Here is a 54,420-nt window from a genome sequence, read left to right on the forward strand (position 1 = left end):
TCAGGGGATAAATCATGGGTGTGTCATTGCCAACCCAAAGCAAAACTTGATTAAACTCTCCGCATCTCCAGCCTAGAAATTTAAGAATACACCTCCACAGACAAGGCTATGCTTACAGTATTCTGGAATTCTCAAAGCGTGCTACTAGTCCATATTGAGAGGCGAATTGTGAATACGAATGTTGCATCGTACTATGAAATGCCGTTGTAAATTTTGGTTTCGGAAAAAAAAAAAAAAAAAAAAAAAAAAAAAAAAAAAAAAAAAAAGTCGACCCTAGGCGTATTGTTCCATTACAACAATGTCACAATTCATGTAGCACAATCAATTCACAATGAGATTTGCATGGCAACTTTTACCCTTTCTGCATGCTCAAATCTCTCTTTGGCACTAAATGTTTCACAGATGATTTAGCATGAGACTTACGTACATGATTGAGGCAGCTACCTAAAGAATTTCATACACCTGGTATTGGGGCATTGATACATGTATGTGATGAATGCAGCAACGTTAGTGCAGGCTACATTGAAAACTAAAAAGTTTTCAAACACATATCTCAATTTTCCTTACATATGATTTTGTAAAGTCATTTGTAACCTACTTACTGATTTTCCCTTGAAATCAATTCATTTCACTGTTAGGGTTGTCATCTATCCCGAATTAGATCATGGGACATCGTGCATTTTAAGAACACCTTCCGCGTCCTGCATTATACATAAGTGGGACCGATTATATTGTAGTATGACAGAAAATTTTTAAAGGGCAAGTACTTATTTATTTAGTTCGTGTACTTATGATATTTTGTAAATACTTGCAACTTAAATTTGAAAATAAAGAACAATCATTCACTGGTGTTACAGGTCAATCATATAATATCTTGGCTAAAGAGAAAGATTAAACAACTTACATTTAAATTTTTTACGTTCAAGACATTCTTTCATCTACGAAATGAGTCTTAATATGTCACATTTTGTTGAATCGGACAATTAAGTCCTCTTCCTATAATTAACGTAACCACAAAGCTTTTGCCAAATTAAATGGAAGAAAATTATTAAGCTATCGTTTCAGAAAGAAAAAAAAAAAAAGAAAAAAAAAAATCGTGGACCGATGTATGTAAATTTCAAGGTAGTTTGTTTATAACTGTGAGAAGATACATATCGACGTCTTTGCCTATAAAGATATTGGTGAGTACAATCTTCTATTTGACTAGTAAAGACGCATTAGCGAATAAGTTCGAATCATAATATTCGATTAATTTTCTCATCAGAATAGCTCCTGTACTATTATCAGATTTGGAATGTGTAGCCTAATCTGATATTGCCTTGTTTTACTTATGCTTCTCAACTTACGTCCATATGGTACATTTTCTATGATACTACTTTTAGTTCTTTCACACACACATGTGAACGAATCCAACTGCCCCTATATTATGAGTAATTAGCGTAAATTATCTTGAGCTATGAAAGTGTACGTTGCAATACACGGTGAGGAATTGTTTTCGTGTTGGCAGAAGTGAAATAATCATCAATGATGTCATTCTTTGTTCGTACTGGTTCAATAGTTCATAATATCAATTCAACTAATCGCCAACAAGCTGATGCTACGAGTTCTCTGTTTCGTATGTATTAAGTTTAAATTTTCACTCATGAATATGTTTTTTTTTTTTTTTTTTTTTTTTTTTCCATTATTCTTAACAAATTGTTCCATGTATGAAGTTTGGTATGAGCAAACAGAAATCTGCACATGTTTAATAAGTGTGTTTTGCTTCAGGTTTTAAAAAAGTGGTAATCCTATTCAATGTTGGAATCATCATGATAGTGTTAATTCTTAAAGCGTGTTTTATTATAAAATGTCGACAAATGTGTGTGTAGATAAGTAGATTTTGACCTCCAATATGAAAACCAATAATGTCAATTCTAGTCATAAATTTACGAATTATGTTACAGAAATGAAAGTAATGTCACCATACAAAAATAATGATTATCCACTAACGTGCTCATACCAACGTGCTCGTTATCTCTATCTAGTTAAATACGCTTCGTCAACACTGAGGTTAAATAAGACACGAAACTTCGTTCGTTATAATGAAACCCAACCGTATGCTCTCCCTCCAAATAGTAAAACTACATCTTACACAACAAAGGCCAACATTACTCACTTACTTGTCAAGGAAAGGAGATGTACTTAACTGAGCAGCTTGAATGTATAAAATATGGAAGAGATTGAAAAATATAATTCAGCGTCGATTTACACAAAAATGCAATCTCGTGTATGATTTTTGAACATAAATGCACAAATTCCTAATTCCTTTTGTTGGAGTTACATATGAACCAAGAACAGCAATTGGCCGTGACCGTATATGCGTAAGTTAATTGAATCATTTCTCTAATTTACTAAATATAAAATACAGCGCACCATTTGTTGCATCTTCTGATATTTTTCCATTTCACTTCTTGTTTCAGCTTTCCATCACCAGCCGTTTGTGTTTTATATGTATTGTACATTATATATGACAGTGAAGAACTCACAGTTAAATGTTGACTAGTTCGTAAACGATACCTCCCCCCGAAAAACTTTTTTCTAACAAAATTTTTTCATAATCTTTTCAATGATATATCAAATTACATACCTTGCCATTTAAAATTTTCGATTGATCCCCGAGGCCCTGTGGGAAAAACAGAGCGTTTTATTTCCCATTTCGCTACCATTTCCCTACTATCTGTTTATGATTTACAAGCATTATACGCTTTTATCGGAAACGCATACACGAAAGTAACGTTTACTTACAGATTATTACATTGTAAGTAGAGCACTGCTAAAAAAGAAGCATTCGCGCGTACAAATGAACATACTGAAACATATCCAAATAAAGTAAACCTGAGAGTAGCATTGCTTCTGAGCACGTAAATAAATATCCAAAAGTACTCCTTCGTACTCAAAATTTTAATATATGCAAAGAGAATGAAACACACTAAGTCGAAGTTAGCACTCGTATTTACTTGCTTTCTGGAATGATTAAGTTTTTAGATAAAACAACACCATTAACTACTTCTTTCTTTTATTTTCTTCTCAATAAATTTATATTTTATGCCTCAGCTAGTATTTTGGCAACTTTGTCACACATTAACAGAAAAAAATGAATATAAAAATATGACTCATGAACAACAATAAATACAAGGTTCTTTATACAAGAATGCCATTATAATGAGGATTTCACTAACCAAACTTTTCGTTACTTTGATTAAAAGAAAAGAAAAAAATCTTAATGTAATAAGGATTTTCAAGATTTAGGTTTGATTTTATAACTTTCTAAAGATATAATTAATTTCTAAAAACTTATTTCCCAAATAAGCCTGTCACAGGAAATAATATATAAAAAGCAGCATTACATTAAAGTAAAATGGTACAAGAAAGAAAAATAGTCTTTTATAAAATCTCCCTAAGAATTAGACACATGGCTTATCAGCATATGCTCTCTGCATTTACAGAGAGTTTAAGTTTTACAATACACTGTTTTAATGATACAATTCTCACCATAAAAGAGACAAGATATACATGTATAACTATACTGTATATATATATATCTATAAACTCCATTTTTTATCATCATGTAATAGAATGATATATAATATTTCATTTGTTCCCTTGTCTTTAAATTATGCTCTCTATACAATAAGTACAGGTCAACAATATAATTATTAACATCCAAGCGCAAATTCATCACAGCAGGTACCTCCATGAATATTTACACTATGCAGCGTTGGTTGAATCCAAAGTACCTGCAACAACAAACATCTTTATTTAAGAATGAAAAAAAGTTTTCTTTATTATACTTTGTCTTACCATAAATACTGTTTCAAAGTTTAAGTACATTGACTGATTGACACAAGAAATTTAGACATTTTAAGATCCTAATAATATGTTACATGGATGCATTATGAACCAAAATCACAAATAATTATTCAAAATGGCCACCATTAGCATGCACACAGTACGTAAGTCTTTGTAGCCACTCATCAATTGCATTACGCAACACATCAACTGGAAAATCTGCAGCTGCCTTCCGAATAGACCGCTTTAAATTTTCAATATTGGGATGTCTCTTCTTGCAAGCCATCTCCTGAAGCTTGGAACACAATTTGTAGTCCAAAGGGTTTAGGTCCGGACTTGTAGAAAGCCAATCGGAAGTGGAAATGAAGTCCGAGACATTTGCATCCAGCCACTGTTGGGTTGTCCGTGCCTTGTGTCCTGGGACTGAGTCCTGCTGGAAGCTCCAGTTCTGTCCATGGAAGAGGGTGTTGGTGAGATTCTTGACTAGTCTCTCAAGCTGTCTCCTGGTAAACTTTGGCTACCATTTTGACCCTCTTTTCACAGAAGTGGAACTCCATTGTGCCCTTGTAGCTCACTCCCGACCACACCATGACAGACAGGATGCTGACCTCTCTGGATACTTAAGCCTTTTCACTAGCTTCTCTAGAGGATATGACATATATCCCGACATTTTAGGCATTGAAAGTCTCCTCAACACTGAAAATCTTTTCATCAGTGAAAAGGATTCGACGGATCCCACTTGCTGCGTAACGCTTAAGTAAGCGCTTTGCTTTAAGAGCCTCTATCGCTTCAGTGCATTTGTCAAGAGATGTTTTTCGCGTTGTTTGTAATCGTGCAGTCCCAGGTTACTGCTTAACGTACGGGACATTGACATTTTCGATATCTTTAGCTCACGAGCTATATCTATTTCTGCCTGGCACGCGCCGCCACTGCTTTCACAGGTTCGTACTGTGCGTAGTCTTCTTTGTCGCGGGCGATCTTTCACAGTTCCAGTTTCAAGTACTGAATAGTGTGGTAAACTTTTTTTTTTTTTTAACTAATTTGCAGCTTCTGGAGAGTTTTGGAAATCTCCACTGGTGATTTGCCCACTTTGTGCAACGCTATCAATGACACACTTCACGACACCGCTCTTGACGTCGCTCGCTTGTACAGGCACAAGTACAGCCACCCTCAAGAGTTGGGAAAGTATTTATGGTAAGACTAGGTATAATAATAATAATAATAATAATAATAATAATAATAATAATAATAATAAAGGAAATCAAGGATATGATATAAAAATAATATATCAAAGCAGCGGATATTCATGCAAAATACAAGGATACTCAAGGCGAACACAACACATAGTAATTAAAATATTTGTTGAATTCTCTTTAGCATTAGTTTGCATTTAGCAGTATCATCAAAATTTCCCGTTTAAGTCATTCAAATGGGGTTTGCTTGAGAAGTCTAATTTACATTACCACTAAAAAGTTTTGTACACACTTAATTCTCAAGATTTACGGGAAAACGGGGTTAACAAGAGTTTGATATTTAGTTAGAAACATTTACTGAATCAAAGTAAATAATACACACTACATATCTTGCTTTGCATCACTTTTTAAGTATCTTTTCTATCAAGTGTGCCAAAGTTTCTTCGTAAAATTGCCTTCCTTTTCTATTGCAAATGTCCACACGGTTTCTTCTGATTATTCTATTCAAATGATCCCAGAACAGTTCAATTGGATTACAGACCGAAATTTTGAGGGGCCAATTCCATGTTCTTCAGCCCTTTCCTTAGTTCTAATTGTTCAACATATTTTCTACATAATAAATATATATGTTTACAATCATTATCTTGCTGTAGTATGAAACTCTTGCCAATTAAACGTATCTGCATGGCGTTTGACAATGCTATGTTCCTTCTTTACAGTACCTTCTATTTTGACAATATCACTTGTTCGTTTCCCTCCAAAGCAACCTCACATCATCACGGAACTCCCTCCGTAGTTAACTGTAGGGGATATGCTATGATAAGCCATGCGTTCTCCATTAATATGACGAACACATTCGTAGTGATTTTTGCCAAATAACCCGAATTTCGATTCACTCGTAAATAACACACCTTTCTACTGATTATCACCCCAATTTACATATTGTTTAGCCCAATGTTGTATTTTCTTCTTATTAACACTCCTCAGTACATTATTTCCTCGCAATACATCCTTTAAGATTTGCATCCTGACGTAACGCGTGATCTCTTTATTTAGAAACACTTAAAAGATTCATCCCTCAACTGAATAATTTCTGCTGTCAGCATATGTGCTGTTTTGAAGCGATCACGTATACTAGTCACTGCAAAAAAATTTTTCTTCACTTTTCGAAGTCACCTTAGGATTTCTCTTGCAATAACAATCCTTAATACTCTAAGCAGACACATACTACTTCAGAGCATAATGTACACTTCCCAAGGAAATTTGTTCTTCCTTTAATATTACACGCATGCCTGGTCTTACAACTTTAGGGAAAGTGGTCCTCAATGCTTCATCTTAAAAATGTACGTTTTTCATAAAATAAAAACAACATAACGTAATGTATATTAGCGTTTCTGTATAAATGCTTACAAAATCCACGTATATGGGTGTTAAAATGACCTAGGGCTGCAAAGCTATAAAGAAATTAACCTCTAAAAACAAGGCGAAGAGCAACTTGGCTTAGATTCATCAACACTACCTATTATCTACGAAAGTCATGTGAGTTCTAAAATTTTCGAGCAGTACCGTACATAATGTAATAACAGAAAAATCTGTCGCTAGACTGGCAGGAACTCGAAATTCCGATTCTTTGTTTATCGAAAGATTCTACCAATTGAGTAATCAATAACATAATCAGCATTTTCTTAACTAGATGCATAGTAGTACTCGCATGACTTGAGGCAAATTTGGACTTTGACTCCGACATTTGTGACGTTATAGGTCAAAGGTCAATGACCTTGGCCCGGGGTCAATGACCTAGGGGTACTTAGGACCACCCCCTCTAAATTTTGGCAGGGGTACATAGGACCACCACACTTAAATTTTGGAAATTGCCAAATCTAAAAATTTGGCATGGTAGCCTAGGACCATAGTATGTACCTCTATTAGTATTGGGGGTCTATGTCGTTCAATTTTATGGGTAAAAAATTGCCAAAAATGCAAATTTCGGAGGTTTTTGACCTAATTTATCCCTTTGATGAGGTGTTATTATCTTATATAGTTATATGGGCGTATACAGGGGTCCATTAGCTTTCATAAGACATGGGTATATTAATGCACCCCTTTAAAATTTTGGGAGGGGTACCTTGGCCCACCCCTACAATTTTGGAAATTACCCAATTTAAACATTTGGTATAATAGTATAGAACCCTAGTATGTATCACTATAAATTTGGGTGCTCCACCTCGTTCCCTTTCATGGGTATAAAATTGCCAAATTTTAGTACAACCATGTGTTTGGCTTTTGGCCCAATTTATCCCCTTCGATGAGGTCCTATTACCTTATATGGTTGTATGATTATGTATAGGGGTCCATTCCCTATCATAAACCATAGGTACCTTAATGCACCCCTTTAAATTTTTGGGAGGGGTACCATGGCCAATCCCTTAAATTTTGGAAATTTTCCAATTTAAGCATTCGGTATTATAGTGCGTGACCTCACCATGTATCATGATAAATTTGGGTGGTCCACCTTGTTCCCTTTCATGGGTAAAAAAAAAAAATATATATATATATAAACATAAGCAATATGTTGTACCACGTGTTTGGTTTTTGGCCCAATTTATCCCGTTTGATGCGGTCTTATTACCTTATCAAAAAAAATTTCAAACAAAATTTTGAAACCAAAAATTTAAACAAAATTCTCAAAAAAAAAAAAAAAAAAAAAAAAAAATTCAAACAAAAATTTGAAAAAAAATTTCAAACAAAAAGTTTCAAACGAAAAAATTTTCAAAACAAAAATTTTAACTAAAATAATTTCACTCGAACGATACTTGTATATGATGCAAAACTGATGACGTTACATTATCACGTTCTGACGTGTACTATTGCATCATTATAAACAATGTTGCGTTCTAAACAGTTCCGGTTCTTTACTAATGAGTGCACAAACTTAAAAAATGTCAAACCAAAATTTTAAAACAAAAATTACAACCAAAAATTTCGAAACCAAAATTTTCAAACGAAAAATTCAAAACCAAATTTTGAAACAAAAATTTCAAATCAAATTTTGAAACAAAAATTTGAAAAAAAAAATAAAATTTTTTTTCAAAATTTTCAAACAAAATTTTTCAAAACTAAAATTTCAACCAAAATAATTTCACGTTGTACGGTTAACCGTCAAACTTTATCCGGTTTTAACTGTTCGATTAACAAACAAACGGTTTTGATCATATTTATCAATGAGTGCAAAATGTTGAACGAAACCAAGATTTTTAAATGTTAAACAAAACTTAAAACTGAATGCAGCAGATTTGAAAAACATCAACCAATCAGATTGCACGAAAGATAGTGATCAACCAATCAAATTGCATCAACAATAACTTTGCCAGTGTCGGATTACATCACCTTGTGACTAAATTTCAGTGTTGTAGCATGTATTGCCTTTCGTCTATAAGTCATAAGATTCAATAAGGTAGCTATCAGATTTCTAAAGCTCAAGGTCAAATCAACCACCACTAATGATCTTAGACTATGAGCTTAACTAAAGTTCAATTTATTGTTTCAAATTTCGCGCCTCATATTAAAATTCTGTTCATCACAATTCCCAAATTTAAAGATTACTTCTCTCGATATACCTACGTCTTAGAATTAATCATATAATTACATGTTGTAGTTAGGTCTGAATTAGGTCAATTGTTTATCTTTTAGCAGAACCAACTGTTGTCTAGAAACGTGTTATTTGATAACTTCCACGAATTTTGAAAAGGAAACGAATCCGTCTACACTACCTCATCAAGGTCAAACACATGGTACATCTTGTTGCTTACGTTTATATTTGACCAATACGCGGGAATAATCAAAACCAATGACGTAATTTCATTTTGACAATTCTCAAATTATCCTACAAAGTTTAAATGTACCAATGTCCTGGACACCTAATCCCATCATAGGTCAATAACAGATCACGTGACCATACTTATATTTGACAATGATTTACCTAAAGAAAGAGATACCACCCAATTCTAAGAACAATTACCAATTATTAATTTAACAATAAGAAATGTACCCCACCCAAAATTTACGATTGGTACATAAATACACCTGTCTTATGGAAAAGTAATAAATCCTGTACTCATTCAACTATATAGCCGTATCAAAAAAATAAAATGGGTCAATAAACTTCAAAATTTTATTATTTGGCCATAAGAGGAACACCAACATTTACAATGGTCCTAGAAAACGTTTACCGAATTTTTGTTATTTGATAATTCCAAAATTTAAAAGGGAACATAAACATATAAAGGTAATAAACCTCTGTACATACCCATACTTATATTTGACAATGATTTACCCAAAGAAAGAGATACCACCCAATTCTAAGAACAATTACCAATTATTAATTTAACAATAAGAAATGTACCCCTCCCAAAATTTACGATTGGTACATGTTGGGTAATTTGATTTTTGGTAGTTCTTTACCCATGAAAGGGAACGATGTGGACCATCCAAATTTATAGTGGTACATATTGAAGACCTGTACGAAGATACCAAATGCTTATATTAAACAATTTCTAAAACTGAGTGGATAAGCCAAGTTACCCCTCCCAAATTTTAAAGGGTGCATCAATATACCCATGTCTTATGATAGGAAATGAACCTATATACATGACCATATAACCATATAAGGCAATAAGACCGCATCAAACGGGATAAATTGGGCCAAAAACTAAACACATGGTACAACATACTGCTTATGTTTATATTTTGGTAATTTTTTTTTTACCCATGAAAGGGAACAAGGTGGACCACCCAAATTTATTATGATACATGTTGAGGTCACGCACTATAATACCGAATGCTTAAATTGGAAAATTTCCAAAATTTAAGGGATTGGCCATGGTACCCCTCCCAAAAATTTAAAGGAGTGCATTAATGTACCTATGGTTTATGATAGGGAATGGACCCCTATACATAATCATACAACCATATAAGGTAATAGAACCTCATCCAAGGGGATGAATTGGGCCAAAAACCAAACACGTGGTTGTACTAAAATCTGGCAATTTTGTACTCCTAAAAGGAAACGAGGTGGACCACCCAAATTTATAGTGATCTATATTAGGGTCCTATACTATAATACCAAATATATAAAATGGGCAATTTCCAAAATTAAAGGGGTGGGCCAAGGAACCCCTCCCAAAAATTTTAAGGGGTGCACAAATTTATCTATGTGTTATGATAGGGAATGGATCCCTATACATGATCATATAACCATATAAGGTAATAGGACCTCATCGAAGGGGATAAATTGGGCCAAAAGCCAAACACGTGGTTGTACTAAAATTTGGCAATTTTATACCCATGAAAGGGAACGAGGTGGAGCACCCAAATTTATAGTGATACATACTAGGGTTCTATACTATTATACCAAATGTTAAAATTCGGTAATTTCCAAAATTGAAGGGGTGGGCCAAGGTACCCCTCCCAAAATTTTAAAGGGGTGCATTAATATACCCATGTCTTATGAAAGCTAATGGACCCCTGTATACGCCCATATAACTATATAAGGTAATAACACCTCATCAAAGGGGATAAATTAGGTCAAAAACCTCCGAAATTTGAATTTTTGGCATTTTTTCACCCATAAAAGGGAACGACATAGACCCCCAATACTAATAGAGGTACATACTATGGTCCTAGGCTACCATACCAAATTTTTAGATTTGGCAATTTCCAAAATTTAAGTGTGGTGGTCCTATGTACCCCTGCCAAAATTTAGAGAGGATGGTCCTAAGTACCCCTAGGTCATTGATCACGGGCCAATATCATTGACCTTTGACCTATGACGTCACAAATGTCGGGGTCAAAATCCAAATTTGCCTCAAGTCATGCGAGTACTACTTGCATTATCTTCTAGTATTCTACTGACAAGCAATCTGATGACATTAAGTAATTTAAATAATGTTGAGTACGAAATAATTCAATTAATGTCTAACCCCTATTGTAAGTGACCCCTATCAACGTTGCCTTTTTCTTTCACTTATTTTGAGATTACCATCCCACGATTATGCTCAGAGGCTAAAGATGATGTGATAATGATAATGAATGAAATGGAATCGCGGGAGCTGAGATTGAATCAAGGACTCCACGAGTCAGAGACAAGCGCTCTATTACTGAACCATCGCAGCGGCCCTATTATATTTTTGTTGTACATTTCGGTCACTTACAATATGCTAACATCACAGACACACAATGTCACCAGAAAAGACATTTAAAAAGGAAGAGCAATCTATAAAAATATTCAACGATTACTTGATTGCCAATTTTCAGATTTCTTAAAAAACGTCACATGGATTTCCGAAAAGCCAATAATATTTACACACACAAAAGTAATAGAAAAACCTTTTGTTAAATCTGCTTATCATACTTACTTTCCACAAGTATGGAATAAACAATCCCTCGTCTTCGTGCATTAAGAAACATTATGCATTAGTCCAGAACGACTGTCTTTAGAGCATCTGAATCATGAACTTCCATCCTAGCTCTTGTTCCATCACTGAATTTATAGGAAAGTCCACCGTCAATTATAAGAGCTGCGTCATAGCCTCTGGATATCACTTCAATGCTTTGGCAAAATCCGCGAGGTGGAATGCCTTCAAATTGTGGGAGAATTCCTTCAGATATCATATCTCGAATAGTATAACTCAACCTATTTTCTTCTGAAATAAAGAGATAGCATTGTGTTAGTTTGAAAGCAAAATTTTAGAAAATAACTAAAAACTAGGAGTATGAAGCACTTTCATTTAAAATTTTTAAATTAGAACTAAAAATATCAAATACCCATATTTACAATGGCTATTCTAATTTGATTTAGTATACTCATCAACGAATTAAGTTACGAATTTATTTGGTGATTAGACAAATCAAACGACGATTTAATGGAGTATTTCCTCTAGGTAAGAACAAATCTTAGAAAAGTGCTACCGCCCTACACAGAGTGTTAACAAATACAGTGTCATAAATTTAGGACGTAATTCGTTATAATATAAGAAAGAAAAAAAGGATTAATAAACATACGTCGGAAAACGCCTCCTCTCAAAGTTATAAACGGCTGAAAATGCGAAACATCACTCTTAAAACTCTCTGGTTTGAAACTTATGGGATCTCTCGCAAGCAGTTCAAGGATCTAGACAGGATGCGCTGTATCTCAATATCTATATTTCACAACTCTTCGGTACCGACGTACATCGTTGTATAAAGTTAGGGGATGGGAACACACTTATAGGAGGTACTAATTAAGGACTCGCTGCGTGGGTACCGAAGGATTTTGAAACGAATAGTTCCTGTGCAATTCTTTGAACCGCCTGCGATAGGTTCCATAGTTTTACAATGAGACGTTTTGGATTTTCGGCGGTTTATAACTCAAAAAGGAGTCTATCGACCCCAGTTAATTAGAAATTTTTATTTAATGTGATATGAAGAATCATCTAATAAATTTATGACACGGTGTTCACTATAACGTAGTATATGGTTATTACAAATGGTCCTTCCGATTACAAATACAGATAATTTACATTTAATGAAATAAAAGTGGCATTAAAGGAAAGAGAAACTCAAATTTTCAATGGATAATAAAACTGCCGTATAATTACACAGTTCGCCGTTTAGGGCGATACTAGAGAAAATGACCACCCACAAACATATAGCTGCGTTTTATGTCCTCGATATTTATGTCAATCAATCTGTTACTAGTGTGCAGTGTATTTTTTGAATACATTTTTTGTGAGGCCACAACCATACTTCAATTTTAAGGTACCAAAGTCGTCTATGTGTCCACTAGTAAAGAATTATAACGGTAACACGAAGTCCATGGAAATCTATCGTCAGAGCCTGGGTAAAAACGATATCCTGCGGTCAATTGTGTAGGAGTCAACGCAAACGTTCACGATAATAATTTTCCTATGGATTGCAATTACCGGTAAGATAAGCATGTGTGCGACTTCCCCATGGCGAACGTATTTCGCGCGCGGTATTACCTATGAGGAAGAAGTTACGGGTCATTAAAACGGAGGATTGGACTTTAAAATTTTCGCTTAAGTAATTCTCTAATTGCCATTTAGAACAAAAAGGAACGTAGCTGTTAAATGATGAAACATACCTGTTAAACGATAATATAAGTAAACACGAGACGGTTGATTAGCTACGTTGTAAACTCAATAACAAAAATTTGCTAAAATCAAACAGATTTTAGTGTGAAATCTCAGATATCTTAATCTCCAAGACCAGAAAGTAAATGATGTCTTAAATAATACTGGTTACTTAAAATTTTACAGCCTAAGCTTTATCCATTAGTTATAGCCTAAATGAAATCCATAAACCTAATGCGCCAGAAAGACCAATCCTGAATCCGTTTTCACGACATGTGATGAGACTGAACAGAATCACGAGCTTTTATTAAGTTCTAACTCTGCCCTCTCCCTTGCCCACCGCTTTAGCCTTGAACGTTCGCAGATTCAGCAGTCTTTTTCCAGTAAAGGCGACTAAAGAAGGTCTGTTTTCCATTTAACTTTTTGTGTAGTTTCATAGTAAGTTCCGAAAATATATATAGCATACACTATACTTGTTATTTTTTGTAATTCTTTGTATAAAAAAATAAGGAATCGTCTTGGATTCCGATATATATATATATATATATATATATATATATATATATATATATGGTGTTAATGAGCTTGTCATAAACTCATTTATTCATTATTTTGGCTGTATGCAGCGCAAGCAGTTTAACTCTCTTTTTAATTTAAAGGGCTAGCATATACTAGCAGACGACGTTTATGTGTGTATGTATGTGTGTTCCCACTCATCGGACGCATGTGGGCGGAGTGACCTTGATCAACGCTTCTTCAGCCAATCACAGCTCTGTTTGCTCTTACGTCACTTAACGCGTGAAACCCACGCGAACAGCGAGAGCTAAAGAGACTTGGCGATAGGCAACGCCATTCGGCGCGCGAAAGCAACTAAAAGGACAGCTCCTAGCATAACGCTGCACAGAAATAAAGTATAAAAATGTAACTTCCAAGTATCTCGCCTATTTAGTTATTTACATACAATCCATATAAATTCAGTAGTGTAACCGATATCCCACATCGGATTTGTAAGTATTAACCTATTATTAAAATTTTCAAATCGATTGACGAGTATTTTCTGTGATTGTGCATGTCATCCCATCACGCCTCGTGGTGATTCGTTTGGGTACATGGTGCAAAATTTACCTTTTTTACTTATTATGTGTGTAATTCATTAATTTTCCGAAAATATGATGCTGATCTTTTTTGTGTCTCCAAAAGTTGTACGTAGAATTTTTGCTTACGTGTAGTTGACGTTGAAAGGAGCTTTCTTCGGATAACTTGTTTCATCGTCAACGCTCGAGCAAACGTCCTATTTACGACTATATAATATAATGTTTGCTCTATCTGGATCACCATCCTATGGAGTAAACGTTATAAAATGGTGCCGGGATAAATGTGTCGAAGCAGAAACCTTTCTTTTTGTATAAATGTTCGGTTTTGTGTGTCTACGAACATAGGCCTAGGTATTCTTGATGTTCAAAACTTGCTGCGTAATTTTGCCGCCATCTCAGAGCTAATAAGTGCATGAAATTCGTGTCATTGTATCCTTGTCCAGTGCATTCATCCTTGCATATTGAAGCCTAAATCCTGTCTAAATTAGAATATTTTTATTATTTGCATTCTTAGATTTTTGCAGAAATTAGTCAATTATTTGTGTTAGCGAGTTTGTTATATTTGCAACACCATGGCTGAGGGTGATCTTAGAACAGTTCTCCTCGCCATGCAGAGGGAACTGAGTGCATCAATTAACGAAATTAAAGAAAATCAGAATAAGTTTAATGAGAGCCAAAATGAATTGAGTGATAATCAAAAACGTGTGAGTGAAAGTGTTGAGGCAATAAATGTAAACCAACGGAAAATGAAAGATGATTTGTCAGGTGAAATTAATAATGTGAATGTTACCATGCAGAGTGAAATTAAAAATTTGAATGCGTGTATTAGTGCAGTGCGGCAAGAATTGATAGAACGAATTGAGGCAGTGGAATTAAAATGTTTTAATACGAGTGAAGACATACGTAGAAGTGTACGTGAATTAGCCGATGCAGTGTATGATATACGGGGCACAGTTGAAGGAAATACGTGCCAAGTAAACGACCAACAACGTCAATTAAGTGAATGTTGCAATAAAGTGGATGATTATGAGAAAAGGTTGCGTTTGGTCGAAAGTCTCGACAAGTACCGTGAAAGTAGAATTCAGAAGTGCGAGACCAAACAAAGTGAATACGGTATAGCAGTGCAAGAGTGTATTCAAGTGTGCCACGAGCAGAGTAAATTTAACCAGCAGTGTTTTGAAACATGTCTTCGCGCCAGTGAGTTAAGTGAGCAAACCAAGCAAGATGTGGAGCGATTATCAGAGCGTGTGCAGCGTATAGAATTAGCAAACGAGCACCATGATACTGGAAGTAATATGTCACAAAGAAACACAGGTTCTGTGCACAGTGTGAAGCGCGAGAGAAAATCGAGCAGTGAGTCTCAAACGGCGTCCGATACAGAGGTAGAAAGTGACGTAATAAGGAGAACCGTGACGAGAATCAAAACCGAAAGAGAAAGTCCGCGTATTAAGCGTGCAAGAAATAGTGAAGTGAATGCAAGGCGTTGTTCATTGCGATTAGCAGACATTAAACAACTTTCTACATTTTCAGGTGATATGATGAAAGAAAGTGCAAGTGCATTTTTAGAAAATTTCGGTAGAGAAATGTCGTTCGCCGGAGTGCCTCAAAGTGAATATTTGACGATCATGCCATTGATTCTTAAAGACAGTGCACTTAAGTGGTACGATTTACACGGTAAGAAGTGTCAAACTTTTCAAGAATTTGTGATAGAGTTTCAGAATGCATTTGAGAGTCCTTTAGTGAAAGCCACACGTCTGCGTAACTTGCGTTCTATTCCGTTTGATCCAAAACGTTATAGTAGTGTTGTTGATTTCGTAACAGAGCGCTTTAGTCAAATTCAAGCTCTGGAAGAGTATGAAAATCCAACCATTACGTTGTCACACATCATCACTCTCCTGCCCAAGCGGTACCAATTAGCTATGATGGGTTCTATGCCTGATAATATAAATCAGTTCCTTGCGAGTGTGCAGTCCATCGAAGGATTGTCAGGAATTACTAATATGTACGACAATCAGCGTAATAAACAAAAACAGCAAGGGGGTACCGGTGTTAGCGTGAATAATGTAAAAGTAGAACACGGTAGTGAAATGAGCAGTGATAATAGTGCGCGTCCGAATTTCAAACAGGGATGGAAAAGGAAATTTCATAGACGTGGACGGCGAGGTAATTTTAACAGAAATAATAACAACTCGAATAGTGGTAATCAGTCGCAAGGCAATGGCCGACAAAACACAAGTGCAAATGAAAATCGAAACGAAACGCAAGGTGCAAGGGCAAACGAAAATCAAAGTAGTGCGTCGACTTCTCAAGGTAGTCCGAATCAAAATAATAATTGGTTTCCAACATTTAATAGAGGTTCTGGTGTAAATAACGGTAACAATCAGCAACGTCAATTTCCATACCAACAAAGTGGATTTTACCCGCAAAGTTCTGTGCCTTTAAACTAGTAGCGCCCTCCCACTGGGTCGCCGAAAAGGGGAGGGATTTCAGTAGTGTAAACCGGATTACTTTTCCACATATGTGCAACGAGGAAGATTTACAAGCAGAAGATGATATAAGTAATGATAATGAAGAAGAAGTGATTAAATGTGAATTAGGTCATAACACAATGAAAGTAAAAATTTTGTTAAACGATCAACCCAAAATTTGTCTGTTAGATAGTGGATCAGAACTATGCCTATTACGGTATAATATTTTTCGAGAAGTAACAAAGTGTGTAGCGAACGTGCATTTGCAAAAAGGAGAGCATATCGTTTTGTGCGATTTTCTGGGAAGAAAGAAAAAGAACGTGAAGGGAAAGGTTATTTTACCGGTACGAATTGAAAACGTGGAAGTGCCAGTTGAATTTCTTGTGTTACCAGAACTGCATGAGGATGTAATACTCGGTGCAAACTTTCTCGAGAAATTAAACAGTGTCATCGATTTTAAGCGAAGTAACTTGCGTGTTGAATTTCAAGGAATTAGTGGTGAAGTGCCTTTAATACAGAGAAATAGTGAAAATGTCATTGTAGCTAATGTAAGTGAAATTAAGTGCAAGGTAGCCCCTATTGTTGTGTTGTCCGAGATAAGGGACCTTAATGATTTTTATGCGAGAACGATGAATGTGTTCCGCAGTGGGTGCGCCGAGCCTTTAGAGAAAATTGAAGCTAGTGACTTAGTGGAGGACTTCCCACCGGATCTATATTTCACAGTAGATGAAATAAGGGATGCAGTTACACGCGCTACGCTGTTTAGTGAAAATGAGAAAGAAGAATTATTTCAGTTGTTAATGAAACATAGAAGAGTGTTCGCCCGTTTTCCTGGCCTGTGTAATAAATTTCAGTACCGATTAGAAGTGGATACAAATGAACCCATTGTTGCTCGTCCTTATGATATTCCGCACAAATATAAGGAGGGAGTGCGTGAAGAGATCCGAAAATTGTTAAAGTGGGGTGTAATTAGACCTAGTTCATCATGTCATCTATTACCGTTGCACGTAGTATTGAAAAAGAGTGGAGCGTTAAGAATAGTAACAGATTGTAGAGCATTAAATGTGCACATTAAGAATCCAGCTCTGCGTGTAGAAAAGTTGTCCGACCTCTGTGCTAAATTTAGTGGAAAACGTGTGTTAGGTACTCTTGATTTTACTAGTTCGTATCAACAATGTGGAATTACAGAAGATTCTATGCCATACTTAGCCTTCTTGTTTGAAGGAACGTTATATGAGTACACACGCATGGTGTTTGGTGTGAAAAATGGATCGTCTGTACTGCAATTGTGCTTGAATAAAGTTTTCCCTTTACCGCTACAAGAGAAATTAATCAGGTATATGGACGATATAGCTCTTGGTTGTACAAGCGTACCAGAATTCTTACAGCAGTTAGATGAAGTGCTTAGTTTGTTAAGTGATGCGAACATGACGCTAAATTTATCGAAGTGCATTTTTGGTGTAAGTGAAATTAACTATTTAGGCTATTACGTATCTTCAGAAGGTATACGAAAGGATCCGAAATCAGCTGAAGCAATCGAGAAGTTACCAGTGCCCAAAAATCTAAAAATGTTACGCTCATTTCTTGGTGCTGTGCAGTGGCATTCGCGAACAATTAAAGGTCATGCTGTTATCGCTAAACCCCTTTATGAACTTTTAGGGAAGGAAAAGAAATGGAAGTGGGAAGAAGAACACCAAAAGGCATTTGAATCATTAAAGGCTGAATTAGTAAAAGAGGTGAAATTACACCATCCACAGTTCGATAAGCCGTTTTATCTCGAAAGTGATGCAAGCAAACTCGGGTTGGCTTGTGTGTGTTATCAAATTATTGACGGTGAGAAGTGTGTATTAGAATATGCAAGCCGTACTCTTAATAAACACGAACAGAACTATGCCATAATTGAGCTTGAGTGTCTTGCATTTGTGTGGTGTATTCGTAAGTGGCATGTTTGGCTCAAAGGAGCGAAAATATACATACGAACAGATCATAAAAGCTTAGTGCAGTTAAAACGTATGCGTAATTGGAATGCAAGACTGATGAGGTGGTCTCTTGAACTTCAATCTTACGATTATGAAATAGAATTCATCAAAGGCAAGACTAACACACTAAGTGATTGTTTATCACGTATGTTACCAACTCAGGAAGATTTAATGGTGAATGTGAATCCTATACAGGCTGTTCAATCAGAAGTGTTCGATTTAGATCCGTCTACAATTGCAAAATTACAATGGGAATGTGACGAGTACCGTCCCATTATTAGTTACTTACAAGGTAATATAAGTGAAAGTGAAAGCAGTGCAAATAAGAATTCTTTTCGTAGTAGTGCTCGAAATTGGAAACAAAATTACACTTTGGAAAATGGTATTCTGATGGTGAGAGATTTTCACTTCCCAGACAGACTAAAATTGTGTGTGCCTCCATGTTTGGTGAAAAATATTTTGATTGGCTACCATGATCATTACGGTCACTTTGGATTTATGAAAGTGTTTAGTATCATCTCCCGTATGTTTTATTGGAAAACAATGCGTAGTGACATTAAATCGTACATTCTTGATTGTGAGGTCTGCATGAGGACGAAGGTAGACCATCACCCAGTGAAATGTTTAATGCAATCAGTGCCAGCGAAAAACATACGTTATTTGGTCTCAGCAGATTTAGTTGGTCCTCTACCTCGAGGTAAACATGGTGAAACTTACCTGTTAACAGTGTGTGATGTATACTCACGTTATTTAGTAGCATATCCACTTCGTCGTGCAACAAGTGCAAGTGTCGCAAAATGTCTTACTGAGTCATACATGCTTCATCTTGGTATTTTTATGAACATCTTAGTAGATAATGGACCACAGTTTATTGGCAAGGAATTCGTACAAGCTATGGAAGCATACAACATCAAAATACATTATACTACGCCTTATCACGCACAAGGAAATGTTATCGAAAGATTCCATGCTGATTTAGAGAGAATTTTGCGTGTGTTGTGCCGCGATTCTCATTCCTCATGGCCAGAATATATTGTGCAAGCTTGTTTGTTGTTGAATTATACTATTAGTGCCAGTTTGGGAATAGCGCCTGCAGAATTACATCTTAACATCAAGCCAGAAGAATTTACATTGTCACATTTTGGAATTGTGAAAAACAACGAAACAATTGATGAGCAAGAAGGTATAGATTGGAATGGAAAATTAATAATGGCTGATTTACGGCGAAAGAAAATCATTCAGCAACGAAACGAAAAGTTGAACGTTCATCAGAGAGCTCGAAGAACTTTGTGTGAAGGTGACTTAGTTTTCTTACGTCAGTATAATATTAGTAGCTTGGTAGACAAACGTATAGCCAAACTGTGTGAAGTGTACCGTGGACCTTATTTGTTGTGGAAACAAGTTGGTGAAAATGTGTTTGAAGTATTAGATCCGCAAAGTGGCAGATATATAGGATTTCAGAATGTTTCTAGAATGAAGCTGTGGAGACCAACACCAGCTACTAGGAAAAAATGGCTAGAAATTCTGAAGAAGCATGTGGATGAAGAGCAGTTCAGTGACATTTTAGAGAGAGCCGAAAAGGAAGCCAACGGAGATTACATGAACGAAGAAGAAGAGGAAAGTAAAGAAGATCAATTGTGTAACATCAATAATGAAGATCAAGAAGTGAGAGTACATTCTAGTTTTGTCGACGAAAATATTTTGTGGTATATACAACATGGTTATTTAGATGAGCGAAAGTTGTTGAGTTTGTTAGAGAAGTATTACCATTAGAACTTCGAAGAAGTCAATTTGAATTTAGAGATATGTTAGGAGATATTAGAGTAATATACACGTTTATTAGAGTATTCTTTTTGTTGTTATTGGAACAACATTAAAGTTTACCTTAAGACCTACGACCACATTTCGCCATAAATTTCATGTGCATCGTTTTCTTTTTGTCTTCTATAAAATTCTATGGGGTTTCCTTAGTATAACTTGTTTGTAACCACATCTCTGTGTGTCTTCGTGGTCGTACTTGTAGTGGGTAGGTTTATATGGTTTTTGTGGGTTGGCTCTTCTTCATTTAGTCGTCAGACCATCCCTAAGATGGATACAGGTTGGCATCTGTAGACATCTGACTTCGCCTCAATATAATTCTCCATCATTCGAGTTTATATTGGTTTATTTCTCTCTTCATTATAGTAATCATGTAACAGTCATCATTAAGGTTATATCTATAGGCTTATCATAATATCTATATATTTTATTCAGCATCATGTCCTATATAGGTATATTTTAGTATTAATTTATCGTGTACCATGTACTTATTCGATGAAGTTGCATGAAGGCGTTGAGGATTGAGGCGTGCTTGTCGTAGTTTATGTTCGTGAAGTGATTTGAAAAAAAAAAAAAAAAAAAAATATGAATGAAAGAAGAAATACTTACATTTCTTTTGTTAACCCATCCCAAGTCAACTTCCTTTTAACCATAATTATGTTATTTTAACCTTATTATAGTAATTACATGTAACACGTAAAAACATACACTTGATATCCATACACGAAGAATACAACACAAGGAAGAACACACGTAGGTCCAAACAATAAGAAGAACACACATTCTATTCACTTCCACTTAATACGAATGCAGCAGTAGCAAATGCAGCACATTTTAAGTTAAAGAAAAAAAAAAAAAAAGGAAGAAAGGAAGATGCAATTATACGTTAAATAAGTTTATACGCAATAGGTTACAGTATTCCATGCATCTTCATATTGGCGCCGAATTTTGAAAATAGTCCTGTATAGAGGACTATAGCATGCAGAGACCTTCTAGAACTTCCACCGATGGACCTAGCCCTATCCAATGGGAAGAGGATAGGAGCAGAAGATTTAATCGCCGAGTGTTCATTCAACGGGAAGAGAATGAACGAAGAGGCTGGCTTATGGACTGGACATTGTTCTGGAGCATGGTGTAGATTGTGGATAGTGGACAACATGGACAGTGTGACGTGTGCAGATAGTAAAAGTATAAACAGTGTGTTATAAATGAACAGTGAAGTGTTGTTATTCGAACTGGAAAATATATCTATATTTATTTTAATATTCATTTTTCTTTTTATGTTCAATTAATTGCAAAGGTGAAAGTGTTTCTAAAAGTTGAAATTAATTCATTGTTTGAAGTGTTTTCTCATTTTATTCATATTGTTTGCAATATTTTATGATATGTGTTAAATATCCAATTTCTTTAAGTATTGAGTGAACTTACATTTGGACTAATAAGACTATAATAAATATTTTTATGCATTCATTGATATATCACATATTTGTGGACTGAATAAACATTTTATTTTAGTGAGTGCAGTGTTAACCAAGCGTTTATGTGAACTATGGCCCAAGTGAAGAGTGCTTCAACAACTTACAGTGTGTCCTCGTTATACGCAGACACAAACTATAAGTGTTGCCAGGGTTCTTAGGATAAACGTATCTCATCAGAACTTTACCTATCAGCTGTTCGGGTGCCATTTGTCATAAACTCATTTATTCATTATTTTGGCTGTATGCAGCGCAAGCAGTTTAACTCTCTTTTTAATTTAAAGGGCTAGCATATACTAGCAGACGACGTTTATGTGTGTATGTATGTGTGTTCCCACTCATCGGACGCATGTGGGCGGAGTGACCTTGATCAACGCTTCTTCAGCCAATCACAGCGCTCTGTTTGCTCTTACGTCACTTAACGCGTGAAACCCACGCGAACAGCGAGAGCTAAAGAGACTTGGCGATAGGCAACGCCATTCGGCGCGCGAAAGCAACTAAAAGGACAGCTCCTAGCATAACGCTGCACAGAAATAAAGTATAAAAATGTAACTTCCAAGTATCTCGCCTATTTAGTTATTTACATACAATCCATATAAATTCAGTAGTGTAACCGATATCCCACATCGGATTTGTAAGTATTAACCTATTATTAAAATTTTCAAATCGATTGACGAGTATTTTCTGTGATTGTGCATGTCATCCCATCACGCCTCGTGGTGATTAGTTTGGGTACATGGTGCAAAATTTACCTTTTTTACTTATTATGTGTGTAATTCATTAATTTTCCGAAAATATGATGCTGATCTTTTTTGTGTCTCCAAAAGTTGTACGTAGAATTTTTGCTTACGTGTAGTTGACGTTGAAAGGAGCTTTCTTCGGATAACTTGTTTCATCGTCAACGCTCGAGCAAACGTCCTATTTACGACTATATAATATAATGTTTGCTCTATCTGGATCACCATCCTATGGAGTAAACATTATAAGCTATACTGACAAACTGTAAGAGGTGATTCCTCACACTAAAATAAGAAAAAGTTCACATGGACCTATTGCGAAAAGTGCATGGTTTCAGAGCTAGGGCTGTTCAAATCGCGAAAAAGCCAAACTTCAAGAGGTTCTATTGCGAATTCAAGAGACTGTGGATGGTGGTTCTTATCAACGTAAAGGAAGCCATGCATGCATAATCCAAAAGTGCATATTTCATCAATTGTAAATAAATGTATAGGGTATTCCCTATAGGGTGTAATTCTCAGATATGTTTTCAATAGAGTTTCCAGATATACCCTGATTTCAAGAAGGGTTCAAAGTAGGCAGGAGGTAAACCTTGACAACAATGGACATCCAATGCTTCGGAGGGAAGTCGGAAGTGTTAGAAACCGGCAGCTCCATGTTTCTTTGTGTTCGGAATAACGTGTGGTGATATTTATTTTGTCACGGTATATTTAACGATTTTTTCACTTATAAGCGTGAAAGAAAACATCGCACCATACGTTATAAGCGTGAAAGAAAACATCGCACCATACGTTTTCCCGAGTACGAGAAACCGTGCTGCTTACGACCCTTTACACTTCCGACATCGCGCCAAAGGATTCCGTGTTCACTGCTATCAAGGCTCATTGTTTGCCTACTTTGGACCAATCATAAAGTCAGAGCATACCTCAAATTCTGTTGATGGTATGTCTGGGAATTTTACTCTGCAGGGAATAACGTGTACACCCATTGAACATTAATGAAATATGCACTCTTGGATTGCGAATGCATGACTTCCTTTATACTGATAATGACTACCATCCACAGTCTCTCGAATTAGAAATAGGGTCTCTTGAAATTTGGCTTTTTCGGGATTTTGGACAGCCCTAGCTCTGAAACTATTCACTTCCCCCATAGGTCCATATGAACTGTTTCTCTTATTTTGATGTGAGGAATCACCTCTTAAATTTGTCGGTATATATATATATATATATATATATATATATATATATATATATATATATATCGTACCCCCAGAATAAAACTGTCGTAACTCTGAAATGTCAATTTTAAAAGTAAGCCAAAGAAATTTGTTATATCTAAAGGAACTTCATTATCTCGTCTCTTTTTGAAGATTGTAACGTTATTTCAATATGTATAGTAATAATTATTGCAGACAAAGTCTTTCTTAAATACATACACATTGCAATTATTACACGTTAAAAATTGATAACAATTAAAAATCTATTTTGAGTTATGACAATCGTCCAAAAGTTTGGAAGAACTAAGAAAAAAATATCAAAAAGGATTAATTAAAAAGGTACAATTCTTCCATATGAAAGAATAATATTGAAAGGAAATTAGTAAAATCGAAAATAAGTTAACACACGAAAACTGTAGCCTCCGTCGAAATGACCATCTTTATTCTATGAATTAATTTGTTAACACTATCCAGTTGTTTACATTTGGCTTGCAAGTAGTCCCCCAACTGTTTAGACCGACGTTCTTTTCCTGTTCATCTCTCACTAACTTGATTGGTGTGTCGGACGATTATAATAGCCATTTTATGATATTCATTATTTAAGTGTTCTTTCTATTTTTGTGTAAGAAATCCTCGACACCGTTTAGATGCATGCTTTGGGTCGCTGTCTTATTGATATAAAAAAACTACGGCTAGTAATATTTTGCTAAGACGGTATAGCATAGTCTCGAGGATTTTAAAATATCCTTCTTTTTATAATATACCATCTACTTTCACCAGTACCAGTATATTGCCTCCAAAACACCTCCAAATTATGCTGCCTCTTCTGTGCTTAATAGTTGGTAAAGTACACATTTCAAATGCCGTTTCATTTGCTGAGTGGCGAACAAAACTCTTCTATTAGAATTAAATAACTGAAATTTAAATTCATTTTCCAAAGAATTCTTTTCCAATGGTCTATAGTTCAATTTTTGTGTCTCTTTTGCCTAGCTTAATCTACTTTCTCATGTTTAACTGTTGATTGTGGTTTCTTAGCGGCTACACATCCTCTTAGACCAATGGATAGTAAACACCTTTCAACCCCAGTACTGGATACTAAGTTCGGACTACTTCATTTAATTCAGCGGTGAGTTATAGAGCAATTAAGCGTCGATTCCATTTAGATAAAACTGTAATGAATTGTTCGTGTTGCATTGTAGTGGATTTGAGCCTTCTAATTCGATGTCTTGATTTGTACCAGTCTCTCGTTTTCTAACAAGAGTGTGATGAACATCTTTACAGGGTTTTCATAAAGTATGGACGGATTTAATTCGCTTATAATTTACATAAAAATGCTCATATTGAAATCAAATAAAGTGCAAACGGTAGCGGAAGGATTAAATTTTTACCTGTAATCTGCATCAGCTCAGTTCATTCACCGCCACACCTCCAACTGGGCGCCATTTACGTCCACACATTCGCGTAGGCGGCGCTGGAATCCACTCACAGCGTTCCGCCGTGTTTGATCCGAAATGCCAGCCACAGACGCCCTGATTTTGTCCTTTAAGTTCTCCAAACCACTTGGCTTCTTTGCATAAACTTCCGTTTTCACATGACCCCAAAGCCAGAAGTCGCAGGGGGTAAGGTCGGGTGATCTTGGAATTTGGTAAGAAACTGACCCTTGCCCTCCCTCTCCCTCTCTCAACGTGTTCAGAGTTGCCGCTTATCTAACAGTGTTGCCAACTAAAAATTTAATCCTTCCGCTACCGTTTGCACTTTATTTGATTTCATTATGAGCATTTTTATGAAAATTACAAGCAAATTAAATCCGTCCAGACTTTATGAAAACCCTGTACAATGATATGTTGAGCTTATTCATAATTTGTCGCTCAACATATCCTTCCTTCCTCAGGTAGAGTACATATAATAGATCCTTATTAAACAGTAATCAGGTTTCCCATTTCCTTTATAAAAGCATAATATTTCATAAGAAACCTGTAATATTATTTGAAGTGCACTCAAATACAAATGTTCGCTAGGTGGATGACATGTAGCTACTTTTGCCCGCGAATGTTTCAATGCAACTGATAAGATCTGAAAAATGTAAAACCGTTTACGAATGTATCAAGTTTTGACAAGCAAAGTGGTTGTATCTTATAATAGGCGATGGTATTAAAACAAGTATGCAGCCAAAACAAGACAATGTTACAAATTTTCACGATATATGCAAAAGAGCTTCTTGTTTTTGATTCTGCTTAATGCGGCAACATGAAACAATAGAAATAAATACTATTTTCCAGTCTTTCTTTAGTGTAACTTACTGTTATCATGTGAAAATGTGACTACTTCCTAACTTTTGGACAACAATAAATAAATATGCATACGACGAGTAAACATTGCAATATTTATATTTCACAAGAAAGCACCCCTATGAAGTAGTACCTACCACATCCAAATATAAGATCACAGTTAAATTTGTCAGTGATTTTATTTACTAAGTTTTGGTCATGAGGATTTACTGGCAGAGAAGTTTCATTTCTGATTATTTCCATGAGTTTCCTAACACAATGCTGCGTTAATCTTTCAACTGTAAAGCTCCATGACGTTGATCCAGTTCCTGTACAAACAATAATTCCAGAACTTTTCACTTTTATCTTCTCAAAATTATCTATTTGAACTTCATTTGAAGATGCTCGTGTTGCTAGCCTTTCACCTACAAAAACCTGTGGAAATACACAACGATCAATAGGAAGCACTACGATACACAACATTACATAACATTTCTGAAATACAGAAGGTAGCCCAAGATAAAAATAGTCAGACTTTCACTGACGCTCCCGAACTACGCATTTAACCGCTGTTATATCCTGATACAGCGCTAGACTTGATAACAGTATTAGTTCATCACGATCCGTGGGACGACGAAGGTAAAATGACCCTGGGAGAAGTTCATTTGTAGACTTTCCGCCACCCACTATAGCTACGCAGCAATAATGAAATGGTGCAAGGAAGAGGGTTTCAATTGTCAGCGTAGTGTGAGTCTCATCATCCGACGATATGCCCAACAGGTCCCTGTGGTAGTGGTCGCCGGAAATAGGAAGAACACGGTCCCATCCCGTTCGAACTGACAGCAATGACACAGGACAATTTCCCAACGCAGAGAAGTTTGGCTATACGACACTGTATCTCACTCCAACTTCATTCAGATTAACTTAGCATTGGAAGCACGTCACAAAACATATGAACCCTGTCTCACAGACTGCCACATCCAGAAGTCCCCAAACGCTAGAAAATTATATGAAACATACCTAGCAGGGAACAAGTGGAAATGGGTGTCCCCTGGATTAAAGGTGGTTCTACCTAGATGAGACCAATAGAATTCGATCCATTTTCTATCGTCAAATAGAATTCGATCCATTTTCTATCGTCAAACAGGTTACAAATGCCGTTCTGACTTTGTGCTGTAGTAATAGGAAAAGTTTTCCAAGGGGTATCTGATGGTAGAGGGATATTGCAAGGAACGCTGCCATTTGTCGAAGTTCCTCAATATCAAAGTTCCTCAACACAGTTTACTTCCAGACGAACGAGCAGGACTTTGAGTGATCCCAATTTCATTCATCCCCATGAAATCCCCATATGCCTCACCAACGAACTACTGGGGGGGGAAGGAGGGGGCACCGTCCCCGTACCTTATAGGATCTTGAGAAGATGTGAAAGCGATATGGCAAAACGCACACACACATCTTTCCATTCTACGCAGGAACTGATTTTAACAGTGAAAACACACTGCCAGGCGGTGGCTCAAAGTCGACTATTTTTGTCATGGGCAACTCTTCTGTTCTTACAAAGAGTAATCTGTGCATTTTTCAGCAAAGTCTGCTAAGACGTACCTCGTTTCGGAGCTACAACAGTGCGAAACTGCATCGGATCATTTTTTAACGCACAAAGCAAAGATGATTTCTCAAGTGAAATCCGTTTCAAATCTCCCAAGAATTCTAGTATGGAGTTGCAGTTGAGGGGACCGCTTTAAGTACTGAAGAAAATTTTGTAATGTGAAGCGAGATATTTTGTTAAATTAGTAGTTCAATGAGTTTCTTTGCCAAAACTTAAAAAAGTTAAAACAGTCTTTGTATTAGTTCTACAAACAGACGCTGTTTCATTATTCTTATTTTACTATATTAAATTTAAATACAAGTAATCAATATCGTACGGTGCTATCGCGATGAGCACTTTATTTCCTCCTGCCCTGAAATAGCAAATAAGCATGTGAGTACACTGCATAGAACTATAATGTTGCGTTAATGGGCACACTATACACGCTACACTTCGTCAGATAAAGAGGGAACAGAAACAGAGAGTAAGTCAAGAGGAAGAAGAAAAAAAGGATACAAAAGTAACCGATGTGAAGTATCTTGGAGGTGCCAAGTAGGTGGATTCCATCTGCTTGGAAAAAGGCACTTACGTCTTTCTGTTATACACCTAACTTTAATAATAATAAAATAATATGTCTATCATCAACTTTTTGCACGGAAAACAATCACCCAGAGCCAAGAAATTTTGTATACGTATAGGTCTTTACCACATCTAATCGCGTACAAGGACTTTTTTTTTCGATTTCCGGCTCGCAGAGACTGGCAGAAATCAGAATTTATGGACGTTTCGGGTTGTTTCTAAGAACGCCTTCCTGAATGCAACTAACATAGTACATTTGTTATGTAAGTTAACATAACACCACAGGATAAATACCACGGCAAGGAAGGGTACTTACAGCTAGTATAAAATATTTTTCTGTTGCTATTTTATTCTCCTCTCAGAATCCCTTGCAACGCACACTTTATTATGAACAATTAACTACAAATACTGCGTTCCAGATGAGTGGCCCTCTTTCAAATGAAATTCCATAACTATAATGTAGTTGTTCATTAATACTATAATACATTATATGTTATTTCTGAAAATTCATATTATTTTAAGATTAAATATGTTTAATCTTTTACAATGATTTATATTTCAATTGTAATACATTTCAATTCAATTTTCATTTAACATTTCAATGTGTCCTATTTTTACCGCATTTTCGAGCGACGAAGAAAGAGAAGAAAATATTGTGATCATGAAAAAAAAATCGAGATTTCAACTGGTTTACAATTTTCATGCCCACTACATGCAGAAAAGGTAATTTTTGGATGTCTGACCGTTCCAATATATTTACACTCGCCTAAAGACAACACCGTTCAACGTATCCGAACCAAAATTTAAACTTAAGACGTTTACAAAATTCTCAAGAAGGTTGTTTTCCTCCCTGTCCTCAAAAGTAAGAGTGGTTGACAGGAGGATGAAAATAAAAAATTTGCAAATTTTTAGGAAACGGCTCAAACGATTTTGTTTATAAATCAAACAATATTTGATTAATAATTCTGTAAGTCATGTCATTATTCTGGGAAAAATCCAGAAGTAGCATTTTACTCTTCGGAGGTAAGTTGTTTAATAAAAAATATTTCATTAATAACCCAATAATATGGAATGAGTCCTTTCTCCTGTAAAAATACACAAGGGATAGTTACTATTTGAAGCGTGATTTTTGGAAATTTTTCCCCAAAAATGACTCAGGCAATTTTATTTATATTTTATAAATAAATATTTCATTAATATCCCTATAATATGGTATAACTTCTTTTTCATGTAATAGGTCCAGAAGTAGTTTACTCTTTGAGATTTTCTTTTGACATTTTTTTTTTTTTTTAAATATGACAGTCATATTTCATTAACAGACCTACAATAAGTCAATATTACAAAAGCAAGTCCACAAGGGTTAATTTACTCTTGAATGTTTTTATTTCAGGCAATTTTCTCAAACACGACTCGGGCGATTTTCTTCAAATTTCATTAAGATTTTCATGGATTTTCAAAAAGACAAAATCCATAGAGTATGGCTTACTTTTGGAGGTGAGTTTTCTTCGGATAAAGCTTTCAGTTACACTTTTGGAGGTGAGTTTTCTTCGGATAAAGCTTTCAGTTACACATTTTATGAAAAATGTTTAAGTATATAACAGCAGCATAACACAAATTAATTTAAGAAATGGGTACGAGAAATATCATGCACACGAGAAATATCTTGTGTGCAAGCATAACAGACCATACTTTTTTTCCCTATAGTATGTGAAAGAAACTATGGTGAAGTCTTCCTCCCATCACACAGCCACACAGGCATACACATACATAAACGAAAAGGTTTGCAGGAAATATGATCTGATTGTTGGGATGTTACAGATGAGTATATGTTGTGCAAACGTGCCCAATGGAGGCAGAAGGTTTTATAGAGTCAAGTCTCGAACTGGCTCTTCATGAACTCTAGCAATTTATCATCAAGTAATCACTAAATTATTTGTCAGTAGAATAATTTATAAATTTACTTTTATATTTACTGCGCCTAATATTTTATGTACTACTTCGATACTCCCTGACAGGGACGTAAGCAGGGTGTGGGTTCTGGGGTCTGGATCACCTCCGAAATCCCTATATTTCTGTAAATTTAGTCTAATTTTAGGGGTAATTTTGCAAATTTTAGTATATAATTTATTCTCATACTGAATTTGGACCCTCCCTCCCCGAAATAAATTCCTGCGACATCCTTGCTTCTTGATACGTTCTTGAGCAGACCCGGGAAACTCACGTGCAATCTATCTCACTTCTCAGAATTTCCTTTTGCATATTTTATTAATATGATAATATAAGTTTCCTGTATGAATCCTCATCTTTTGAAAGTAATTGATGAGATAAATTTGTGCAGAAGATCTTGACCTGAGAAGTGAGAGTGTTTGTACATGAGTCACCAGGATCTGCTGTGGAAGGTATCTGAGAACACCGAAACAGTACATTAAAAATGAGACCAGTTAGTTTATAGAAATGATTAAAACATGCGTCAATTCATATTTTTAAATAATAATAAAAACGAACACTTACCTCATTCAAAGCAAATACGGGTAGAATAATTTCCTGTAAACTTTTATTTTCAGGCACAGAGAAATCAGCTGTACTTCTTTCATGTAGGTGTTCAATAAATCTGAAAACACAAACAAAAGATGTAATTTGTCGTAAGGAATAGTAAGTAAAGGCAATATACTACATCATACACATCGTTTATTAGAAGAAGAAGGAAAAAAGATTACATTGCAACAGTTATTTTAGTTCGACCAGCATAAAATCAACGTAAGAAACACTGCAATATGATATGTAAGATTAGAAATAAAAAGTACTGTAATCAAAGATTTACAAAAACAGCTTAAGGAATAACAAAGAATGAGAATCAATAATCCCTGATCCACCCAAACAGCTCATTCAAAGCTACAACTTCTTATGTTTTTTGAAGATCTCTTACATCTTTTCGCTAACACTGCAACGACGAATCACTTGAGGCTTGAAAACTAAGATAAGATGAATGAAACTATAAGAATGAAAAGGAAACAACCAATAAAAAGAAGATAGGAAGGGAGGCTGTAATAGAAGGTACACTAGTTAAAAGGAAATTGGTATACACTAACCGTTGCTCGGGATCTATTGGCTCATTTTGATGCTGAACTTCAATAGGAGGACTAGTAACATCATCACCTTGAATAATCACACGGATTCTCTTCCGAAACACCCAACTAAACTGGCCCTGTAATTTAAAGAAAAAAATAATAAATCAGATATTCACTATTTGTAATAAACCAACAGAAGTCTTACAGCAATATTTCCTGTTGTACATTGCTATATGTCCTTGTAATAGTGAATGGGAACTACCATTAAAGTGGGATTCGAAAAACTACTTGCATCTTTTTCTCGTATCACAAATTCACACTAGATTTATATCAATTGCATTCAGATCGTTTCGGAGTTACGCAAATTCGACATACTGAACGTAAATTCATACTTCCGTAGGAAATTTCCGCTATAAGTAAAATTTAGGAATGATACTTACATCTGCAGTAAAAAGCAGTATTAAATTTCTAAAATCTGTTTGATAGTTATCTAGAGAATAAGGCATGAACTAATTAGATAATTACGTATTGCTGAACTGTTACTAATTAGTTTTTTAAACCATCGACTTTAAGAATATAAGGTTCTGTACCCTATATAAAGCAAATTATGTAATTGAGTTTTTGCATTGTAGTATTACGAAACAGTAGTTTTTCGTATTTTCATACGTGTTTGTATGAAATCTTGTTATGGTAACAATTTGACTTAACATAATTTTCGACACACGCAAAGAGCCCTGGATCTATTTACGTAAGTCGAGGACTGTCTGTACTAAATCAGTAGTTAATGACAGTGCGAAACACATTACAAACTTGAAGATAACTTTGTAATTCCTAAATAAATTTATTTTTAGATATTTGCGTATTTCCTTCTGCACTATATAAAGGTATTGACGTATTAACATACAAGAAGAACAGGACTATATAAATAAAGCAACAAATTTTACCTAAGAATGAAGTGCGAATCTACATAGAAATATAGTAAAAGAAAATACACAGATTTTTGAAAATATACGAACAAATAGGTAAATGTAACTTTTACACAATACACGAAGATGGTGATCAAAACAATGGAAACATGAAGAAAATTCAACTTACATGGGACGGTAGTTAGCCTGCAGTTCTGATTCATCATATCATGGAAGCATCGAAGTCATGAATAATACCGAGAGAAATACTGTATTATTTATCGTACAGTACAACATTCAGTTCCGTCAACGACAAATTGACTACAAGTGTTCAATAATGTTGAGAACTAGAGCTTCCTCATGGCTAAGCGGTTAGCGTACGCACCTTGGCGTGGGAGACCCGGGTTCGATTCCCGAAGGAAGCCCATTTGGTTCGGATCCCACGTTAAGCTGTAGGTCCACATCTCATATAGCCTCGCTGCTGAAAGGAACGCTAAACTCTAAATCAAATCAAATCAATGTTCAGATCTGGAGATTGGGTGGGCCAAGAGAGAACTTATACTTCATCCCGGTGTTCACGAAATTACGCTCCAACAGCTTCAGCAGTGTAATTTGGCACTTTGTCCCCTTGAAAGTTGGGTCATACGTCGGCAATCTAGATCATGGAATTGACATGGTCACCTAAAATGCTCACATAATCATCGCGTTCCGTAAGCGTAGCCAGAGAACCCACGAATTACCAGGAAATTGCGGCCGGCAGCATCACAAAGCCGCAGTCATGTTTCGTGATGGGAAGGAGACAATTCGGGACACACACTTATTTGGGCGTCTGCCATAAATAAACAAGCCCTGTTGTTGGTAATAAGGTAAAAGAGGGCTCATATTACACATTTCCAATCATCGGCAGTCCAATTTGAATGCCATCGGCACCATTTTCTTCACGTTAAAGCGTTGTAACGGTAATCAACAGTCTGGAAATTGATATCAACCGCGGATGCAATTCACTGTCTAACTGTCGCCATTGGCTTCCAAGTACTAATTAAGTTCCGTAGTCACTTTTGTCGCATTCACTGTACGGTCCTTGGTGACAAGCCACTTCAATGCTCAAAGATGCCTGTTACTGAGGTCTCTCTTCTGTCCACTATTACACTTTGGCAACCATGAGTTCTGTAGGCCGTCATCACTTTGAACACTGCTCTTTACGACAGACCTAAATACACTACAACCTTAGATACACTTGTCTCAACTAATCTTGCAACAAAAATTCGATCTGTTTGAAACTCACAGGTTTCCTATTTTTCACTATCACCGTCTGTCAACTGCAACACAGACCTGTATTCTACCCAGCCTAACATACAACACGCGATTACCTAATACACCACTAACAGTGCATCCTTAATGTCACTACCTCATATATTTTACGTATTACGAACTACAAATGTTTCTTTAAACCACTTACAAAGAGTGAAAAAGTGGCTTGACTGGACCGAGACTCGAACCCAGGATCTCCGGTATACCGTGCTGATGCGTTAACACTGCGCCACCCAGTCCGCTTCCCAGAACAGACAAACACCCTCTCATTCCTGCAGTCGGTGCTTTCCGCTCAAATCACATGGCTTGTACCACAGCCTAAACTGCTGTGCTTGGACAGTCCAGTGTCCATATATTGACAACATCTTTAACGGTTGTGATTTCGTATATATATTAATGAAAGGAGGATATAACTGATTTACTTTACACACCACAATCCTCTGTAGGTGCGAATTAAACAACTTACAAAGAGTGAAAAAGTGGTCCGACTGGACCGGGACTCGAACCCGGAATCCCCGGCATACTGTGCCGATGCGTTACTACTACGCAACCCAGTCCGCTTCCCAGAACAGCCAAACACTCTCTCCGTAATGGTAACGCATCGGCATAGTATGCCGGAGATCCCGGGTCCGAGTCCTGGTCCAGTCAGGCCACTTTTTCGCTCTTTGTAAGTTGTTTAATTCGCACCTACAGAGGATTGTGGTGTGTAAAATAAATCGGTTATTTCCTCCTTTCATTAATATATATACACAAATGTTTCTGTTACTTTGATAACCATCTGTATATCAGCTAAAAGCCAGAAATGTGAACTCGAATTACTTATTGTTTCATTAAAATTTTTATCATGGATCAGTAATAAAATTGATAATTATATTTAAGTTGTTAACTTAGAAGTTTCGGGAGTCAGTGTTGTTGTTTCATAGAGTCATATACACTCTACATGCTCAAACCAAGAGGTCAAAGTACACCTCACTAAAATAAACTTAAATTAAAATGATAGAATGAAAGTAACTTATCATGTTAACTTTCCAAGATTCGTTTTATAAAAGTCAATTTTGCATTGTATGATGGAATCACGCTCATATCAAACACAAGTATATTGATTACATAGTGAAGGAACATACTACAGATTCAAGAGCTGGTTAGAAATTGAAGTGCGCATAGCATATGGTCAGCGAGACTGTTATTAATAAAACTAAAATGGAAGGTGTTTTTTAAATAATTATTATTATCGAAACCAAACCAAACCCGAATTTCATTTTAGCACTATCCCTTTCTAATCGATCCTAATACTATCCTGAAACTAACTTGATTTATATTATATTCAAGCTCTTTTATGAACTTAGTTTCACTTAAAATTGTTCCTCTGCATTCTAGTTTATTTTACTATTTTCCTTGTATTCTTTGTATTTTCTTTATATTCTTTTATTTTAAGCACACGCAATTGAGAATTTGATTAAATATATTAAGAAAGATATGTCCATACTATATTGTAAGGATCCCCACATCATAACATGAGCACATGTTTATGAACGACACGTGGTAACGTTTACAAACAAGCAGACAATACAGGAACAGGAAGACACTAAGGGAACCGAAAGAAGACGAGCCATCCGAAGAGGGCCCATAAAAGAGGAACCACAGGGGGAGGAGGCATCAGTTGACCAATGATCGCCAACCCATTGTAGCTCTGGAGGTCGCTTTGGACTAAGAGGTTATACCTATCCTGACACCCAAGGAGGCTGCTATGAGCTGAGGTTTCCTAGGACCATAACCTGGAGTCACTATAAGACACCCTGGTGGCTGCTATGAGCGAAGGGGTTCCCGTATGAAACGATATATCCTTCAACCTTGGTCATAAAGGAGATTCTGATATAAGAACTTTGTAAACACAAACACTATTTTATATTTTTATAAATAATAAATAGGTGAAGGGCTAGATTTCTGGTCTGGTGTAAAACAAATGCACCGATGTATGTATGGCAATGAGTAAAAAATCGCATATACTGCAATTGACTTTTGTTGAAGATACCTCCATTTTGTCTATATATTCGAAATTTTGGAAGATTTCAACAGGTAGAAAGATTACTGACAATATATTTGTCCAATATTAGCGTAAAATAATGAAATTAGAAGCAAAAGACTTAAATATGAACAAACTTTAAAACCATTAACACCGCAAAGAGAATATCTACTTGTGTAGGGAATTTTATTACTCAACACTGAAAATTGAGAATTTACTCCGAAGAACAAGGCTATGGTGGATTGAAATCGGCGTACGAAACAATAATCTTAAAATTGATCTTTGGATTGAAATCGGCGTACGAGACAATAATCTTAAAATTAATCTTACAGTTCTGCATCATGTATAGTTAAGTTCAAGCGAATATGTTATATATCCACTTTTCGTTACATCCAGCATCATTCAGAAGATGTAATATTTTTTATTTACAACAATTATAAAGGAAACCATTCTTGCCCTCATCATTAAGAAAACCATCGCTAGTTGTTAATTTCCTGTTTAATTAATTCCCATTCATCATATCACCATTAAGACCTTTAAGTGACTGTCTTGCCATACTCATTCATTACAACACTTAAAATCATAATCGATTCAACTTTGACGCTACTAGTATTATTCAGAAGTGTTAGGGAAAGCAAGCAACGAATATAAAATGTAATTATTCAACTTTTAAACTCTGCTGTGAGCCTCCTCTGGTTAAGCAGTTTGCGTAGGAGACCCGGGTTTGATTGCCGGCAGGAGCTCATGTGGTTCTTATTCCACGTTAAGCTGTACGTTCACGTCTCATGTAGCCTCGGGACTTACATATTCATTTATGCTGAAAGGAACGATAAACTAAAAATCAAATCAAAAATCAAACTATGCTATGCTCAAGTATAGAACTCTTATAGAACGGCTGTCAGTCAGTCAGTTCGTCTGTCAACAGATAGAGCGAAAACGGCTTAAGATAGCCAAAAATGGTTTTCTGGAATCTATTCAGAATCTCAAGAATATGATCCATTTCTCGGTCCTCTATTCAAACTGGAAGTGGCAGAAATCAGGTCTTCCTGTTTCAATGTTGATCACTACAGAGCAAAATCAGTAATAGATAGCGAGAAGCAGTTTCCTTTTTTTTTTTTTTTTTTTTAATTGATTCAATGTCCCAAGAATAGATTCAATTTCTACTCTTAGATTTCTACGAAACTGGATGTGGTAGAAATAAACTATCCATTCCAGTTTCAATGTTTATCAGCGTTTACTGATATGAGTTCAGTACTCAAGACTAGCTCCTATCTAGCAAGTATTTTTCCTCTATTGCTACCAGAAATGGTAGATATCTAACCGCAACCAAAAATTTTAGGAATAGTATTTCCGGTTTCAGTATTTAATTTTCATAGTTCGGAAGATTACTCTAGTTTCACAATATAAATGAAACTCACTTATTTGCATTAGAAATAGGAATGGGGTAAAATAAATTTCTCTGAAACAGACTTATGTTGACACCAATCAAGCTAGCGTTATCATTATAGAAATTATTGGAGTAGAAACAATTCCATCCCAGATGGCACTCATTTTATAATTTGTATTTCATAAATATCATTTGACATGTTTATTTAATAGAGTTATTCCAAATTATTTTACGCAGCACTAAATATAATACAGGTTCTATACTAATACATTTAAAATTGCTGCGTTACTCGTATGAAAACATACGCATGAATATTTTTTCTTATTTTTTATTTTGACTTATTTTAGATTAATGTCCTCTTCAGCACTGACGCTATGAGACGTGGATCTACAGCTGAACATGAAATCCGAAAGACATGATCTTCCACCGGGAATCGAATCTGGGTATCCCGCGGCAAAGATGCGTACGCTAGCCATATATCAACGACCGAGGTTTCCTCTTACAATGTTGGCAGTTGTCAATGTTTAAGTCTCTTGCTTCTAATTTCATTATTCTATCCTAATATCGACTAAAAACATTAAAATATGTTTAACAGTGCTCTTTCCTCCTGTTGACACCTGAAAAACTTAGAATGTATAACAAAAACAAAGGCATTGCCGACAAAATGAGTCATTTACTTTTACACATCATCATCATCATTATAGATATTTTGTCCTTATTGGCAGGTTACTTGCTGCACTTGAGAAGCCTTCGTGCACCACGGTCTTCCGCTAACCTCTTCGTCTTCACGTGTGATTTTTCTGTTTTGATACTGTCCATCAACTGTAGTCTCATTCGCCCCTTCCTCTTTTCCTGCCACATCCTTTAGCTTAAACGGTAATCGTGGGTCGTTAAACTTTATTATTATTATTAAAAAAAAAGAAATACGATATAAATTTAGTTTACTTTCCTGATTCCTTAAGCTGAAGGAAAATGAGCATATTGCGTATATATAAACACTAAGTACGTTATGAAACCTAAAGAGGTACTTAAGATATTGCTGAAGTTCATACCAATCCCTACAAACTTTGCTCACATGTTCATTTCCTTCAAGTTTAACCCTCTGATGCATGACCAATTTTTCCTATATAAATGCATAACGTGGATCTCTAAGGCGTGAATTTAAAATCAATAGAAAACATGTATGTATTTAACTTTTTGTGCTATCTTTGAGATCAACAGCATATGTTATTAAAGCATTATACCAAATCAATGATTTCAGTTTTTTTTCTACATACGTTCATATACAGATACTTAACAATCTAATGGAAACACACAAAAAGTGAAATTTACGAGATTAACAAGGCGTTGAACCACCTTTTGCCCTCAAAACAGCTCTGATGCGACGTGGAATGAAGTCGTAGAAGTCATGAATGGTAGTAAGATGTATGTTACACCATTCCCTGTGCAGAGCATCACTCAGTTCCTTGAGAGACAATGAAGGAGCAGTTCCTTGTCTCTGAAACGAACCACAAATATTTACTTATGTTCAAGTTCGAGGACTGGGAGAGCCACGAAAGGTGTTCATCCAGTGTTCCCAACCGACGCAGCAGCTCAAGCTGAATGAATGAGCGCACTATTATCCTGGAATATCGCGTCCTTTCCGGGAGACAAAGTCTGGACCATATTATGCACATGGCCCCTTAAAATGGAGACATGATCACAGGCAATGACGCGAGCGGTAAATGTCAGCAAGAGACTCATTTAAAACTATGATAATTGTGGATCACAACATTACAGAGCTCTCCATTCTTCACGGTTGGATGGGGACACGGTGCTTCATACGCGTCTTTTAAGTCACTTACATAAATATATGGTTTGAAATAAGGTAAGCGATGACTCATCTGACTATATTACATGTTTCCAGTCATCAGCAATCCATATTGCATATTCGCTGCACCATTGTTGTTGTGTTTTAGTCTCTTGTCAGCGTTTCCTCGTGCAAACAGACTCCGTATACCCATGTCATATAGCTCGGGCAGATTGTTACCGCCGACACAGGTTGTGGGACGCAGTACATGAGTTCCTCCGTAACTTGCTTTGCAATAGCACGATAGTTTTGAGTAACAATCCGTTTTCATGTTAAGCAGGACTTCCCACTTAGGATTTTTCTTCTGACCTCTGTTTCTCTTCGCTGATATGATTTTGCCGTGAGTTTGTAGACCCACATCACTTTGGGCACTGTCTCTCGTAACGTACTTGCCACCTTTGTCACGCTCGTATCACATGGCCGAGCCGAAAAATTAAAGAGGTAGCCTATTTTACATTATGATCGTCTACTTAGTTCACCGTGTATTGCTGTTACAGTGCTCCTCTCGTAGTACATAGTTAGCCCTAACACACCATCAGCAACAGCCCGGAGCTGCAGTCGCCGCCTGGACATGAACTTAGTAAAATAATAATAATAAAACTACTGTCTTTAGCTCAACAAAAAATGGTTATTTACCAATGAATCCTCCCTTGTAAAGCCTAAATATTTTTCAAACGTTTCGGAACTCAAAGCTGGTTCCGTCCTCAGTGACAAGGTGGAAAGGACTAAAACGGATAGGGGATAAAAGGTATAAAACAAAATTTTGTTTTACCGAAACGTTTGGAAACTATTTAGGCTTTCAAAGGGAGGATTCATTGGTAAGTAGCCAATATTTTGTTAATTTACATCATCATCTCATGCACCTATGTAACTGTAATTGTACTGTCTTTAGCGTTCAATATATGCTTACAGAAAATTGAACCAATGGTCTTTTCTCGTTCAAGAAGATCAATAGGTACAGAGTGTGGAGTCTCGAGAAATTCGGCGAGTCCCAACTTCTCATTTTCCTACGGGCATCAAAAAATAGAGGAGTCAACTTCCTAGTCTACGGGCTTGGAGACCAGTTAACCGTTACCCGTTAACCGATAAAATAACCGTATAGCTCTTGAATACACATTTTATTCGACATATCGAGAATGTACAAAACTAAATCTGTTACTTCATTTAAAAACCCATTATACAGTGCTCATCTGCAGACAATAACACACAGCACAATTACAGAAACTTCGACTTCTGAATCACCTCACACTTCCGAAACAGAATTGCGTATAATTAGAATTTTCAAAAAGAAAGAAAAAGAATCGTAGTCACTAAGCAAAATAGGAAAACTAAACCTTAGCGGGCCTCAGAGACCCACGTTATGCAATAACGGTGTACAAAAGAAAAAAAAGTCAATAAATATTTATGGGAAAGTAAGGAATGGCCTCTGTAAGCGTAGTCCTGAACATATTTTGAATGTCAGAGATATCTAGCATGCAAATGTGAAATATAAAATCAGCAACATGCCGGGTCTCTGCGATCCATGTCATGCATATGAAGGTAAATGAATCAAAAAAGTAAAAATTTTTATCTGTATAAGATGCAGCAAGGATTCCATCATTTCTTAATTGGAAGCAACTAAACGACTGAAGTAGCTGACTGCTTAAGCAGCTTTAGTTCTTCACACTGAGGAAGTAGACGAAACCATTTGTCACTATAATTTTTTAGAACGCTTCTTTCTGTAGAACAATTCTTTACTGTATTCTAATTTTTTCGAATTTGTAAAATTACTTGAGGTTTGTTACTAGTATTTTTACCGTAATTCTTTGAATATTAAAGCATGTTGAAATAGCAATTTTTGGTGTCGTTAATTTTCTACTACTGCTAGAACTAACAAATTAAATGTATTTATTTTTATTTTAATTCTTTAATCCTACACATATATATAAATAACCATATCACTGTGTTTGACTTAAGAGGGAGAAGGAGTGAGCCACAGCGGCCGGAAAATTGGTGTTCAATTTAACATGGGATCTCAACCATTTTTTAGGCAAATCATGGTTTCATTTCGTTCTTTCGCAAAAATGTCTCAATAGCTCACTCAATATTATGCATCTCATTTTAAAGGTGCAATTTGAACGCTGTGCGTGATATTTTCTTCTTATAAATACAGATAATTATAATCCAAATTCCCATAAGAAAATGATCAAAATTAGAGGGAAAAGTCTTCTGTTTTTTTACAGTAAGGAAAAGAGCTAAAAACTTCGGACTTTTTTGAGAATGGAGTACTATCTTTGTATTTGTGCGCTACTGTACTATTTTTTCGCTGTTTCCAATGACATTCATTACTCAATCGATGAGAAATTATATCCTTCATTATTGAATCTACAGAAATCAGAAATCAGATTTTTTCGTGTTCACGTACTTGGCCGTCTAACTGCTAGATGGCACTATAGTCATTCCTCATCCCACTTTCCTTCTCAGCGGGAGCCAGTCCTTTTGAAAACCTACTTTGAACCTCTTAACAGGGGCGGGAGGAAGGAAGTCGTTGTGAAGAACGGGAACTTCAAACACGAGGAATGGCAAAATTTATGACCTCTTTAGTTGATGGTTTCTGTTTCAGCAGTACAGTGTATTTGTAGATGGTTTCTATGAGAAGAAGTAATTTGTGTTGGTAGCGATAAAGTCAACCTTTCGACAGAGATTTGTGAAGGAGAAGCCGAACCAAAGTCTTCGTTTATCTATTCCAAGAAAGAAATGAAAACTTCCTGCAGGACTGAGAATATACATACAAGAGAAAAAATAAAATACATTATTATAATAATCGAGTAGATCAATCCCCGAAATATTCTTTGTTTACCTGTCAAAAAATCAAGAATAATATAAAGCTCTTTCATCAGCTTCCATCGTACAACATACTAAACACAAACATTATATATATATATATATATATATATATATATAGTGGCGGATCCAGGATATGATCAAGGGAGGAGCTAAACCATAGTTTGTCTCTTTATCCAGAGTAAACAGGATTGAAGCCCCTTTTATCCAGTGTATACTTGAACGTCAAGGGGGGGGGGCTATAGCCTCTATAGCCACCTTTGGATCCGCGCCTGTATGTGTATACTGTTTACAGTGCCCGATTTACGTATAAGCTAAACAAGCTATAGCTTAGGGCCCTGCTCTCTTGGGGCCCAAAAATCTAAAGAAAAGCTGGATATACATTTCTAAAATATAAGAAAATTAAAAAATAAAATAAAATGTCTATATACGTAGCAACAATGCTTCCTGCTGTGTAGCCTACGTTCATGTAATTAATGGGGCTCCTTCTGCTAGTCTGCTTCCTAAATTATCTCTAGTTTGTTCATTTCTGTATGTAGGGTGCCTATGTTCATCTGGACACATAAAGGACCCCATTACCTTAAACAGCTTGGGGCCCCACGAAACCTAAATCCGACTCTGACTATCTATTTATGCATGTTTGCTCCCTCTCTTTTCGAAGCAGTGTTTCTTTGATATTGCTTCAGATTCCGGCAGGTTTTACCAAGGAGGGAAGAGTCCTTACTCATTCCAGGCATTCAAACTAGGGACTGGACTACTTGCTTCCAACATTCTGTCCCCCATGTATCCCGGTCTGAATCAATTGCCTAAAGCCCATAAAACATTCAAATTCAAATGTAGATGTTGTTCATCAGTGTCGACACCGAAATATTTCTCAATCAATGGTAAGGGTGTTTGGTATCCTCAATCTGTCTCCCTCTTATTAGCGGAGAAATACTCTATATTCGGTAGTAATTTTTATTTTTTTATTTTCTTTTTTAAAAAGTGCTGTTTAATGTATCTCATAGGAAACTAAATTTTTATATACCCTAGTAGTATAGAAACGCACCATACGGTACCTTACAAAATAAACATCCTATGCCAAGGATGCTAACATTAACAATAATAATAGAAAAACATACTAATAAACATTTTAAAGACATTCTTTCATTAATCAAGTCGCACTTAAAAGTAGAAAACAATTTTGGTTATGCATGACTTAAAAAAAAAAAAAAAAAATGGGATGCGCTCTAATATAGGCTTACATACAGTTACTTTATAAATTCTTAAAATGACGCGCCCCATTCTTTTTATTTAGGCTTGCATAAATAAGATTATTTTTAACTTTTTAGTGCGAATTGATTAACAAAAGAATGTCTTTAAAAGGTGTTTTATCATTTTTTTTATTCGTTGGACACATTTTCCAAATCCTAAAGTGATATGCAACCAGGGAAATAAGGGCTCGTTAAAGGCTAGTATTTATTTTAGGATAAAATAGTTGAAAATAAAAACATATTAAAATTTGCTTTTAAAATAAATAGATATATTGCAAAGTATGAAAGTAAAAATGAAATATTGTATTGTCGCCGGACTTACGTCGCTCTGTGACAGTTCTTAGTTCTATGACGTCAGGAAATAAGTTCAATGTATACGAACACTTATTCAATGTTTGAAACAAACACCTGTTACGTCCTTGTACACTCATCTCCAAAATGATTGTCGCATAACTGTCTTCATGTAAGAATATAATGTAATACTGAATTTGCTGGGTACTTTTAATACTGATACTATGTGTATAATCGGGAAATGTATATATGGTAAATTTCATAGGAAAATATTTATAAATACGAAAATTAGAATGAGTAAATCATAATGTTGCTAAATGGGCACGAAAGTTTTATTTTCGTTTTATTGTTCTTATTTACTCCTCTTTTGACATGAAACTTGCATACATGTCTCTGCCGATTGTACACATACTAACATTATAAGAAATACCGGGTGAATTCGTTATCAAATTATATTCCTACAACAACATATTTATAGACATGCGACAATTATTTTGGACATGAGTGTACCTTCCTGAAGAAGGTGACACATCTTTTAATTCTATTGTTAATGAAGTGGTCTATTTCCCCAAATAAAAACCAATACCAAGCAGAGCATATGCTCCCTCCTGTCCTTCTAAGCCGGTACCCAAGGCTAAATGTAACATTGCACCCCTTTCCTGTTGTAATAGGAAAAATTCAGGATGGTCAGCTACTGGTATCGATCCCAGGACCATTCGAATGTGAAGGCGAGACAGAGGGTAAATATGGTGATCATATTTTGAAAAGAAAATAAAGAAATGGATTCCACTAAAAAAGAGTCACATTGCCAATACATTTCAGATCTTTGTCTGGGTTTTCTGCCTTTCAATTCCAAGTTTTTTTTTTTTTTTTTAACCACGAAGGCCCAAAATAAATTAGAATATCGACTCTCCCGGTTTTTTTTTTTTTTTTTTTTTGTAATATTTGCATGGTTCTTCGCTTTATATCAGACTCTTCCTGCACTATTCCCGCGTTATTTACCATAGGTAGAATCCTTTGAGAAAGAGACAGGCGACAAGTGCTTTAGTTCTCTATGGTATGTTTGTGACCGTTGTAGATATTTGAGTGGCTGACGGCTGATATCATGTTGGTCCCTCTTACAATATCTCTGTATTTATTTTTTCTTCAGTTCTGTTTCTCTTTTAGCCAAAAGAAAGGAATTTCACTCCTCTGTCCCATTTACATCCGTAACCATCCCCCTCCTGCGCTGTCCAACTTTGACCACGTGCAGGGGAAAACGAAGGAAAAGGAGGAGTGCCATTTGCTTTGACGGCATTTCAGCAACAACCCCATCTGTTGCCAAAATAAGGAAACACTTTGCACTGCGATATCTTCGATTTGTCAAGGTCACTTGACTCCTTCCGACTCTTAAGCATGGTTCGCACATATAATCATGCTTACAAAAATTGTTCAAAGTGCCTACATGGCAGATTATTTTCATTCTGATCTTAATGCCTTTTTGTGCAGAAATTATTTTAATAAAATAATAAAAGTTATCAATGGGCAAACCAAAGAATATTCGATTACTTAACACGGTACACTACATAGCAATGCCAGATTCTATACAGTGTCCTTCCATAAATCATTTATAATCAGAACACTTACCATACAAATTTTTTTCACTGCTGATACCACATTCACCGCGCCAGCATACCTTCTGGGTAGGCACAAATATCCTTCTGAACTGGATGGATCAGAATTAAAACCAATGACAGGTTTACTAGGGTTTGGAACTTTGCTAGCAGCCAATAGGTAAGTACCATCACCACCGGTACTGAAAATGACATCTGCCCAATCAACACTCGCTGCAGAATAATCAAATCGATTAATAAGTCTTGTTTCTATGCCATGTTCTTGAAGAGCTCGGATAATAGCACTTTCACAAGCTTTGTGTACTTTGTAATGGTGTAACAATCTGTCATAGTCCGAACCTCGTTTTCGTAAAATTTGCTCCAGCTGCTTCTCTGAAATCCCTGGCAACTTCGATTTCTCATATTCATAGCGGCAATGTTTACTTAACAAAAGTGCCGTGCGAAAAGACCAACCTGATGTTGAGTAGAAATAATGTCCAACTAAATCAGCAGTTCCTAAAATAAAAGAAGCATAAGTTTATATGTATCTATAATCCGTAATTTTCTCCAGTTAACACTATTCATGCAATCACTAATAAAGTATGTGTAGTATATATTAAAAAAAAAAAAAAAAATCTAGAGTACATACATTCCGGAGAAATTATTTTTATTAAGTTGAAACAAAAATTTTAGGAATGATCTTAAAAAATGCATCACAAGATTACGATCTTCGCTAATAATTAGTTTTTGGATCAAGGGCCACAAAATTTTTAAACAGCCCATAAATCGAATTTTCGTATTTTTTACGGAATAAGCACATTATACTGAGTTAAGTGATAGTGTGGGTTTGGCTACACTATATATTGTTTTCCAGATATAAGGCGTACAGGAAAGTTTTTGATTGAATGAAATATTTTGGATTTTTTTTCACGGAATAAGCACATCATACTGAGTTAAGTGATAGTTTTGGTTTGGCTACACTACATGTGGTTCTCCAGATATAAGGCGTACAAGAAAATGTTTGCCTAAAATATACTGGATTTTTTGATCCAGAAAAAGACAATGAGAGATTGAAGACAATCCTATGGTACAGTACATTGATTATCACTACAGGAACACATACAGGTTTGTACTACGTGAATTTTGAAATGTCTTCTACACGTTTCGTAACTTGATAAATATATAGTTCAACCACCGCCAATATATACTGATATCAAAATCTATACATACGAAACTTTTTGTTATGAGTCTAAGTAATCAGGAAACCGTGTACACGATTCTTACTCTAACAAACAAAAATTTCTCTTTTCTATCAAAAACACTTTCTCCTAACTTCACACTCTCAAAATTAATTTTCTTAACGAAAGAATCAATTTATTATATATATATATATATATATATATATATATATATATATATATATATATATACACCGTGCGTGCCCCGTGTTGCGCTACTGACCTGACTCAGACAATATTTGTGCTTTTCAGTGGCTATTTATCTAGCACAAGTTGGTTCGTGTTTTATGCATTATATTTTTATGGCAAGCTATAGCCTCCTTTACAGTAATAAGGGTAGGAAACGAATTTATAATTCCATTCAAACATTGTTTTTCGTTATTTCTGAACGTGACAGAGTTTGCAACACTGAATAATTGAAAGGTACTACTTTTGCGCAGTAATACAATATCGATGCATGCGTAGTTAGTAAAGAATAAAAAGGCACGAAATTACGAATGGAAACTTCCACTTCAACTGAGATAGGAAAAAAGGTACCATATTTCAATATCTGATTTTGTTCAAACTTTTTTTTTTTGGGAAACTAGGCGAATTTTTGTGGACCCATATTTTTTGTTTTGTGTAAAAATTTTCCCGCCAAATAATTGGTTACCAAAGAAACCAAGTAAGTTACAACTTAAGAATTGAAGTAAACATTGAAAGCAGTCTACTTCGGAGCCCCACCATTCAGTTGTGGACACTATATTTTAATATACTTTGTTTTCCGCATAGGTATTTTTCTTTTTTTTTTTTAATACGCCAGCTTATCCGAAAATTCGATGTTTGCGAACTTTTTTGTGCACTTCCGACTCGAATTTTAAAATTCTGTTTCCACAGTTTAAAAGATCTAGTTACCCTCTTTCTGAAACAAGTTTTATATCGCTTCCGTGGGCAACCGTTTTCTTTTTCTTTTTTTTAAAAAAAAATCAAGGGATCATCAAATTCTCAAAAACCGCCATTCTTTCGAAAAACCCATTTTTAACTATCTGAAAATTAGACAGGTTATTTACTTTGACATGAATAACACAGCTAGCAACACTGGAAAGTACCTTTTATTTACTTTTTGAAATCAAAATACCCCCTAAATTTGTAAAGTGACCACCACCCCCATCCTTCCACGCCCTTAACCCGGAAGATCTGACATACAACCCGAGGTGAAGATTACGGATTGAAACATAGAAGCTGCATTTTAAGTCACTTACTTAAAACAATAGTCTGAAACAGCTTTATTGATTTTTTTTTTTTCACATTGAAGTAATCATTTGTTTGCTTAATATAATCTTCGTTAATGGTATGTATGCATGCAAATGTTCCAATAGGTATAGGTGTAGTGACAACTCGTACCAGATTGTCGACAGCCACAAAATACTTATTTCTTTTTTTCATCTCTGCCGGAAACCTGTATCCTGTTGAAAATCCGTGTGGAAGCATGAACAGAATTTCAACTTCTCATAATTCATGATTTATTGATGTTATTTCAGCTACCATCCACCGGTTATCACTGAGATAATAGTTCCGGGCTACTTGAGATTATCAGAATTTATTGCGTGGCCGTTGTACAGATCTATGTATCCGCATACACGTTTTTCACGTACAATGGTTCGGGCTTTGTCGATCATGTGTTCCGTAACCGACGGAAACACTTCCAATATTTTTTATTTTGTTGTCCAGTTGCATATTAGTGTGACAAGAGAACTTGATCATTGTATGGCAGTTTTGATTAAAGAGCAGAGTTTAAATCACGCACGTATGAAGTACAAGTTTCATTTTTTTTCCTCTCATAGCTTAAAGTTTCTTGCACGAGAATATATATATATATAAAAGTTTAAAACTTGGTGCGGATAAGTTGAACGGTACGGCTTCTGGTCAACAGCTTACATTCATATCGGGTCGAACGGACAGACATCCAGAAATTACTTCTATGGCTTGTAGGAGTATGAGGACTGTAAATTCATTGACATATCGAACTCAGTTTCAGATTTTTTTTCCACCTCAACATTACTTCTCTTCCAATACCGTTGCTCGAAAGTAAACAGAGAACTGTTTTTAAGGAATACGGAAGGATGGGTCATTCGCAAATTAAGTTAAAAAAAAAAAAGTACTTAGAAAAACATCGTTAATCTTTCTTAATGAATGTAAGCTGCAACCATGATCCAACTATCGCCATATTACTGCTTCCAACTGGGACATCGGACTTCAAAAGCCTATAATTAATTCGTGAAGCATTGGCCAGGTGTGTTTATTATTCAAGTAAAAGTGAACAACCAGCAAAATTTCATAGTTTCAAAAAATACCTTTTTTGAGAATTTGATAACTTTTTTTCCCTCTCTCTTTCTGGAAAACTTGCCTACAGAAGCGATACGTAACTTGGTTTCAGAAAAGGGGATAACTAGATCTTTCGAACTATGAAAACAAAATTTTAAAATTCAAAGTGGAAGTGGTCGAAAAGAAATTCACAAATATCGAATTTTCGGATAAATTGATATTCATTAACTATTTTAAAGAGATACGCATATGGGAACCAAAGTATAATAAAATATAGTTTCACCACATTTATATGTACATACCACAACAAAAATTATAACTCTACAATCTCTAGAGCTGAAAGGTGAGGCTCCGAAGTTGACTGTTGTCTATGTTGGCTTCAATTCATAAATTTTATTATTGAAAATAAATTTATGAAAAAAAAAGTTTGAACAACATCCCAGGTGATGATAGTGCATGTTCTGGATGAATTGAAGTGGATCTCTCCCAATATTTGCGAAATACAATCAAAACTGAAGTAGGAAAATGAAACAGGAGTAATTGTGAGTACGGGCAAGGTTCCAGAAGACAGGCCTCCTTCCCATTTAGCTGTAATAAAAACAGAAAACTACATGCTCTACGGGGCTCTAACCCGCTTTCACTCGCTAACGCTCGCTCGGCAATACTATGTGAAGGAAATATTAAACTTTGATATGGAAAGGAACCAACCTAGCTACTTAACCTATATGGGGAACTTGTTTTCTAGTACCTTCCCGTGAGTAAGGTATATTAACATGATAGTAAGTAGTTAGGAAAATAACGTCCAGAACAATTGCATGTTTTTCGGATCACGGGAGGGGAGGGAGGGAGCAACAGTGAAAACTTAGCCCCGCTTTCATATCACTTGCCTCGCATGTTCTGAGGAGAGGTAAAAAAAAAAATCTTCAGTTAGGGCGGTTGGCCCTTGAATCCTGAGCGCAATAGGTAATTTTATTCCCACTCTATATTACATGAAATTACCCAACTCTGTGACTCTACAAAATTGTCTACTTCCTCTCTTTTACAAATAGAAATAAAAGTGTCAAGTGCAAAGTGTATCCCACGAAACGGAGATTCCTTTTGTGAGATAAGGGTATTCCATAGCTTGATTTTAAATATTTGGAACCCAAGACAATAAATGTTTAAATGGTTTTAAGTAGGAATACGCCTTTAAATGTACACACAATATTTAATAAAACCAAACTTTGCTTAATAAAACCAAGTGAGCTGGGTTATTTTTTAAAACTGGGCTTTTCACAGGCCTGTTCAACACCGAGGCAGTATGAGGCGTGGATATTTAACTTAATGGGCTAAATTCTAATTACGAGGAGCCACAATTAATTACTTTACAAAATATAGTTGAGCGAGCGAAAGAGGTCAGAAACTCCGCAGTGTTCGTTGTTTTCTATCTTCATCACAATTTAGACAAAAACAAAGTACTCGGTTCTGGAGCCTGTATTTAACTTCATGGTTTGTATTGGCCCCCACAATTAGAATTAACCCGCTTTATGTTGTTCTGAACCAAGTGAGCTCCCATTTGAAATCGATTCCGATCTCCCACGCTATACATTCTAACTATATAGCCACGAGATCATGTCTCTCATCAAAAGGAGCTGATATAGACTATATCTTGCAAAATCTGGACATATCCGGCAATTCTTGGTGGAAACTCATTTTTTAAATGGATAGTTTTTCGCAATAACTACTAGGCAATGAAAATACCTGTCTTGCAATGCAACTAAAAATGTCAAAAAATATATCTTTTTTCCCTTACAAGCTAGGCTACTTGAATTGTGAATGTGATACGTTTGTAACTGCATGCTGAATTACGAAATAAGTTATCTGGGCAAAGGCCTCAGAACATTCTATGAAGCGTGTAATCTTGAAAAACGTTTGTATTATGGCACACCAGATATCTAAAATTATCTTACATCTACAAATTCACACTGTGCTAGGCTAAGATATTCTAATTGTATAGCATATCGTGGTATTATCATTATTTCAAAAGAATTATGAACATGAGGATCAGATGTTCTGTTCAAAACAAACCACAATAACATGCACTTGAATAACAACCTGACTTAAATCTTCTTGCAGCCTTGCAAAACAGAGACATAGCACCAAGTACTATTGTATGACAATCACATTATTCTTTCCTTTTTATTATTTGGGATACTTTAACCGCAACTGTTTATGGTTCAACATGTTTCGTCTGTCAGTTTTGTTGCCACACCGTCACACTTTCGTTGTCTTCTTTGACTCATTTATATGAAGAGTTCACAGCATAGAGTATGAGAATTTTAATAGTACTGTTAAGATGGGAGGGACTTCTATTTAGAGTACATGATCATTGACGACATTAGGAACTTTGCCAAGAGATTCAAAGTTTGTTTACATTTATTAGATAACGAATACTTTTTTGGCATGATGACGCAGATATCAATAAGTGAATTTAGAAATTTCTTGAATAAATTCACCTAAACGGAATTAAAATTGATTTGCCTCCTATCTCAAATATAGGTTTCCTATGTGATACATTGAAAATTTTACTTATTATTCTTTATTAATTTAAGTTTATTTTCAGACTCAGGAAGCAAATCACAAATACGTTGGGAAACGAACATATTAAGACTAATCCAACATACTCAAAACAGCGAATAACGGGATAATATTCTAGTTTTATATTTGTCACTCAAAATGCGATCACAACGCAACTTTTATTAAAAAAAAAAAAAGAAAAAAGAAACATGGAGGAGACTGGAAAAAAAACTTGCGGAGGCTAGATGATTAGGATTCGCAAAATTTGCGTTACTGACGTCAGGCCCGGATTTATGTGCTTGGAGGCCCGGGGATTTATGTTTAGTGTTATATCATGGCCTCTTCTGACAACACAATTATATATGTATTAAATGTTGCGAATAATGTATTAAAAAGGAACGAATTAGAGAAAATTTATTGTGGAACTCTAAAGGCAATCGACGGAGAGGTAGGAGGGGAAAGCAAATACTTCATTCTTTATTGATTTTAAGTGGGTAGACTACTAAATAGTTTTCAAAAGCTATTAATTTTTCTTTTGCTCGTTTTTCGTAACTGAAAAGAAATAATAAAATGTAACTTACTACATTAATAGATAATGTTATTCTATACCCGAAAATACGAATCGGAAGAACTTTCAGTGTTGCCATTCATAGAAATTACTGTGTGACCAGAATTTGAATTGCCCAAAAATGTAGGTTTAAGGCAGGAACTAGAAAAATGAACTCAACGGTACTTGATGACTTATCATGCAAAATTTGCGTTACTGCCGTCAGGCCCGGATTTATGTGCTTGGAGGCCCGAGGATTTATGTATAATGTTGTATCATGACCTCTTCTGACAACACAATTAAACACAATCCTTAAGTAACGCAATTAAATGGGATAATATAATAAAACAGAAAGGGGCGGATAAGATATAAGGTTAACAATAATAACTAAGGATGCCATGCATTGTTGAACCGAGTAATCCTCCCTCTCACCAATTCCAATCCCAAACTATAAAAATAAGTCTTTTAAATTTGATAACAGACACAAAATGTTCTATAAAAATATTGTTTAATTGAAGGGGAGAGAGGAGTAGTCCGTATCACATTAAGGTGCTAAATTCACAGCTGATTCTTTACTCATATTAATTACAAGCACTGACGATTAGGGAAAAAAAGAAAATAGATATGCGAATAATGTATTAAAAAGGAACGAATTAGAGAAAATTTATTGTGGAACTCTTAAGGCAATCGACGGAGAGGTAGAAGGGTAAAGCAAATACTTCAGTGCTGTCTTTGTTCCTTCTTAACTATTTTTTAAATAATATTCGTGTTTATTTTGTAAAAAATTACATAAGTTTTAATAAGTTATTACAAAGCAAATACAAATTTTATTTGAAAAGTAGTTAACAAGGAACAAAGACAACATGATAAGTCATCAATTACCATTGAGTTCATTTTTCTAGTTGCTGCCTCAACCTACATTTTTGGGTAATTCAAATTCTGGTCACAGTAATTCCTATGGATGGCAACACTGAAAATTATTCCTATTTGTATTTTCGGGTGTAGAATAATATTATCTATTAATGTGGTAAGTTACATTTCATTACCTCTTTTCAGTTACGAAAAACGAGCAAAAGAAAAATTATTAGCTTTTGAAAACTATTTAGTAGTCTGTTCCCTTAACCTCCTACAAAGGGGATAATTAGAAGGCCTGAAAGAAAATGTACGACATATTACGCCAAAACCGTACATTTTAAATGAAAATTATCTTGGAACGTATTTTTGAAATTGGGCAAGGGAAAGTAAATTAGCCTTCTTTTTTCTGGCAGATTTGAACCCTAGGCTATGGCGATATTTACAATATCATAAAGAAATTATACACTAACGAGCGAAGGGCGCGATGTCACTCACACGGGAAGGTCCCACAAGTTGTTGCTCAAATCTGATTGTCACATAGCACATCTGATAGCATTTTCGCCGAACTAAGAGGTTCATCCAATACATGGCTGAAGTAGCACTCTTATTGGCCACGTACGGATGACGTCACAAAGATTATAGTTCAACCTGCTACTATGCTTGTTGCTTTCGTTTCTCTGTTTTGTGTATGTGCGTGTTTAAAAACAGAAGAGGAGATTATCAATATTGTTACTTGTTAAATACATTGCATTATAATTTTTGATTTATGTTCACTTCTTACGCGGTACAAATAAATTATCCTTAAATACTTGCACTTGTACTTGTTAAATACATTGCATTATAATTTTTGATTTATGTTCACTTCTTACGCGGTACAAATAAATTATCCTTAAATAAGTCTTCGTCCAAATAAAAGTGTTATAAAACACACTTCGAATGAATGTTATTATTGACTACAATTTTAATATTTTTATTAAATCACAGAGACAGTATTAGCTGATGGTGCTCACAATTTATACACTGGCTTTTGCAGAAATCGTACACTTTGTTATGCAACACCTTCTTTTGATTTCAAATTTACGTACAGAACTTGAGTTCCACTCAAATGATGATGTAAAATTGAAAACGTCTTGGCTTTGTTACTTTTACCATGTACAAAAATATTTCTCAGATTAACATTACATTACACGCTCCAGTTTGTCTTTATTTGCATCCAAAAGTAGGTCTGGTTTAGAAGTATTTTGCAGCAAATAACGTTGTAGTGTCGTTATTGATAAGCCATGCTCGGTTCAATTGCACGAGAAATGCTCACCAAACTGAATTAGATGGCCATTATTAGGTAGCATTCTTTATGAACCATATAAGGATACCAACTGGAACATGCAATGTGAACTGCATTATACAGTGAAACCTCTGAATAACGGACACCAATGGAACGGGAATTTTTGTCCGTTACTGAGAGGTGTCTGTTACAGAGAGGTTACAAGAATTTAATTTTCTCAACGGTAATTGTATGCAGTAATATAGTGATGAGCGCAAGAGTCTTGGTCTTGCAGTTTTTGCAAGAGTCTTGCATGCAAGACCAAGACCAAGACCAAGACCAAGACCAGGAATCCCGATGCAAGACCAAGACCAAGACCAAGGGGTGCAAGACCAAGACCAAAACCAAGACCATACCTGCAAGACCAAGACCAAGACCAAGACTCTTGCGCAAGAGTCTTGCACAAGTATGGTAATACTTGATTTTTTATAGAATGTAAAAAGGAAGGGAAAAAATCATTACATCTTTCACGTGAACTTCTTGGCTCCAGTAAAAATACCGCCGGAGTGAATGTGTTCCCAGTAGTTTATGCAATCCATGTGAGTCGATCTGCTCCTGTAACATATAGCTACAGTATGTCGTTTTTTAAATCGGTTGTTCACGAGACGACCGACAGCATAATTCTATGAATTGTTACAAGCTATAATAACTTCAGTGTCTAATTTACTTTGGTCATCATTTGATCATTCACGTCGGTCCATGATTGGATTTTGGGAAATCATACGAAG

General features: G+C 35.6%; 1 protein-coding gene across 2 annotated transcripts; it reads right to left on the reverse strand.

Moving 5' to 3' along the window:
- Window positions 1-3,038: 3,038 nt before the first annotated feature.
- Nadk2 (NAD kinase 2, mitochondrial) lies at window positions 3,039-50,714 on the reverse strand. 2 transcript variants are annotated; one of them, XM_081736406.1, is made up of 7 exons: window positions 50,508-50,714; window positions 44,906-45,387; window positions 31,459-31,574; window positions 30,881-30,980; window positions 26,364-26,640; window positions 11,435-11,719; window positions 3,039-3,776 (listed from the first exon to the last, which is right to left on the reverse strand). In XM_081736406.1, the coding sequence occupies exons 1-6, from the start codon at window positions 50,545-50,547 to the stop codon at window positions 11,493-11,495; spliced, it is 1,242 nt and encodes a 413-aa protein (XP_081592532.1). In that variant the 5' UTR covers window positions 50,548-50,714; the 3' UTR covers window positions 3,039-3,776; window positions 11,435-11,492. The 2 variants fall into 2 exon arrangements, with proteins under 2 accessions (XP_081592532.1, XP_081592531.1); XM_081736405.1 differs by having other exon boundaries at window positions 11,435-11,722; window positions 50,508-50,713.
- Window positions 50,715-54,420: the final 3,706 nt, after the last annotated feature.

The sequence above is a fragment of the Thermobia domestica genome, chromosome 13, assembly GCF_964235325.1.
Source record: "Thermobia domestica chromosome 13, izTheDome1.hap1.1, whole genome shotgun sequence".
Taxonomy (NCBI): domain Eukaryota; kingdom Metazoa; phylum Arthropoda; class Insecta; order Zygentoma; family Lepismatidae; genus Thermobia; species Thermobia domestica.

Coding starts and splice junctions, on each gene's coding strand:
- Nadk2 (XM_081736405.1), bottom strand. CDS start 50,547: ATGTCTCTGTTTTGCAAGGCTGCAAGAAGATTTAAGTCAG. Junction 45,388..50,507: donor TGCAAGAAGATTTAAGTCAG/GTTGTTATTCAA, acceptor CTTTTATTTTAG/GAACTGCTGATTTAGTTGGA. Junction 26,641..30,880: donor CCGTATTTGCTTTGAATGAG/GTAAGTGTTCGT, acceptor GTATTTCCACAG/GTTTTTGTAGGTGAAAGGCT.